This window comes from Lissotriton vulgaris, chromosome 1_2, assembly GCF_964263255.1.
Source record: "Lissotriton vulgaris chromosome 1_2, aLisVul1.2, whole genome shotgun sequence".
NCBI lineage: Eukaryota > Metazoa > Chordata > Amphibia > Caudata > Salamandridae > Lissotriton > Lissotriton vulgaris.
Window position 1 is genome coordinate 126,311,599 of NC_141686.1, and position 72,089 is coordinate 126,383,687.

At 44.6% G+C, this 72,089-nt stretch overlaps 1 protein-coding gene across 1 annotated transcript; it reads right to left on the minus strand.

Annotated features, from left to right (window-relative positions):
* Positions 1-15,045: 15,045 nt before the first annotated feature.
* On the minus strand, positions 15,046-51,711 carry LOC147734675 (uncharacterized). The gene is made up of 2 exons (XM_086952472.1): positions 51,471-51,711; positions 15,046-15,983 (listed from the first exon to the last, which is right to left on the minus strand). Exons 1-2 carry the CDS (start codon positions 51,709-51,711, stop codon positions 15,046-15,048), a joined length of 1,179 nt encoding a protein of 392 aa, XP_086808598.1.
* Between the last annotated feature and the right edge of the window lie 20,378 nt (positions 51,712-72,089).

Here is a 72,089-nt window from a genome sequence, read left to right on the forward strand (position 1 = left end):
TTTGATAAATTACCCAAACCGTATACTTCCCAGCTCAATTTTCCGGATCTTGAAGTTGATCTTTCTCTTCATGAACTCTCCACTGCTCTATCCTCCCTTACCAAAGGAAAAACTCCAGGACCTGATGATTTTCAGGTCGAGTTCTACTTACACTTTTCTGATCTTTTATTACCTAAACTTCTTTCGCTCTTCCAATCATTCTGTTCTTCTGGTGTACCCGAATGATCTTTCCAGGACGCTACCATTTGTCTTATTCCCAAAGAAGGTCGTGACCCCAAATTTTGTAACAATTACTGCCCAATTTCATTAGTCAATGTAGATTATAAACTCTTCGCCAAATTACTCGCACTTCGTTTAGATCCCTTCTTACCTCATCTCATTGGAAAGGAACAATGCGGTTTTGTCAAGGGTCGTCTCACTTCTGATAATTCTAGACTCTTTTTAAATGTTTTAAATAAAGCTTCTTCTCTTTCTATTCCTCTGGCAGCTATTTCTGTTGACGCTGAAAAGGCCTTTGATAGGGTTGATTGGTCCTTTTTATTTGCTTCCCTAAAGTGGCATGGTTTTGGTCCTAAGTTTATCTCCTTTATTTCCTTGTTATATTCTATGCCCAAAGCTTCGGTTCTTGTCAATGGTCAGCTTTCCTCTTCCTTTACCCTTCAGCGTGGGTTCGTCAGGGCTGTCCTCTCTCCCCTCTTCTTTTTATATTGGCCCTTGAACCCTTCCTTACCTCTCTCTGTAATAATTCTTCAATATCTGGTTTTCCCTATGGTGATAATCAGCTACAACTCTCAGTGTATGCTGATGATATTCTTTTATTTATTTCAAATCCAGAGCTCTCTGTCCCTTCTTTATTGACTGAATTTGAAGCGTTTTCTCTTGTTTTTGGTTTTAAAATCAGTTCTGATAAAACAGAAATTCTCCCCTTAACCAAGTTCTGTCTCCCTCATTTCTTTTCTTCTACTGGTTTTGCCTGGAATAGTCACAAAATTAAATATCTTGGTGTTTTGTTTGCTAATTCTATTTCATCTTCCATTAAATTGAATATGTCTGCTGTTATTTCTCGGATAGAGCAATTGTTTTCATCCTGGAATCCTCTTTTTCTTTCTTGGTGGGGTCGTCTTGATTCTATTCAAATGATGATTGGCCCTATTCTTATCTATTTGCTTTCCATGCTTCCTGTTCATATTCCTGCTTTTTATTTCAAACGTATTGATTCAGCTTTATCGAAATTTCTTTGGAAACACAAAAAAGCTAGGATTTCTTTATTAGCTCTCCGCAAGGCCAAATCGAATGGAGGTGTCAACTTCCCGAACTTCCGGTTATATCACAAGTCCTTTTCTTTACGTCAAGCTTCCAGGTGGCTTTCATCAGAACAATCTCCTCTTTCCCCACTCTGGCTTCACATTGAGCAATCCTTACTATTACCCTTTTCCTTTCAAGACGACTCTTGTTTCAACACTAAATCCCGTTATACCACTCCTCCTTTATTTAAACACACCGCTTCTCTCCTGCAATCTTTGCTTTCCCCGTTATCTGTTTCTTGTGAGTCTTTCCTGCTCCTGCCAATTTGGTACAACTCACTTATCCTGTTGAATAATAGACCTATTGCCTAGAATTCTTGGAGATCAAAGAACATTATTTGGGTTAGTCAGCTCTTTGATGGTATTTCGCCTTGTTCTTTTCCCCTATTTCAAGCGCGATTTTTATGCCCTCGTTCTTTTTCACAGAAATATCATATTCTCATGGAAATTATTTTTGATCGTTATTATTCACTTCCTTCTCTGCCTTCACCTCCCCCTCCTCCTCTCCTCAAGGTACTTGCCACTATCTCCAAGGCTTCCCTTATTTATCGCTTCTTCTCCGCTCCTAATCCGGAACGTACCAAAACTAAATTGGAGATTGCTTGGGAAAAAGATTTAGGTTGCTCTTTGCCCATTACTCTCTGGGATAAACTCTGGTTTAAAGTCCTGAAGATTTCTCGTTCTGCTTCCCTTACTCAATCTTTGTTCTATCTATATCATAGACTCTAGCTTTCTCGTCTTTCCCTTTCACGCTTTATTTCCTCCTCCAATTCTAATTGCTGGACATGTGATACACCTGATGCTGATCTTCTTCATCTTTTCTTTTTCTGTCCCTCAGTAGCTATATTCTGGAAGCAAGTCTGGTCTTCACTTTCTCGCATTTTTTCACTTTCTGGCCCATATTCCACTGCCCTTGTATTCTTGGGGAGTCTCTCAGATTCTTTACAGCTCCCTTCCCACTCGCTGGGTCTTTTTGACCTCATGCTTGCTCTTGCATTTCAACATATTACCTCTAATTGGAAATCCCTCACCAAAGTCTCCTTACGTTGTTGGTGGAATTCTGTATGTCACTTGAATAGACTTAATGTTGCATTTGCCTCCTCCTGTACACCTTCCCGTAATGTAGAACTTTTTTGGTTGCCTCCTACCACATATTTAGATTGTTCAACCCAACATAGGTACACTTTCCTTTCCTCAGAAAATTTTAAGCCTCCCTGAAAGACTTCTACTCTCTCCTCCTTGTTTTATTTATTACCTGTTCACAGTTTGGTTTCCCATATGATATATTTCAGATACTGTGTACTTTTTCCATACTCGTTGTGCATTCTTATTATTTGCTGATAATTTTTATGTATTATATGATTCTGGTTTAACACAGTTTTATTATTATTATTATTATTTTCCCCCTTTCCTCCCCTTCTTCCTTTCCTTCTAAAACACCCAGAAAATGCTTGGTTTCTTTGTATTGCTATCAGTATGCCTTTGATTTTTTTCGCTCTATTTCATAATTGCATTTTATTTTATTTATTTATTTATTTTCTTTTTTTTTTTCCCCTGCTGATGACATATTGGACTTTCATATTAATTCTGTCAATAAAGCTTTCAAACATAAAAAAAAGGAGACGGTAACTGACTATCAAATTATAGGCCTATTAGCCTAGTAGATATTCTTCAAAATATATTTGCCAGGCAGGTATTAAATAGATTGCTGGAGTGGATGGAAGATCAGCGGATTTTAATTCCCTTTGAGGTAGAATTCCTTGCTAAAGTTAGCACTTTAGATCTGTTTTTTGAATACGCCCTCCTTCATTGGAAATATGCCCTGGTGGGGAACCAGAAACTTTACGGGGCATTTGTCGATCTGTGTGCCGCATTCGATCTGATACTCTGGGGGAGCCTATGGAGAGTACTAGCAGCTATTGAGGTACCAGGTGGGTTAAATTAATTTCTAGCTAGGTTGCATTAAATGAAGTATGCGCAGGTCAGGTGGGGTGATAGTGGAAAGCTGACAAGGCGTATCCCTGTCTCAAGAGGGGCTCCACAGAGTTACGTTTTGGCTCCCACCTTGTACACCTTATATGTAAATGATGTGGCTGAGAAACTGACAGAGTGTGTAAATGACTCCCCCACTCTCAATGGGGCTGAAACACTTTTGTTTATAGATGATTCATTATTAATCTCCAAGTCCCCGAAGGGGTTACAAAATCTGTTAAATACATTTTTGGAGTTCTGTGGCCACAGAAGTCTAGAATTTGATACTGCAAAAACCAAATTCATTTGGTATGAATGTTAAAAAGAGCCATCCAGTAATGGCGGGGAAAAAAAGGCTTGGAAAGGGTCTTTCTCTTTGATTTTTTGGGGGTGACCCTGTCAGATACATTTCGGTGGGTCCACCAAATAAATGAAGGAGCTCTTATGATAGCATATAGATCTAAGGCTATTCTACACTTCCAGAAGAACTCATATTCACGTTCTATGGAACGTGCTTGGAAGCCTATCAAGCAAAGGCCTAAAGCACCACACAGTATGGCGCTGAAGTTTGGGGTTACACTGATATCACGAGGCTTGCAGTGATGGAGAATTCATTTGTCAGAGCATTGCTCTCGCCCCCCATAAATACCCCCCCTGGTCCCACTTTATTTTGATACGACGATGAAAAGAATATCTGATCAGGCGCTCTTAAAACAACTACTATTCTGTATTCATATCTGGCTACTCCAGAATTAGGTGAATATAGAGATTCCTTGAGTGATGTAAGGAATTTGGATTGCGCCGTGGAGATCCCTTGGTTAAGGTTTGGTTGTGGCTGGTGCAAAAAATTGGGTTTGATCAGAATGTGGGACTCACCTGAATTCCTTTGTATGGTGGATAAGCAGTTCTTAAAACCAAACTACTGGTCACTAGTGTGGCAAGTGCTAACTAGGGGCTCTCTGGGCCACCTTGCAGAGCAGTTCTTGGCATTTAAATCTCCTCCAGCGTTTGAAAGCTATATGAACAATATTACACCACCGCTGGCCAAGAGCTTGTTTATTAGAGTTAGAATAGGTCGTTTGCCCCTTCGATCGTTCAGTGAAAATTGGAATATTAACTCCTTGTCTGATTCATGACCAGCTTGTGACATGAATTCTGAGTCCCTTGATCATGCAATGTTTTTTATGCCCTGAATATCATGGCGTCCGCCGAAAATAGTTGCCCCCGATCTGTTTATCCATGGTGGTACTCTATTTTAAAGAAGGAAAAATAATATTGACAGCTGATACATCTGGTCCGGATGTTTCTTCCATGAGTCGGTTCTTGTTTAAAATCTAGATTAAGCGGTAGACTTTTCTGAAATCATTGTAAATTCTAGCACTTTTCGTGCATGGGTTGTCCCGTGGAAACAATTTTAAGGGCCCGATTCACAGAACAAATTTAAGACAAAATCCTAAACTTACTACTTTTGATATTTACAGAAGTTAAGATTTTGTCTTAAGTTTGTTTTAAGACAGACTTAAGACAAAATCCTAACTTAAGTCTGTCTTAAGTCTGTCTTAAGACAAACTTAAGACAAAATCCTAACTTCTGTGAATACCAAAAGTAGTAAGTTTAGGATTTTGTCTTAAGTTAGTTCTGTGAATCGGGCCCTTAGTATTTATGTGTTATATACATGTGTTTATACAGTTACTATTTACAAGCTAATTTTCTCCAAACAGCACTTTTCTGAACATTGCACTCTTTAATACATAAGGAGTTTTATCCAAACAGGAACTTGGGGAGAATTTTAAAATGATAATTTAGGCATTGCAGAGGTAAAATTATAATTTGAATGATTACCTTTGTATTCCGAGAGTAACATCTGTAAAGAAATTGCACTGCATGCGGTTCCTGGTAATAAGTTTTTACGATTGCACTATATTATTTTTATATTTATGTATCAAGGTTACTGATGGAAGCGAAATCTGTTATATGTATTATATGGATACTTTGTACCTTTGATGGTTATTAAATCGAATAAAAAATTTCTCTCGACGTTCACTTATATGACACATACATTTTAAAGACAAAGCAATCCTTTTGTGTTTTTGCACTATAGCAAGCATTTTTTTAAAGTTTTTGTTAAGACTTGGAGCTAACCTGAGTTTAAGATGACCACCCTGTTGGATTGTCCCTTAGCAGACTAGGGTAGCTTTATCCAAAGGTGATAGCCCAAAGTCTCATCAATCTGGCAAGACTCCAGGTGAACATCATGTTGTAAGGCCATTTAATCTCCTTTGAATGTTTGCATAACATGTCCATAATCCTCTGTTTCCAGCTTTTGCTCATGCATCAAAAATGAATCCAATGAAACCAAAAAAGCGAGCAAGAAACTCATATTTCAAAAACATGCTGTACATGGAAAATGCAATTATGGCGAAATAACATCACTTTCTTCTTCGTTATTAATAATAAAACCTTCACCACGTAGTTTTCATAATACAGTATTCCCTACGGTGTTTTTGCCATGAATAATGGTTTTGCACTGCTACAATATGCTCGTATCCAGAACCTAGGGTACTTTGATTCACTGTGCACATTATCAGGCTCCAACTTCAAAGTGAGAGGTCTTAGTGTCTGCTGTGCCCCAGAAACAAGGAGAAAATTATCCAAAAAGTAGAGTCGCTACAAATGCATAAATATCTATGATTTTACTAATTTGTCAGTCTGTACAATGTATAGTACATGCTGACCTTATACCTTGAACTTTGAACTGTAGTTCTCATTATTTTACAGTGTTAAAAGTGATCCGATTAATGTAAAAATCCAGATATTTCGGCTATCCTAGCTTTTGAATCCAAATCCCTCTCTTGTACACTTTGTAGGAAGGGAGGTGTGATATGTTACAATGGCAAGCTTTCTACTTGCTCACTGTGCAAACAGCACTGTAAATAAAATTCCAATCAAAATGTTCATCCAAAAGTGAAAATGATACTTTTTTTACGTTTGCAAATTTCAGTACAGTTTTAGAACCCCGACTCTCTGACCAAAGCACAGACTCAAACCAATTTACCAGCTTGAGGCAGGGAATCTGATGGACTATAACCCAAGGACCACCTATGCATTACATGAGACTGCTGTGGCCGATTGAGGAGCGGGTGGTGCCCACCCCGAGACTGCAGGTAAGAGTGGTGGGAGGCAGCTGCCCCCAAAACTTGTGCCGCCTGGGGCGGACTGCCCATTCCTCCCCTTGCTATGACACTGGCTCAAGGCAACAAGAAGTCCTGTGAGACACAGGATTATGTGTTACATTAGTAAATTCAGTAACTCTTCTCGCCATGGATGGGCGCATACCAAAATTCCACGCTACATGTTTTAAAGACTTTATTAAAATGAATGTCCTGATATATTGCAGATAGTATGCTTTGATGTAACTAGAAAAATAAACTCAACAATGGTAATGGAGGTAATTAAAACACAAAATATTTTTAACATATTGCCTTATTGTGATGGTATTTCAAAATTGAATTGCATTGAATGGTGGAACAAGTCTAGGATAACTCAGTCCAGTCTCCTAGTCCTTAATAAACTGCCCTAGCATCAAAGGTGCCTTTCTGAGTGTATGTAGGTGGTCTCCAGCTGCGTATGTTAGCTGAACATAAAGCCTATTGTTCTATAGGAGCTCCCTGTCTCAGTTATGGTGTCCCCGAGCAGAGCAGGTCATGCTGGCTCAGAGTGGCTGAGGGCCTTCGCTCAGCTGCACAAACCAATCTCCAAGGAAGGAAGCTGGAAATTCCTCTCCGCCTTATGCATGACTACACCAGGCATGCATACACATTTCTGATTATTTTGAAAAGAGGACCATGTGATAAAAGATGTATAGATGTATAATTCAAGAATTAGCATATTAATGTATTTGCACCTTCACTAAATTCTATCACATATTATAAATCATATTAATGCATATATATGAATAATTGATGCACTGTCAAACTACAATAAAGCACGTTATATTGTAGATGTCCAATCAACACTAAATGTTGCACTCGATTATAATTTACAATGTGGACTCATCTACCTGAATATTCAAATTTATCAAATGCAAAGGGGTTACTTACATAAGCAGACAATACATAAAGACTGCATCAAAATGTTGCCACTAAGTTGAAGAAAAAGGCATGCCTTCGTTGTTGATTTGGATTGAACTGAAAGCAATGACATGCTTGTTCATACTCAAGCATATATTTTAAGATAGCATAAAAAAAACTTTGAGTGAACAAGGTTTGGCAAAACCAGGAGGTCTGGCTTGTTTTAGGTGAACGTGTTATTTGTTTTAATGGTCATATATTGTTGTTCCCCATTTTACAGTGCACCCGCAGACACACTTTGCCGAAGCCAGTAGGTCTGACTTTAATGTGGTAGGGAACACACAGTCACTACATTCAAGTCAGATGTATTAGCTTTACCAATGCTTGCTGGTCTTGACCCATTTCCTCTATATTCCTAGGTTTTGTCTTGGTCCTGGTATGTGAGGGGGAATATGTCCACCAAAGCTGCTGTCCTTTTAAGAAGACACAATCCAGGTATGCAGACACCTGTGACACCTGGCTTGCCGTCATAGGCAACATAAAATAACTGTCCACATAGGGATGCCTGTCCATTGCTGTGGGTCTGGGACTGGTTTTGCTTCTAGAGATTAGCAGTGACCACAACGTAGGTCTGTGGAAACAACAGCCACACACAAGACCTCAAATTCACAATATCTCCTGGACTCTTCCAACCACTTGTCCCACATCCTGTGGCGATGCACTTGGGCCGTGCATGCCTGCAGCCCTCCCAGGGTGATCGGGGAGGGCGAGGATGGTGTTCTGGGAAGGCGGGGCAGTGTCAGGCAGACAGCCCCAGATCAGGCAGGGCAATCGGTATGAAGGAGTGGACTTGACTATTAGATGTGTCTGAGTGCACATTCCAGCCCTAGCAGCACAGCTGGTAACTAGCATGTGGAGTGTGGTGGGGGAGTGTGAATGGGAGCAGATCTGTGTGTGACGTCAGTCACTAGGAGGAGGAGGGGTCTGAACTGAGCAGTAGATGGATGAGTGATTGAGCCTGGCCTGTGGTAGCTCACTCACCTCCATTGGCTGCTAACGTTCCTTTAAAGTTGTCAGTCTTCAGTTTCTGATGTCTGCCTGGACCCCTTTAACCCACATATTAACATATCCATGCGCTTACTTGACATATATACCTGTCTGTATTACATCTCATCAGGATCATATCATCAGTCCTGCCCTTGGACAGGAGGGGAGGACATTTTTAACAAATAATAACCAGTGTAGGACAAGAAGGGATAGGTACCTGCAGGTATTCACATAAGATACATTTATATAAAACGTAATGGAACCCTGGCTTGGACAACCCTGCTTTAAGTAAGGGGAAAAATATATGTCTCTGAAGATCAACTTTTTACAGAGCAAGTGAATGATTTAGAGGGCCCTTCTTTGCACACCCCAAGCTTTTGTTGTTATTCTCATCAGGACAAGTGCAGGAACATCCGCGCTTTTCTATGGTTCAGCTTTTTATTCTCTGCCATACCTCTGCTGATATTTTGAATCTGCATGTTGAACCCGAATTGTCAGTGCATGTGTTTCCTATAAGACACGAAGATTGATTGGAAGATTGATCATACAAGTGCTTGTACTTGCATGTAAATGTACTGTATAGACTGCATGCACACAAAGCGCCTATCTGCTGTTCTGAGAGCGCTACAGAGAGGGTCAAGTATGTTTCTTTTGGATGAGTCACGACTTGCAAAACGCAGGCAGAGAGGAGAAGGCAAATGAGCTTGTAGTAAGAAGGCTAGGTCTAGCACTGCAGCGTAGATCCAAAAGGCCCAATATCAGCTGATGAAGGAGATAAGATCTGTGGCTCAGCTCTGCTCGTCTAAAGGGCCTGGTACAGGGCTAATGAAACCAGTGTGAGTGAAAGCAGCACTGTTCCCTCCAAGGGAGGCAACCTATTTCAGTAAAAGATCTGATATTTTGAAAAGTCAAGTACTGACCAGACGCGTTACAGAGGTTTAGCCCCAAGCCTGTAACCTGTAATAAATTGTGGAGAAGTGTGGCTCACGGTGTAGAGCAGGCAGACCCAGAAGCTGAGGTCAGACCCGGGACCAGGGTTCAATTCCCGACGCGGCAGGGTCTTGAGCTCAAATGTCCACGGACTCGATAATTCTCGCTTCGGTGCCTGCTCTAATCATGGGTTCTCACTCTGCAACTCTGGGCATTAAGCTTGCTTAATCTCCACAACGGCCCCCCTGCGGCGGGATGCCTGGCTTTCACCTTGGGGATGCCCTGTAGGGGCTATCTCACAGGGAAAAGCCAGGATGGGTTCCCAAGGCAAGCGCTGGGAAACCTCCGGGTAGCTGTGCGCTCAATAAATGCAATAATAATAATAATAAAAATTAGGCAGTGACTGGGGATGAGCCTGAGAGTAGGGACATTCTCTCCGCCTCTGCTAACAATGCTATATCTGATGGTGTCTGGGGTTGAAGCTGCACAGTATACCTGCAGGATCTCTGCCTGCCTTGGGTACTGGACAGATCTGGAAGCAGACACTAACCAGAAGGAGGGGGTGGAGTTTGCGTGTCGCTTGTAGTCACTGTATTCAAGACTTGTGGGTATTCTCAAAGGGTAGAACACCTGGAATCTTCAACCCTTGTGGGGGTTTTCCAGCTCACAGCTGTGTATGGGATGTAAGAGAGAACAGATTTATTTATTTATTTAATGGTTTTGTAAAGCGCGTAGTAACTCCGAGGAGCATCCCAGCGCTGATCTGCTTCTCCAGGGGTTTTTAGCCAACTAGGGGATTATATTTGCGGGAAAAGGAAGGTTTTCAGGGTCTTTCTGAACTGGAGATAGTTCGGTTCAGTCCTAAGTTTTCGGGGTAACTGGTTCCATCGTTTTGCCGTGTGAACCGAAAAGCGGCGGCCACCGGTCTTGGCTTTTCTCACTCTAGGGACAGCAATGAGATTTTCTGTGTTGGATCGGAGATCTCTCTCTGCTTTGTAAGGGATTAAAAGTTCTTTCAGAAGAGGGGGGCCGTTGTTATTGAGTGTTTTATGGGCCAGGCAGAGGGATTTGAACAAGACCCTTTCTCTGATTGGGAGCCAGTGGAGAGAGTTGAGGGCCAGCCTGGCAGAGGATCTTCCAGGAGTGCCCGTAAGTAACCGGGCTGCGGCATTTTGGGCTTTCTGCAGTGAGTTCAGGGTGGCTTCAGGGGCTCCCAAGTATACAGCGTTACAGTAGTCTAATCTTGCCAGGATTAGACCCTGGATGAGGAGCCTTCTTGCAGTCTCTGGGAGCAGGGGAAAGATCTTCCTGCAGGCTCTGAGTAGTCCAAAGCAAGTCCCTGCGGTTCTCTTTGCCTGGGTTTTAAAACTCATGTCTTTCTCAATCCACACACCAAGGCTCTTGACCTCTTCCTTGGGTGCGGGGGGGTCCCCTAGGCACCTGGGCCAAAGGTAAGGTGGTAGAGAGGGTCCATTATGGCCCATCAGGAGGATCTCAGTCTTGGACCCGTTTAATTTTAATGAGGAGAGATTCATCCATCGGTGGACTTCGGAAAGGCAGCTGTGGAGGTCAGATGGTGCGTGGTGAGGGTGGGAAAGGGTGACGACCAGCTGAGTGTCGTCGGCGTAGTTGATGACTGACACGCCGTACGAGCTGACCCTCTTCTCCAGTGGGGCCATGTACACGTTGAAAAGTGTAGGGCTCAGAGATGAGCCCTGTGGCACTCCGCACCGGAGGGGGATGATGGATGAGCAGCTGTCGTTTTCCCGCACCTGGAAGGAGCGTTCAGTCAAACAGAACAGCCCAAAGAACTCTTTGTGAGAGAGGGCCCCCCAGAGCGGGTCACATCTTGAGGATCTGTGTGTGTCTCACCGAGGATCCGAGAGAGGTAATCTTCTGGTGGCCCCAAGGGACACAGAAAAGGCACAGGAAAGGATTCTGCTTGGAATACTGACCAGTCAACCTCTTGTAACTGGTTTTGCACTGTCTTTTTGAGGATTCATTGTTGGAACTTGGAAGTGAGTGACAAAGCTAGCTTCACTCACTCTTAGCTGGTACCCAGGAAAATTACTCTTCCCTGGAAGGCAAGGTGCCTGGTGTCAGCACCAACGATTGAACCTGCACCTGGGAAAATGGGGGCCCTCACTACTGCCCTAGGTAGACTCCGAAGGACTGAGAGAGACTCAAGTCGGCGCTCTCACACAGGAACTCGGTGAAGTTTGGAAGCCGTGACCGTGGTCATTCTGCGCATGACTCTTATCCCGCCCGTCAGGCTGACTGAAAGCTAGAGGCGGCACAGAGCTGGGGGTCGTGCTATGTTCGTCTCCTGTGGCCACTTGTGAGTAATGTGCAAGAACTTTAGAAGCAGAACGGAACAGTTTCTTGAAAACTCAAGAGCTTTGAAGTGATGGATCCAATTTTTGTCGATTTGGCTTTATTTTATTCATAAATTGCTCCCAGCCCTGGCATTCATGTTGAATTTAATGTATTCATGCATTTGCGTGAGTGTTTTCACTTTAAAAATGAAGCTTTTGTTTATTATTTTATTGCACACAATATCCTAAAACATAGTGCGTTGATAGTGCACCAATAGTTCAAATACTGTGTATTGAGGGTGTGGTATATAAAGAGTAATAGTTTTAAGCAAATGTGCAACACAATTCATATGGTGATTTATGCATTTGCATCACAAACCACAAGGCCTGATTTTTACAGAATAGTGTTGAAATAGTATTTAAGTCTGACTTCAAATTAATTTTAGTGAAGAGAACATCTTCAGATTTCCCAGAGAAACATCAAGCTTGTTACAGATATTCCAAATGAAGGCCATACACTGAAATGACCAGTATTATCTGTGTTTCCACAGCTCAGAATACCAGAACAGAGCCAGACTGCAACCGCCTCATCAAAGGAAAGCATAGGAGTAGAAACAATAACATGCAAAACAAGCATTGGCGTAGCCAATAGGTCTCGCCTTTGGGACCTTATAAGTGTTTAGTTATCTAGCGCAATATCTTTGGTGCAACAACATCAAGTGTTGCATGGCTAAACACTTATAAGGTCCCAAAGACGAGACCTATTGGCTAGGCAAATGCTTGTTTTTTATGGTGACAATCTCCTTTTTTCCATGTTGATGTCATTTTTCTGCTTTGTAGTTTGCAGTTGGTGGTTCGTGGTGTATTGTGCTGGTTCACAGTGCGGTCGGGGAGTCAATAATGTCTCCAAAATTCTAATAAATCCAACAGGTGGAATAATATCCTATAACGTGGTAAATTCAATCGGCCAGGATTTTTGCCACCAAAATCCAGGTCATTTGCACCTCTTCCTTCCCTGATGTACACATTAGTACAATCCTCCGCATTGGAGACCTTGGCTAATGGTGAAGACAGGGTACCAGGTGCCTTCTTGCAAGCAAAGGACATGCACCCATGCCTCTAGCTAAGAAGTAAATGACAACAGTAGTTGGGGTGTAGTGGCCCTTGCAACCCCAATGACACCGGTGCCATTGCACCTGCTGCACTGTTGAGCGGCAGCTTTCTGGTGCTCCTGGAGCCATGCTCTACATACAATAGAAAGAGTTGTTACTTAGTTGAAAAGTACAGGGCATTTGCAAAGCACGAGTAGTGACTCCACCAGGGGATCCATGTGCAAAGATATTTCGGGGTTGGGCGACATTGCCTGCCGCTATTTCCAGGCTCTCAGTGGCACAGAAGCTCCTGGCAAAGTTCACTCCAAAATTGTCTCTCCGCTTGGATCCACGCGGGACACTCCAACTAATCAAGTGGCATGGGACCGCCAAAACACAGCTACTGTCAATGGCGGTCCGAGGGGCGGAGGGGCCTCTGTGCCCTCGAGGAGTGTGTTGTTTTAACAAAAAGTCTGTCCACTGAGTTTCTACGATCTCAGCTGACTAGCGTGACAAATGTCTGTTATTCTGATATGAGAAATGTTTTTTATACAGCCTATGTTGCCCTTGACAGGACTATGAATTAACAGCGCCAGCAGCCAAGCAAGTACATGGGTGTCATGAAAATAAAGTAGTACATATAAAATGGCAGTTCGATTTAACTTTCAAACCTAATGAGTCCTGTTGGATAATGTGTGCTGTTAAAAGGATTGTAAATGTTTACTTTAGGAATGCTTGCCTCAGTATCCCGCCAGTAGAGTACCTTCAAGCATCTTAATCTCGTAAATCCGATTGAACATTCTGAAAACAAGAAATCACCCAAGCAACAGTTGCTCACCCTTGCTTACATGTCAATCATCCCGAAAAAGGACAAGTAAAATAAACAAGGATAGGAGGAGGGGGCCTGTGCCTGTTTCCCTTGCGGGAGCAAGCAGGAACCATCTGTTAATTACAAACAAATGGTTTCAAAGCTCGCTCCCGCAAGGGAATCGCCAAACGTGCACGCGTTGCCATTGAAAGCAATGCAACGCTTGCACATTTTTAGGACACAAACAGAATCGATTACTAAAGGTCCTCCTATGCAGCGCATGCACGCTGCGTAGGCGAGAACTAAAAAGAGGTATGTGTGTGTGTGCCAAAGGCATATAGAAACTCCTACAGGCACGGAGGTACTTAATGTGTCCAGCTAGTGGTTAGGAAGAGACAGGTTCCTACTTAGATTGACGTAATGAATGATTTGATTCAATGAATACCATCTAATGTGTAAGCAATGTGCTTGACAAACTCTTGTATTGCCTTTTCAGTTCTAACAATTGTTTGCCAGAGGGCTTTGTAAAGTCTAAAACTGGGCTGTATTTGCAAGGGAATCTGCAAAGTGTATCAATCATTTTTAACTTTACTAAATTGGTTTAGGAGCTTTCCCGATTGATTTCTTCATTCAAGTGTTGTGTTGGTACAACTGATCCGCAAAGCACATTTTCTTCGCTGCAAGGGGGAGACAAGGCTATCTTAGAGAAAGTCTTTGCTTGACCAGAAGCTGATGGAACAATAGTAGGAGAATTTGACCCACTGGATATGCCCATTCCCTACAACAAAGACTGAAATAAACTATAGGTCTCACCTTCTACCACCCTGCACCCTTTTCATGTAGAGCACTCACGTTTAAGGAACCAGCCACTGTTTCCCAGGCACTCTCTCTGGGCATCACTCTAGATAACTGTGACATGCTCATGTTTGTAACATCTCTGCAGGCTGGCTCTTAGCAAGAGAAGAATTAATAGTGTCGTACACGACAATGAGATATACTGGTACATCTGCTATCACTGTAAACTCAATAACATCCATTAAAAAAAACATGTATTGACATGAGGGACACCACCCTCCCTAATGGCATTATATGGACCATGGACGTTGCATAGCAAAGGGATTTCCCTTAATCCAAAATAGTCTGGTAGTCAATGTATTTGAGTGGTGCAGTGTTAGATGCCACATGCTCCCGATCCTCCACTAACAAGTGGAGAAAGAATGGCCTGTGTTGGGAAAGGACACACCCCTCCTTCCTTTTGCCTGTATCTGGTGAGTGCAGTAGGTGCTCCATCTTCCACTGTGCCATTGATGATAATAACAAAGCAACCCATACCAATGATGTTAGTTATTTGCTCAATCTTTATTGATTCAGTGATGGTTTTATAGGACTTCATGGAGGCTTCAGGAGGAGCATGTTTCTATACACAAGAGTGGCAGTCACACGTGCTACGTCAGTATGAAGCAGGGCGAGGCGCCAGGTTGCTCCTATGTCCTTGGCACATGGTGTGGCTTACTTCCTCCCTTTCTTCGAGGAGTTTTCAGCTTCGGTCGATGTGCCTTGAGGGGGCTGAGAGGACTTGGAAGACACTGAAGGGTGGTTTGAAAGTATGCACTGTAGGCAAGGGTTGGTTTGAGCCCCCTTTGTCTGAGAGAAGAAGGAGCTCATCGAAGCGGACAGGTAGACGTCCTCCAGCTTAGGATTGAGCAAGCAGCTGAAGGTACCCGTGGAGAGGGTCAGCATCCCAGACTGGGACAGAATAACAGCATTAAGAATACATGTGATGACCTCCTCAACCAACTCTCTGTAGCTCTGAGAGTGGAACTGGATGAATTTTCGCAAAAAACGACGCTGATATTTCCCCTGCTGAATGATAAGGCCTGCCATCAGCATCAGTTCTTCTGTCAGCGAGTAACGGAGAGGTCCTAGGGCCTCATGCAACATGGCTTCCTGAGTCCTCACCCCCTGCTTGAAGTTGAAGAGTCCGGGGGAGGAAGTGTGTTTGTGGATTTTGGGCCCTTGGGCCCCGCCAGTTCTCTTAGGCTGCCTGGGCATCCTCCCCAAATCACATGCAGCAGCAGCAAAGGTGTGCGGAAGATGGTGCAACATTCCCTCCGTAGCTGACACGTGGGAGTCCTGGGCCATCTTCCAGATTGCAGGAAGTGGTGTTGGTCCCCACTGTCCGGTATCAGACCCCGAGCATGAGTGATATGGACTGACCCGGTCCACACTGTCCGTTCCAGATAAATGTCTTACCACCTCCTCATCCTCAGAATCGCCAAACCCAACAGCAGCTCGGGCCACCATCACTGAAGACACAGAGACGTTGTCCTCCTCACAGCTTCCCTCCTGCCATGTTAGTTTGTTCTTCTTCTCATGTTTCTTGCTTGCCTTGCTTCCCTCCTGCGTCCCTGTTGGTGGATTTACTTGTACTGACTGGCTCTTATGACCTGTGTGCGAGAAATAGTAATAGTGCTGTTATTATAACGTTGGCCCCCTTTTGCCCCACTCCTGTCAAGTCTTCCCTCTGCTCTGCCTTTTTTACTTATTGTTCCATCTCTGCAGGCCATTGACCATTGAGATCAGAGTCCAGCATCGCAGGGGCTGTTACATTCACTTCACCTTGCGCTAGCTTCCATCCACCACGCATGCGCTAATCCTTTGTTCTCTTTGCCCCATGTGTCAGAGTAAGATGAACAATTGTATGCCGTCTCTGTGTGCTTTAGGGTGTAGCAGCTTGACAAAATGTGTTAGTAAATAGATCTGTAGAGAGACATACACTGGGGTATAGGGGTTAGGTGCAGAGACAGGAAGTCCCTGGGAGTGGGATTAAGGGTGTGGCCTCTCTGTCCACGCGACTATTGTCAGGGGAGGAACCTCCTCTATTTAGCCTCAAACTATATTTGCGAACTTTGACTAGCACTTAGGGCCATATGTATCATCAACCTGATTTGCGATTCTCAAATAGCGATTTTTAAGAAAATTCCTCAAATGCAATTGCAAAATAAGGAATCGCAAATTTTGCGATTCCTTGTTTTGCACCAGATTTAGCTTTATACATACCATTTAGCAAATTCGCATTCGCAAAGGCCGAAATTCTGCGAATTTTGGCCTTTGCGAATGCGAATTTGCTTGATACATACTCATTGTGTGAATGAGAATGCGCAATCACTAGACATAGTTCTCAGGTGTGAAAAAGATGATTGGTGGATGGGTTTGAGGTGAAGGAAACTAATACAGGTGTGCAAATGTGAAAAGTACATCTTGTAAACAAGTATTTTTAGACTTGTTGCACTGTGCAAGTGTGGCTCACTGGTTAGAGCAGGCAGACCCTGAAGCAGAGGTCAGACCCGGGACCAGGGTTCAATTCCTGATGCGGCAGGGTCTTGAGCTCAAATGTCCATGGACTCGATAATTCTCGCTTCGGTGCCTGACCTAATCATGGGTTCACACTCTGCAACTCTGGGCATTAAGCTTGCTTAATCTCCACAACGGCCCCCCGCGGCGGGATGCCTGGCTTTCACCTTGGGGATGCCCTGTAGGGGCTGTCTCACAGGGAAAAGCCAGGACGGGTTCCCAAGGCAAGCGCAGAGATACCCCTTCGGGGGTCGATTCCGGCGCTATATAAGAAACATAATAATAATAATAATAAAGGCTAATAATCAGCGGCCAGGAACTAACCCAAGGCTATTGATAGGCTAATATAAGCAAGTTTAATTGGCATGATGCAATTTAACCTCTCTATGGTGGAAGAATAGCACTTTCCATTATGTCAGGCTAAGACTCAGCGCAAGGTTACTTGCACTACGCACTTTCTCTGTAGGCTAAAAATGAACCACCAGGAACTAACCCAAGTCCATTGATAGGCTAACATTTGGATGTTAAATCTGTATGTCATATTTTGACCTTTCTAAGGTAGAAGTGGAACATTCTTTCATTAGGTGCAGGAGAAGAGAGCATTAAGGGCCACCCACCAACAATATATATACCAGATTTCAAACCCTTAACTCCACAGACTTGCACTAGTTGAACAGTAACGGTTTCAACACCAGGTGTGATGGGATACCAGATTGCACTGCAAAACTGCATTTTATATTTTGTCTAACCTAGTGCTAGTGAAGCACGTTTTATCATGAGTCGGAGGAATGCATAGCTACCAGCAATCAGAAACCAGCTTAATCAACTCTTGTTAGAAATTAGGTTCACTAGTTGGCAGAGGTAGGTACCTTTGTCCAATTAGGGAACCTTCTTCCTAGTCAGGGCAAGGAAGTTAAACTCCTAAAATAACCCTTGCTTACCCCCTTGGTAGCTTGGCACGAGCAGTCAGGCTTCTCACAGATTAGGAAGAGGTGTGGCGCAGCGGCCAGGGCAGATGACTCTAGAACACTGGTGCTCATGGATCGATCCCTGGTGCTGGGGGCAGATTAGCCCAGCACAATGTGACTCTGGGCAATAGCTCGCTTAATCTTCCTGCCATCCCCCAGCACCTTGACACCCCTAGGGGTAATTGTATGCGCTTTACAGATAGTGGTATTTCATCTTACAGAGGCAGTGTGTAAAGCATTTTCACATAACCAACAGTAATACAGTGAAAACACAGCAAAAAGATACCACACCAGTTTAGAAAAATATCCAATATTTTATATGGGCAAACAAGACCAGAAATGATAAAAATCTATCATACAGTTCTCAGAATTCTCAATAATCAAAAATAGACTTAAAATACAGTTCCTTGAAGTCAATAGCTCCTTCCAGGGCTATCACAAGAAATCCAATCAGTTCTGGCTGACTGTAGCATTGCGGGCCAGCTACGATATTGGAAAGACCCGCAAAACAGTACTTTTTTAGAAATGTAGGGAGTCAATGACCTCTCGTTGAGCCCCAAAGAGCCAGCGTCCGCAGGAGTTGTCAGACCTTTGAAGTCACACGTGTTGCAGATTGAACTCCTCGCGGTTGAAATAGGGAGTGTCGGCAGGCATTGTGGCTGCGGTGAGAAGTTCAGTGGTGCGGCGTGTGGTGGCCTCAGGTCGCGGTGCAGGCAGCGGCTAGATGACGGTCATCCAGCGGCGTCGGTGAGACCAGGGCTGCGGTGCAAACTGATGCGGTGCTCGTCGCAGTGCTAGCAGGTCACGATGCAAGCAGCAGCATTATCATTGCATAAGCACTGTCATCGGCTGACGAACTGGAGTGGATAGCACTGGCGTCCCTAGTCCAAGGCTGAAGTGTGTGATGAGGGCGGTGCATGATGTAACTTATGAGCCATGCCCTCGAACCACAGTGCACGCAGGGGCGTTGATGTCAGCGGGGAGCGTCATCGTCGGTGATACCAGGGCGGCGGCATAAAGCGAGGCAGTGCGGAGTGCGGTGCCCACAGGTTGTGGTGCAAGCAGTGGCTCGATGGCAGCATCAGGTGGTGTTGTCGTGTGACCAGGGTTGTGCCACGAGGTGTGGCGGCGCCCTCTGCGGAGCCTTCAAGACACAGAGTCTGTAGCTGTGTCGTTGATGGTGTTGAGTTGCTTTTAATTCTGTTTCAGCACAAAATACACAGTCCGCAGTGCTGGTAGCAGATGAACTTTGCTGTTCCTGAGACTTCTTGAACAGAGGGCAAGCTCTATCTCAAGCCCTTGGAGAAACTCACACAAAAAAGTTGCTGAAATTTCAGGCCAGTCCTCTCACTGCCAAAGACAGAAACAACCACATCAGGACAGGTAGTTCCTCCTCACAGCTTCTCCAGCTCTTCTTCTTGGCAGTCTTCTTGATCCCGAAAGACTTTTATCTCCCTGAGAATTCCAACAGGAGCAAGCTCTACTTCAAGCCCTTGGAGAAAACTCTAACAGCAGGATGATGAAAGTACGATCCAGTCCTTTCTCTGCCCATGACAGAAGCAGCAAGCAGCAGGTCAACGTAGCAGAGCACACAGCAAAGGGCAGTTCCCCCATGACATCTTTTCCAGGTCTTCTTCTTGGCCGGTTCCTTAGTTCAGCAGTAATCCAAAGTTCTAGTGTCTGGGCCCCACCATTTATAGCATAAATTCCTTTGTTCTCCGGTGTCAGAGAAGCTCTTTGCCCAGCCAAAACCAGTTCTGTCTTCTCTGGTGCAGCTTCTTGGCAGGAGGTGGAGACAGCATTGTCCAAAGCAGACAGGGCAAGGGAAATTTCCTCCCACCACTCTGAATGCAGACTAGGCTTATTCAGCTGCTTGTGAAAACTCCTCCCACTACTCTAAATTCAGCCCAGGTCTATTCAGCCCAGACCTGACTCATTCAGGAAAGGCACGACAAACATCAACCCCCTTTGGCTGTCTGAGAGAATGCACTTCCCCAGCCAGACAGTTAATCCGCAAACCAGCAGAGGCACACAGGATGAGTAAGCAAGAAAATACCCACTTTCTAAAAGTGGTATTTTCAAACACAGAACATAAAAATCATCCTTGCTTAAAGAAGCATTTTTATATTCTGAGTCCAGGCATACTAAACTCCATTTCCAAAGTTTGTCCCAATGGGAAGTTATGTTTATAAGATGTTATAAGTAAACTCTCATTCTATTCTACGGGACAGATAGCCTTCCATAATGGAAAATGAAATACACGGTAATTCACTACCAGGACATGCAACAAACACCAGTACATGTCCTGCCTTTCACATACATTGCACTCTGCCCTTGGGGGTACATTGAGTCTACCTTAGGGGTGTCTCACATGTAAGAAAAGAGAATGTTACGGCCTGGTGCACTTGCTAGGTCAACATGGCAGTACCAAACTGCACACAGACACTGGAGGGTGCTCATGTGTGTGGCACAATCAGTGCTGCAGGCCCACTAGCAGCATTTGATTTACAGGCCCTGGGCACACACACTGCACAATACTAGGGACTTACCAGTAAATCAAATATGCCAATCATGGAATCACCAATCCATAAACACAATTTACATGGAGAGCATATGCAGTTTAGCACTGAATAGCAGTGGTAAATTGCCTAGAGTCCTAACACCAGGGTAAAAAAACAGGAGGCCAAAAAGCAAAACGTTGGGGGGTATACCTGCTGAAAAAGCCACATCTAACACAACCCCCTCCCAGCCGAAAGCCATGGTAGACTTATTAATCCTTTGAAGGACTTCTCTGCTTGGGGCGTTGGACACAGACCTAGCCCACAACAGCGGGGGCACGTTCTGATTCTTTGCCTTGCCGAACCCAGTTGGACCCCTCTGTCCATACTCTCAGGGCTCACTAAGCTAACCCAAGGGGAATACATCTCCTCACCTGTGGACACCATCTGTGCAGCACCTAACCGTAGCTTTCTCACAGATGTGTCCCAGTATGCAGACAGTACCCACATGGCCAACACAGTGGTGTGGCCCAGTTCACCCCCGGAGTGTGACTCCGGTCCCCTCCCCAGGAGCACTGCTGTCCACCTGGACAACAAACCACTGTGGCCACTGACAGCTGACAGTGATGAGAGCCAGGCCCCTGGCCTTCCATGGTTGTCCACCCTCTGTAGCATCAGAGAGTGGGGATAGTAGCCCCATGTGCCTGGCACTCTTTGTTCTCTCTCCCTCCTTTCAGTTCAGGGAGGACATCCTGACTCTGACCCACCAGCCCAAGGTCTGTACCCTGCGGCTGGACAGGGGACTGGGATGGGCTCTCCCACACCTGGTCCTCTTTCCTGGGACTCTGCACCCTTCCACTTGGAGCAGTCTCCCCCTGTTAGACCTGACATCCTTGGCGTGGTTTTCCCCCCATCTTTTTGCCTCTGACTCATGTATTTTTGATGCTGTGCTGGATTTCGTTTTTGCTGGTTTAGATGCTTTGGACCCTCTGCCACTGCTGATCAGTGTCAGAGGGTAAGTGCTCCCTCTGTAAATTGTCATATTGATTGGGTATCCCTGATTGGCATATTTGTATCACCATGACGTCCCTAGTAAAGTGCACTGTGTGTGCCAGGGCTGGTGATGACAGATGCTACTAGTGGGCCTGCAGCGCAGATTGCACCACCCACATGAGTAGCCCTAAAATGATGTCTCAGGCCTGCCAGCGCAGGGCCTGTGTGCAGTCAGTGGACTGCCATGTCCGCCTGGCCAGTGTCCCCACTGGCTGGGCCTAACCCTTCCCTGTCTGTGCACACCAGTCACCCCTATGGAAGGCTCAAGGTACCCCCCTGGGCAGGGTGCAGTGCATGGATAAGGTAGAGCATGTACTAGTGCAGGTAACATGCTCTGGTAGTGAGCAGCAGCCATTTTGTGTGCTCACTGCTGTAAGGCTATCTTGCTCCATAGAGTAACATGGGGGAGGCTGGTCCCATTGGATCCCAGCCTATCTTCCCATAGGAACAAGATGGGACATAAGTGAAAGATATCCCTGAACTCAGAATTTAATAACACATCTTTTAGTAAAGGTTGTTTTTAAATTCTGTGTTTGAGAATGGTACTTTTAGAAAGTGGCTGTTCTCTTGTCTAAACCTTCCTGTGTGCCTGGGACTGTTTATGGATTGACTGTCTGGGTTGAGGATGACAGGGTCTGCAGAGCCCCAGGGGGTTATCTGAGCCAGCCCCGTGGATGAAAGGCAGCATCTGCTGCCAGGGAAGTGGGAGGAGATAGCACCTGATAGCGAAGGGCTGTGCCTGCCTAACCTCAAAGCTGGCTCCACCTCCTGCTGGGCGACTGTCACCTCTGTCCCTGGGACAGGGAGGAAGAAGGAAACCAGAAACACCCCAGACCCCCAGAACTGGTTTGGACCGGGCTCAGGGCCCCCTTTGCACAAAGACTTCAAAAGACTTCAAAGGACTTCAAAGCCTTTTTGGGGTATAAGAGAAGGACCCCTGACTACAGATTTTTAGATTCTACAATCAAGAGGAACCTCTGCCAGAAGAAGGACTGCTGAAGGAGCTGATGGAAGATTGCCTTGCTGTGTGCTTTAAGGGCTGACCTATCCTGCTGTCCAACTGAAGGAGAGGAGAAGAAAGGGACTTTGCTGTGTGCTGTGACCCTGCCGGCTTGAACTAAAAAGACTTTGCTGTGTGCTGTGTCTACAACTTGAATCTCCAAGGGCCTGAGAAGAGCTGGCCCCCTGTCTGCAACCCAGGAACATAAAGGTTGCCCAAGGACCACAAGAATCTGCTGTGTCCCCTGAAGCTGCTGTGGGCTGAAGAGATCGTGAAGCCCTGCTGTTTGCCTGACCGTCGGCCCTCTGTTTGGCTGGAGGGTGCCGCGCTGTGCATTGCCTGCCCAACCGGCTGCTGTGCCGTGCTGTGAGGTCGCCGTGTTCATCGACACGTGGTATGTGCAGACCGAATGTTTGTGGGCCTTCCCCGAGCAGAGCGCACTAAAGCGACCTGTGTGCAGCTTCACCACCGCGACCCCAGAATCCAAAATTGCCAGAGCACCTGTGGCAGGTGTCCTGCACAATTTTCCCACCAGTTTGCGTAGTTCCTAGTAATCCCCAGGACCTGCCCATTTTGGATGACCTAAACTGAGGCTTGGGATCAACCCACTTCCAGACACCCCCACAGGATACGTCAGCTGTTAGACCAGCTAGCTCTACAGTGCCACTACCACCCCCCTGTATCTTACAGTAGTGTAGGTAGTTTCTGGCAACCACTGAACATGGCAACCCCGATTCCTCAGGGATCGTTGAAAACAGTACAGCATTTTTCGCTCAGTCACTCGTGCTTACTTATTCTCAAAAAATACACAGGATGGCAGATAGGACATTTCAATAAGTATTTATTGGTCCAGCGTCAGTCTTGTGTAAAACATATTTGCTGCGACAATAAGGAGACAGAAGCATATGGAATAAATTGAAAGTACCAATATAGTAAACAGAATATACATTTCTACCATAGTGCTATATAAACAGTGGATACATTTCTACCATAGTACGAAGAAGATGAACATATACAGTCAGATAAGACAGTAGCACTTGCATACTCCTATAACACGCGTCCTACGTAATTTGCCTACATGTACCTAGCCTAGATATGTAGGTGTAGCATGTATATGTGTATATATATATAGCCAAAAATCCCCTAGGGAAAAACCAAACCCCTCACCTGATGGTAGAGTATGAAGGACCCTGTCTCTGCTCTGAGAATGACACCCCACAAGGGATTTCAGACCGCTCCGGGCGAATATTCAGCATGCAGGACCCCGTGTCAGCGTGGAAGGAATTCTCCTCTAATTTGCAGGGGGGAATAAGGTTTTTATACACTAGAGTGGCCACTCCAGGGCTTCTACTAGAATCAACATGTTTTGAAAACAATCAGAAGTGTTTTGAAAACAATCAGAAATGTTTTTCTAAACAATGTGATCATGCACAGCGTGCCTGTTGGCCAAGCATGAAAAAGTGGTGACCCTTCTACGGAATAATTATGCAGTGCCTGAGGACATGCTTAAGTACGTCATGTACAGGGATTATGATAAATTACAAGAGTCCGGTGTCGAAGCGACAGGAGCAAACTACTAGGTAAAAGGTCACATATTCAGAACCTATATTGTAGTGTGGATGGGACAATGTATGCAAAAAGGGGGCATACATGACAGGACTAGGCTAAAGAACATGACAGGGTGCTATCTTGCAACTGGTGTCCCAGCCTTGGGTCTGTACCCTGAAGCTGGAGAAGGGACTAGGGTGAGCTCTCCCACACCCTGTCCTCCTCCCGGGGGCTCTGCACGGTCCCACCTGGAGTGGTCCCCCTTCATCCAAACCGGTAGGGGAACTGTTAGCAGTCGCCCCTTACTCCAGGTCAGGGCGGGACACCCTGAAACTGGGCCTCCAACCCAGGGTAGGCACCCTTAGGTTGGACCTGAGCATGGCAACCCAGGACTTCTGGGGGAGTACACCAACCCCCCTCCCAAGGGAAAAACACTCCCCAGGAGTTGTGCTAGAGTCTGCCTGGTGCAGGTCTCCAGCCTCCTGTCCACTTGACAGGGCATGAAGACCCCCCCAGGCCACACCAGGGTCAGTCCTGGGGTGCTCTGACCTCAGAGCTGACAACTGCATGCCCACTGGTCCTTCCACTGGGACTGCGTTCCCCTCACCCCTCTCTCTGGACTCATGCACCCTCCCAACTGGAGAAGTTCTGCCAGATACCACAACTGGTGGGGCGCTGGTTACAGCAGTCCCCCCAGTTCACCTGACACAATGGGATCCCCCTCAGGGGATGGCCTGCCAGTAAAGACTATGCCCCCCTCCTGGTGTTCACTCATGGAACAAACCAGGCCTTGGGTCTGGGTTTCGGGCACTTCGGGACACATTCCACTCCCACTCCTTCTTCTCTGAGACAGGACGGAGGACCCTACACCCCTCCCACTACTCTGGGACCTACCTGGGCTACCACATCCCTCTCCTACCTCATTTGGTTGTGGGAAACCTGAGCCACCTCCTTTAGGATCACCCCCAGAGGCTTCTTCGGACGCTCTGGAATCCACCAGAAGGTCTGCCTCCAGCGCAAGTTACCTGGGGTCAGAGAACTCACACTCCACCGGGTGTTGGCATAGCTCTGGAAAACAAGGACTGAACATATGCTCTCCAGTATTCAAATTACACAGCCCTCACATGTGCCAACCAAACTACCCTTCACACCAACGTCCAGTGCCTCAGAAAAGTACCCCACATAATTCTCGCAAGACTGGTGAGACAGTATCTGACTGTTGCTGTCCCTCAACTCTTCTGGCTGGTCTCCATACTTACTTACCAGGGCTTCTACCATGGGGGAGACCCTCTCCCTGTACCTCTCGGCTAGAGTCAGTAGATTGTATCCCTTCAACCACCAGGAATATGATACCCTGTGCCAGTTCCCCAATCCACGTCAGGGACACTGCGCAGCACTGGAGTTACCTTACAATCCTGAACCCCCTAGTGTATGTCAACCCTTTCCTTGAAGCAGGGCATCAAGTCTGTGTGTGTGTGTATCTCATCCTCAGGACTGGAGCTAAGGCTTTTACTGCCACCATCTGGGCTGAACTTAGCCCTCCTGTCCTACCAGTCCAGCAAAGCTCTCTCACTTTACGCTCATGATCCAAGATAATTTTCCTTTACTCCATGGCCATTCTTTTGCCTGCTCTCTTATTCTCCAGTCGGAGTTTTCCCAGTTCAAACGTCCTTGCCTCCCGCCTGTCCACCAGCTCCTATGGGGACAAGCCACTGCTTGCTGGGCTGGAGGATACCCCCTCCCAAAAGTACATCCATCCTAGGAATAGGCTCCTCCGCCTCCACACTGAGATTCCCAGATTGCCTACTGGCATGTCTGGCTGCTACCCAGACTCACAGTGCCCTTTGTAGCTCCTCTTTCCTAGTGAGGCCCCTGATTTGGACTTTGAGCTTCTTGCAAATAGCCTTCAACTCGTTCACATCATAGAATTTTAAGCTCTCCTGCTCAAGAGCCACTTCCAAGGATGCAACAGATGATGTTCTTGATTCAGGCATGATGTATTAGCAAGTTCAAGTTAAAATATTATGGGATCACAAATATAGACCAAGAAGAAAATAGTATATGGCATGTAATTTGGTAGTAGTGTACACCAATCACTGTAGGTCAAGTGTAAACGCAAGTCCTATCCCACCGCTGCCACCAATGTTAGAAATGGGGGTCTCTAGTTGGCAGATGTAGGTACCTTTGTCCAAGTTGGGACCCTTCTTCCAAGTTAGGGCAAGGGATTTACACTCCTAAAATAACCCCTGCTCACCCATGGTAGCTTGGCACGAGCAGCCAGGCTTATCTCAGAGGCAGTGGGTAAAGCATTTGCATATAACCAGCAGTAATACAGTGAAAACACTACAAAAGGACACTACACCAGTTTAGAAAAATATCCAAAATTTTATCTGTGCAAACAAGACCAAAAATGATTCAAAAAATCCACCATGCAGTTCTCAGAATTCTCAATATATTGAAAATAGACTTAAAATACAGTTCGTTGAAGTCGATAGCTCTGTCTGGGGCTATCACGGCATTGTGAACAACAAATCCAAACAGTTCTGCCTGACTGCGGCGTCACGAGCCAGTACGGTGTCAGAAAGACCCGCAAAACAATACCTTTCAGGAAAGTAAGGCGTCAGTGACCTCTCGTTGAGACCGAATAGCCGGCATCTGCAGGCATTGGCTCCAGAGGTCGGTGCAGGAGTCGTCGGACCCTTGAAGTCACACGCATTGCTGATCGAACTCCTTGTGGTTGAATTCGGGAGCACCGTTGTCGGGAGGCGGCAGGGCTGCAGTGCGAAGTTCAGTGGTGCAGCATGCAGTGCCCTCAGTTTGCGGTGCAGGCAGCGGCTCTGTGATGGTCATCCAGCTGCGTCAGTGAGACCAGGGCTGCGGTGCGAAGTGATGCAGTGCTCGTCGCAGTGCTGGCAGGTCATGGTACAAGCAGCCGCGGCGTCGTTGCAGAACCGCTGTCGTTGGTTGAAAAACTGGAGTCGATGCTACTGTCATCAGTAGGCCAAAGCTGCATTGCGGGATGAGGGCCATGCGTCATGGAACTTATGAGCGGTACCCTCGAACCACAGTGCAAGCAGTGACATAGATGTCGGGAAGGAGCGGCATCGTCAGTGATACCAGGGCGGCGGCATGAAGCGAGCTGGTGCGGAGTGTAGTGCCCACATGTCCCTGTGCAAGCAGTGGCTTGGTGGCAGCGTCAGATGGTGTAGTCGGTGAGACCAGGGTTGCGGTTACGAAGTGCGTCAATACGCTTTGCGGTCTCTTCAGGACAGGGAGTCGGTAGTAGCGTCAGGTTGCTTTTTCTTCTGTTGCACAGCCGCGATGCGTCCATTGGGCCGTAGGGGCGTAGCCCCACTAAGCCCTGGACGCACTGGTGCACTGCAGCTAAGCTATATAAACATACCGGCACAAATTCTTCAAATTAACGCAGCGCGGGAGGTACAGGCGATCAGATGATCATGTCGATGCCTGTAATTGGTGCGGTCCGGAGTGCGCAGGGGGTGGCGGTGGGGGGTGGCGGGTATGCTGGTCTGCTGCAGCTGCGCATGAGGATTCTGGGCTGAGACTTGCCCGCGCATGCGCCTTTGCGCGAAAAACACTTTCGCCATAGAGAAGGGGCCGGGGGTGCGGCTTCAGCCAGGCCGGGTGTACAAGGCTACCCAGGGCGAGTGCACAGTGTGCCCCCGTAGCCAATCCTGGTGCTGCATGCAGCGCCAGGATTGGCTGGTCCACCGCGCATCCAATAATGGATGTTGCGCAGTGGACCAGCCAATCCTGACGCTGCATGCAGCACCAGGAATGGCTAGGGGGGCACGGCGTGGGTGGGGGCAGAGTGGCGCTACCCCGGGCAGGAGGAGAAGCAGAAGGCGGTGAGAGCCCCTCATGTGCCATCGCCGGGAGGCGTGATGCTGCGGGTGAGCGGGTGATAAGGTAAGGCAGACTCATCTGTCTATAATTAAGTAGAACTTACTCTCTTGTCTAGGCTTCTGAGAACTCCAGAACGACAGCCTTCTGGGAAGTCTCCTACTTTTTCCCATTTGGCCAGTCAATCTGTAGACTTGCATGACGGAGGTTTGGTGGAACTTTGCTGGGTGTCTTTAATATCAATTCTTCTGCAGTTTCTGGCTAGTACGGGCATGAGCTGAATGCCAAGCCACGATTGTACTTGTTGGCAGAGGCTCATTTGCTGCAACTGAAGCCCTAAAATATCCCGGCCTAATCACCTAAATGCAAGTGAAGTTCCTTGTTCCTTGATGAAGTTTCCTACTAGCAGAGACATCCTTAACTGTTTTCCTTGAAGTAGGGATTAGCGATGCAGCTCGTGACGGGCCGTAGGACTATGATAACAAGTTGGCAACAGACACGGTGGGGAAAAAAAAGGGCGCTCGAGTAGCCGTCCACTTATCTAGTTTTTATTTTCCAATTCCGGAATCGGACCTGCGGGGAATCAGAAAGCAGATGCTGCACTTGGTCTATGGCAAGCAGGCAAGCGCATGTTGCCATAAAGACCGGATGCCCGTTTTTAAGGTGGCTACAACAAGTCTTTCGATTGTGAAAATGCAAGCCTGAGAGAATTGCAGAGTTTGAATGTGGCAGCCTGAAATTCCTCGAGGTCACGATCCACTGCTCAGCCTGACAAACTGCCTTCTCGTCTTCTCTGTGACTGTCAGTCCTGCATTATGAGCATGTTCTTGCTGCACCCGCTGCAGCCTCGGTGTGCGTGAGACTATAGCATGAGTATAATCTTACTTCAGCCTCCTTTGAGCACATAATAGACAAGATGATGACAAGAAATTACATAAAAATCTGAAAAAACAGGTCTGAGAAGTGAAAGACAACTTTAATGGAATGTAACATTGCCTGAACCACAACAATGCAGTAGCAAAATACACACTACACTTGTTTTTCTCCTGACTTCCAGTAGCTGAGCTGTGTTTTTTTGCTGTCTGTGGACTTCTGTCAGTACTATTCCAGTTTCGGTTTTGATTTGGCCTAGTTTTAAACTTTCCTTTATGATCTCTGTTAGGGGCCCCTTCCAGTGTTTTTACCCATGGAAAGTGAGTGTGAAGAAGTGGCCATGGTCCTTGTGAGCAGGCGCTGTGCGTCCATTGGGGCATAGGGGCGTAGCCCCACTAAGCCCCATGGACCCACCGCGTCGTCACTAAAAACCAAATACAAATATTTTAAAAAATCGCGCTACCTGCCGGCCGGGAACACGGGAGACACCCGACTTTTCCGGAGTGCGGGGGGGGGGGAGAGGATGGGCCTGCTGCAGCTGCGCAAGTGGGGTTTTGGGCACAAACATGCCCGCGCATGCGCAGATTGTTTCCCTGTGAATTTGCCCTTAGAGAGAGGACCAGGGGGCGGGTCGCAGCCCCCGGGGTTGCACAGGGCGACTGGGCGAGCACTCATGGTGCCCCCCCAGCCAATCCTGGCGCTGCATACAGCGCTAGGATTGGCTGGTCAATACATAGCCCGGGTACATAACCCCCTGTCTGTGGGGGGCAGAGCTCTCTCCCTCCCTCGTACTGCGGCCTCTGTTAAGACTCCTTCATTTCCAGAGCCAATGTACATGGGGTGCTGTTGATAAAGACGATAGGGCAAAAAGATGAAAAACGAAACTTTACATGTATTGTAGTAAAATCATCCACTTTTTAAAAGACTGTCCCATGAAACCTGAAATCCAAATTAAAAGTTATACAAGTGAAATTCAGTACGTGGAAAAAGAGAAGACCTATTAATGATGGAGGCCACGCTTTCAAGTTCTCTTTATGTAGTGTTCCGGATCTTCTTGACCCAAATAGTGCAAAAAGCACAGCGGCATTTGTTTTTGTTTATAGAGTTAGTTTGCAGAAAGGGCAAATATTAAGATTCAGCCAATGATTGAATCTGGGGCTTCTGGTAATTTTGTTGATGCTCATTTTACTAAAACTATGGGAATAGCTATTGAAAATAAAACAGTTCCAACGCTAGATTGAACCCTTGGTGGTAAGAATTGACACGTGGAGGTGTTTGGACAACAGGACGCAGGGATTATTTGAGATCTAATTGATGCCTTAACTTTGCTGTCGGCCATTAATGCTGTCACTGTGTGGATGGGTGGGTGGATGGGTGCATGGATGGATGCATGCATGCATGATGGGTGGATGGAAGCATGAATGATGGATGCAGGTTAGATGGGTGGGTGGATGGATGGATGGATGGGTGGATGCATGAATGAATGATGTATGGATGCAGGATGGGTGAGTGTATGGATGGGTGGATGCATGAATGATGTATGGATGGATGCATGGATGCATGCATGATGGGTGGATGCATGAATGAATGATATATGGATGCAGGATGGGTGGGTGGATGGATGGGTGGATGCATGAATGATGTATGGATGGATGCATGCATGATGGGTGGATGCATGATGGATGGATGGGTGGATGCATGAATGAATGATGTATGGATGCAGGATGGGTCGGTGGGTGGATGCATGAATGATGTATGGATGGATGCATGGATGCATGCATGATGGGTGGATGCATGATGGGTGGATGGGTGGATGCATGAATGAATGATGTATGGATGCAGGATGGGTGGATGGATGGGTGGATGCATGAATGATGTATGGATGGATGCATGGATGCATGCATGATGGGTGGATGCATGATGGGTGGATGCATGAATGAATGATGTATGGATGCAGGATGGGTGGGTGGGTGGATGGATGGGTGGATGCATGAATGATGTATGGATGGATGCATGGATGCATGATGGATGGATGCATGAATGAATGATGTATGGATGCAGGATGGGTGGGTGGATGGATGGGTGGATGCATGAATGATGTATGGATGGATGCATGGATGCATGCATGATGGGTGGATGCATGATGGATGGATGGGTGGATGCATGAATGAATGATGTATGGATGCAGGATGGGTGGGTGGGTGGATGGATGGGTGGATGCATGAATGATGTATGGATGGATGCTAGGTGGTTCGAGCTCGCTCGCTGCGGTGCAATATGCACATTAGTTTACGGACCACCACTTTCAAATGTCACCAGCCGCCCCTGATCACACTTGGTCTTTTTCTGTGTGAGCTAAAAGGGTAAAGAAAGAGCCAGGAAGGTGGCTTGGGAACTGCGCCGGGTCACGCGCCTGGTCCCGCACCTGCACCTTCTCCACCCCCTGGGACTGCCTGTGATGATAATGTTTTTGCTGTTTTTACAATGTCAAAGTGATGGCAGGACCGACTCTGCTGCTCCAGACGATGAACAATGGGTTAATAGTAAGGAGCATATGCGGGAGTTCTCGCTCTCACAGCTTCCGCTTCAGCTTCAGCTTCCGCTTCCGTAACCCAGCACCAAAACACAATAGATTGCTGTGCAGAAGGAGGGCAGGGGTCCATTATTTTAGGCCTCTTTTTTGCTGGATGTAATTCAAGCAGTTTCGTGACATCCATGAGCATACCAGAAGACTCTCCGCTAGGTAGGAAGTCTTAAATTGGTTCTTCGCAACTCCAAAGATAAATTGTGTGTCTTTTGTGTAGATATAGCATTTCGTACCCCCGTTCTTCAACAATAGGGCCAGATGGTGCATGTATATATTGAATAAAAGAGGAGAAAGTATCCTGCCATAAGGGACACCTCAATTGAGAACTTTGAGTTTGTACACAGCCAGAATAATTGCCACGATTTTGTAACTATGTATTTTCATTTATGATTTTTTTACATGAGGCTTGCAAAGCAGCTACAGATGGCCCTGGGCTAGACCTAAAATGTACTCCATGCAGACATCTACATGCATGAACCTCATATTAGCACCTACATTCTTTATTCATTTCTCAACCACTGCTTAGCCTCTTTCACAGACCAATGGTATAACTGTTTGTGGTGTCTTTAGACATTATATTTCTAGGAGTTGTTGTGATGTTCTCTGGGTACCTGATTTGCCAATGTGCAGAGAGTCTCTCTACTGATTTTGAAAGGGAAAACAAAACAAGTACAATAACCTGGTGCAAACACCATGAGGTCTCCATTCTAACGTGCTCAGTAGGGTCAGTTTTATACAGTAGTGGGATCAAGTTTACATGGTAATAAGTCAAGACTTTTCTTCCAGAACGTACCCGTTCACATGCTTACTGTTTCATTTGAGAGTTGCTTTACAATGATAACTTGCTTGTGACATAGTGCTAGATCCCATATTCCTACCATCTATTAGTGCTGTACATAAATTATTAGTGGCCTGACTTAGAGTTTGGTGGACAGATTTCTCTATCACTAATGTGGCTGATGTGTCGTAGGTTAAGATGAACTTGTAATATGACAGACTAGATATCCGTCGCATTTGTGGTGGTGTAACACGTCTGCTGAGCTATAATCAGGCCCTAAAACAGCCTACCAAAGCTCAAGCACTGAAGATCAGCATGTATGTCATTGGCAACCATTGAACTCACTGAGAAACCCCAGTTATTGAACACTAGAGTACTTCTGCAGCAGTCTTTATCATAATTGCAATATAATGGTGTTTCTATTGTTATTTGACAGCGTCTAGTGTTCTATTACCTTTCATCTGGCCTTGCACTGATGTAACTTGCATCATACATAGATGCATACTGCTTATGATCACTCCATAGTGGCTCATCACAATTCTCAATTGCGCACACAGGGCCTCATTTATGAGGTTTTGCCATAGGGCAGCAACGCACGCTCCCTGCTGCGCTGAACTACGGCAAAAGAAAAGGACAGAGGCACAAAAGGATGTGCCAATATCTGACGCACAATGGGCTGCTGTGTGCCAACGCACACACCTTTGCACCATGGTGCACGGGTGTCTGCGTAGCAGGGATAATTATTTTTGAACAGGAAGGGAAACCATCCTGCACAAAAACAATCACAAGAGGCTTTTTCCTCTTTCTATATTTGGTGCAGAATGGTGGGGCAAGAGGCCTTAGAAATGAGCCCACAGTCAGGAAGTGTGCACAAACAAACATGCTGTGACCGCACACAGAGAAAAATAATTCAAGGGAACATTGCGCCTCACTCCAAATATACGCATCATGCATGATAAGAAAAAGATGTCTGAAATGGAATCACAAGAAACCGAAGGCTTTTCAAGGAAATATCCAAACAAGCTAAACCAATTCCATTAACCCACCATAAATGTGCAAACCTATCTTGAAAGAACAAAATCACCTAAATAAGTGATATTGAATAGACATGTATACACCACCTGGATGGCACTAGAAGCTCTCGCAAATAAAAAACAATACATTCTTTGGGAAATGAATCATCCCATCCAAGCGCACACATATGTATTCCCAAGAGACCACAGTTTCATACAATAAGGTTTGAGGTTTACCACCATATGAGCACAGTCAAATGTAAGCATTATCTAGACATCCGTACAACTTGACATTCCTAAAAAAGGGAGAATTAACAAAAACACCATGCTATATTAATTATTTTTTATTTAATTAAGATGTTTTATATAGTGCTAGCCTGACCGGAAGGTATCGGAGCACTTTACAACCAGTAGAGAGCAGTGCAAAATAAAGCAAATATAATACATTCAGCAAGGCGTTCAGGATACGAGTCAAGTATGAATGGCCAACCGCATCGAAGATGAGAGTCAAGGCGTTTTGAACACTCCAAGCGGTTCCTATCTGTTCGATAGGGAGCGGTCGAGGAAAAAGACTTTGAGTTGGCTTTTGAATTTCGGGAAGTGAGGAATAGTTCTGATGTGGGGTGGGATAGAGTTCCATATTTTGGGAACATTTCCGGCAAAGGACCTGGCCGTGGTTTTTTGTTTTCGTGCTTTGAGTGGGATAAGAAGTAGGGTGTTGGATTTTCTGAGAGTCCTGTTCTGACCCGCTTTTCTGAGTTTGGATGACAGATATTCAGGTTTGCCTGTGTGAAGGGCTTTATGGGTGAGGCAGGCTGTTCTAAAGTTCGCCTGCATTTCAATAGGTAGCCACTTGAGTTCTTTTAGTGCCAGACAAATGTGATCGCATTTCTTTATTCCAGTGACCATTCTGGCTTCCGCGTTGAGGGTTGTTTTCAGAGGAGCAAGGTGAGTTTTGGGAATTCCAGAGAGGATTGCATTTCCATAGTCTAGTCGTGACAGAACCAATGCTTGGTTGGCTTGTTTGAGATCTTTGGATGGAATGAAAGGTTTAATTTTGTTTCGAAGTTTCAAGTTAAGGAAGGCACTCTTGGCCAAAATCTTGATGTGTTTGGTCAGATCAAGTTTAGAGTCTAGCATGATGCCTAATGACTTGACGGAGTCAGCCAAGGAGGAGGTTCCCATTGAGCGCATCAATAACTTTTAGCCATTCGTTCAATTGTGGATTCTCTTCTTTGTTCGAGATGAGAAGTAGTTCAGTTTTGTCTGGGTTAAGCTTGAAATGGTTGCTTGACAGCCAACGTTGGACCGCCTTTAGTGTTTCATTTAGTCTATGAATGTCTTTAGAAGAGGAAATTTCCATGTAGAGTTGTGTATCATCAGCGTAGAGGTGAAAGGGCATGTTAGATTTTCTGAGTAGAGTGGTGAGGGGTTCCATGTAAATGTTAAAGAGTTGGGGGAGAGCACTGAGCCTTGAAGTACTCCCCTTATGACTTGGTGGAGGTTGGATTCGGAGCTTCTGATTTTGATTCTTTGTGAGCGGTTGTGTAAAAATGAGGAGAACTAGTTAAGGACAACGTTGTTGAGTCCAGTGAATTGTGTAGGTCATCAATTACTTTCAGGATTGCGGTTTCTGTGCTGCACCCTTTCCTGAATCCCGATTGATGTGAGTCGAGGAGACTGGTATTGTCCAAGTGTTGAGTTAGTTGGTGGAGAACACATTTTTGTAGGATTTTGGAGAGAAGAGTAGGGTTAGAGACGGGTCTGAAGTTGTTTAACCCCTTCCATGCTCATGACGAGCTCAGCTCGTCATGAGGCACAGTTGAGCTGTGCTGATGACGAGCTGAGCTCGTCATGAATACATGAGAATCCCGATTTCCAGCACAGGGGAAAAATAACCACAGCAGCGATGTGGTTAAGTCGTTTTTGTCCAGGCCAGGTTTTTTTAGTAGAGGGGTGACTTGTCCCACTTTAAAACAGTCTGGGACTACTCCAGTTTTTAGGAAGCTGTTGATAATGCTGCACCATAGTGTTGCAAGGGAGAGTTTTAGTTTTTTGGTGAGTTGAGCAGGAAGGGGGTCAAGGGTGTGAGATGAAGGTTTAGGGTTCAATAAATGCAACAGAGTAGGCAGGGCCACAAATACTGCTGCACTACACAGACACCATGTTGGAACTATGTATATATAGTCATATACATGAAGGACTAGTCAGAAAACTGACAAATTAATGGCCACCATATTAGACCAGATTGACACAACTTGCCATCAATGCATATGTAGTACGATCCCCCCCAGAGATGCCACGTCCTGCGATTCTGAAACAGGCACAACTCGAGCCGTGATCTGGGCGGTCTAATTGGCTCAAAAGCGGGATATCCTGAAATCCACGCTATCATTGCATGAAAGGCAATTGTTTATAATTCCAAGACAAACATGATTTATATATTTGTCCTGAAGATGATGCCATTTATCTTGTTTTTCGGCATCGTCAACACAATAGGATCATATGTACTGAATATGCTTGTGAATGCTATGTACAATGGTCACTCAAACTACAATCAAGTCTGTTCACTGATTATAAGTATACAGATCGATTTGCTCGCTCTTGCCTATACTTGTTGTTTTGTCTTGTTCACTGTAGGTCACAGGCTGTGCCCCCTTGACATTACTTTCTGATTGTGTGCATCGCCAAATAAATTCCTGTCCGGCTGGACAAAGGACATAAATACTATTCCAGTTTGTGTCTATTCTTACCCTGATCTCCCAAACTACTAGGGTCCACTGTTTTTTGTAATAGATCAATGCATATGTATTCGCAAGAAAATTCAAATATGAGCTATAGCAAGTTACAGTCTCATAATGATCTGCTTTCTGATTCAAATATCAAACAAAATTTACAGCAATGTCATGAGTACAGTAATTTGCTCCAAAGTTAATAATAAAACAATAATGAAAAGAGAAAAAGAAAGATGGTGTTAGAAATGGCCTTTCCTGCAGGGTCATCCCCCACATTTTTGCCTTCTTCCTCCCCTTTTTGCTCAATCCGTTTTTGTTGACTTCGAGTCTTCGGGAGCTAACAAGTGCTACAGTGCTTGTGCTTTCTTTAAAGCATGGTAGGATTGGCAATGTTTGAAGCAAAAAAAAATTGCTAATTGTCAGTTGGTGGTAATTTGCGAATTTCTTGAAAAATGACCATTTTTGCATTTTTCAAAGTGCCATGTGATGCACATACATGCCCTTAGGGCATGCATGTGCACCACATGTGCATCCATGCTTATTTCAGGGGTGCAACAGAGTGTCCTTTGGACACCCCTGCACCCTTGAAATTATTCTCAATTTGCGATTAGCAAATTGCGAATCGCAAATTGAGAATAATTTCACATTCATTCCTATGGACCTCCTGGCCCATAGAAACGAATGGGAAATTATTCCTTAATTGCGATTAGCAATTTGCTAATTGCTATTAAGGAATTTTAAGAAATCGCTAAAAAATAGCGAATTTCCTACATACATACCATTTTGCAATTCTCAAATAGCTATTCCTTAAAAATTGCTATTTGAGAATCGCAAAAGTGTATCTTGATAAATCTGGCCCTTAGTATTTTATATTGAAAGAATTTGCAAAAAAAAGTTTTAATTAGAAGGTTGGCGCTGCATCTCCGTGACTAACTTTTCAGTAGTTAGTTTTATTTCACAGTACAAGGCTCCTGCTCCTGCTCCTGCCAGGGCCAGAGTGTAAACCCAAAGTAGCCCTGGCAAATGTTTTCAGACCAGTCCCCATACAGTGCACACTGAGTGCAGTGAGTGAGCAAGACCACAACATAGGGAGCTTTGGGAGGCTCTCCTTCCAAGAAAATGCAGGAAACAATGGTGCATTCTACAACACATTCATCATCATTATATATTGAATTGTATTAGCTTTTAAAGAATATTAAATGAGGACCTCACTATGCACCAGGATACAACAATCTTTGCTGGGGTTCATCACTTGATTCCCTTATTATAACCCTTCAACAGTGCCTCTCAATTCTCCATAGCCCCTCCGCCACAAGTATTTCATTTTTTTACAGCATCTATCATAACATTGTAGGATGCCAGAGAACTTTACATCACCTACATATAGAGACAATGAATCATACGTGTAAATCAGTGTATAGAAAATGTTAAATAAGGCAAAGGGGACCACAAGTTGTAGGATTTACATCATATGGCTGAGATACCCGCCACCCCCTCTCAACTCAATCCCCCAAGGATGGGAAGACGGAAACGGTTCTAAACTTGTGGAAGGCGGGAGAGAGTTACCCTCCCGGCCGTATTTATTAAAATATGAAACAAAATTAAAACGTTAAAATAACAGTTTCATATCATGTACAATTTCATTTACACATTACGATGTTCTTGGCTGACCTTAACACATCTCTAATACAAAGGTTCTCCTAGCCGATACTAAACATCCTGCAAATGCATTACTCAAACTTTGAAATTGTACATCCTAACATTATGGGCCAACGGCAAGGTCGTAACCGGTGTCAGATCCCCAATACCAGAACTCCCCCCTCACTTGTGAGGGGCGGTCGCACAGAGGACTGTACCTCTGTGCCAACTTCCAATTTCCCTTGTCTTAGCGGGGGCCCCCTGTTAACTCGACGCCATCTTTAGTGGTCGTCCGAGGACTCGTGTGAGGTGTCTAGAAGGTAGCGTAGACCCCCCTCCCACCCCACACAACTTACCACATCTGCCGTCGCAGATGTCCTGGCCCCGGGAAATTCCCAGGAGGGGCCCTAGCCCCTCCTCCCCAGGGAGGGGTCTATGGCCGCCTTCCCTTTCGGCGTCCCCATCCTTAGAGGGGACCGCCTCCCCGTTTGAGGGGCCAATGGCCGCCTCCCCCCGGGCGCTCCCATCCATAATGGGTGACGCCCCACCTCTAGGGATCTTCTAATTCCTGCTCACCGATCATGACCTTACCGCCCGACCAAAATAAATACGACAATCTAAGACTAAAGTGGAGAAAAACAATTTATACTTAAGCAAATCGAAGTATAATCTCTACCGAGCATCCGGTGCTACTACTTTGCTGAATAAAACATGATGAAAAGGAAAAAATTATCACTTTATTACACACCAAATTACCAACTTTATTCAAAACAACCTGTAAGAAAACAATATCATGACACTCGACTTTATTTCAACAAATCGCTGTCATCAGGGGCTGGTGGGTGGGTCAAAAATGGCTCTTCGTTCCGTCTCGAGCTCACGTGCAACGGGGAGGTGCAGCTTCAGAGCACAGGAACAAGAGGATGCTTCCTTGGCTTGTCGCTCCTTTTATCCTTCTTCGGGCGGGCGTGGACCCACCTCCAATCCGCCTCCGGGGCGTGGCTAGCGGTGTTGGTGTCTAGGACAATCCCCTCTTGGGCGGGAAAAGGCGCGCCTCGGCTACGCCGCTTCGGGCATACCAGCCGAGACTCGCCTCCCGCCCAAAAATGGCTTCCCGGGGGGATCGGGGTACTCCACCATACGTTCGGGGGGACCGAGTGGTCGCCCCTTTCCATATGGCTGAGATACCCGCCACCCCCTCTCAACACAATCCCCCAAGGATGGGAAGACGGAAACGGTTCTGAACTTGTGGAAGGCGGGAGGGAGTTACCCTCCCGGCCGTATTTATTAAAATATGAAACAAAATTAAAACGTTAAAATAACAGTTTCATATCATGTACAATTTCATTTACACATTACGATGTTCTTGGCTGACCTTAACACATCTCTAATACAAAGGTTCTCCTAGCCGATACTAAACATCCTGCAAATGCATTACTCAAACTTTGAAATTGTACATCCTAACATTACGGGCCAACGGCAAGGTCGTAACCGGTGTCAGATCCCCAATACCAGAACTCCCCCCTCACTTGTGAGGGGCGGTCGCACAGAGGACTGTACCTCTGTGCCAACTTCCAATTTCCCTTGTCTTAGCGGGGGCCCCCTGTTAACTCGACGCCATCTTTAGTGGTCGTCCGAGGACTCGTGTGAGGTGTCTAGAAGGTAGCGTAGACCCCCCTCCCACCCCACACAACTTACCACATCTGCCGTCGCAGATGTCCTGGCCCCGGGAAATTCCCAGGAGGGGCCCTAGCCCCTCCTCCCCAGGGAGGGGCCTATAGCCGCCTTCCCTTTCGGCGTCCCCATCCTTAGAGGGGACCGCCTCCCCGTTTGAGGGGCCAATGGCCGCCTCCCCCCGGGCGCTCCCATCCATAATGGGTGACGCCCCACCTCTAGGGATCTTCTAATTCCTGCTCACCGATCATGACCTTACCGCCACAGGCCGGATAGTTGACCGGCTATCCGGACCCCCCACAAAACTCCTACTTAAAGGTCATGGCTGCAAACTCTTTAACCAAGCTACGAGGTCTTCTATGAGTAAAGTATTCCCCACCCGGGACAAATGAACTCCATCCTCTAGATACATATGGTCCCCCCTGATACACCCATGCGGAATAGAATGCAATGTCTTTGTACGGAACAATCTACCAAGTTTGTTATTCACCTTCTTCACTGAATGATTTACAGCAGCCACAGAATTAGCCCCCCGCCACACCTTCCGTGGAATCATATGGGACCATGCAATCGTGCACCCCGGAACCCTTCTCGACAACCAACTCACAGTGGATAGTATCAACTCGAGAAGTACTCGTCTCCCAGTGGTCACCAAATCATTGCCCCCAAGATGCACTATGATTACAGATGGCGGTGACCTTGGCTGTCCTAACAAACCCTCCATAAAACTTTGAAACTGGTCAATACAGAGCCCGCCCCTTCCGTAGAAGGTCACCCTGTACCCGTATTCCCCAGCCATGTGAACCATGTCACCTGCTTTGAATACGTCTGCGGCACGCCTCACGTATGAGTGGCCCACGACCCACACCACTCTTTCCTCAGCCGGTGATCTTTGACCGCTGGTTCCCAGGTGTCGGGTCGACTGCACAGTCCGCCCCGCCTCGTAAGCTCGCGACACTGTAAACCAAACAAAACAAGAAGCGTGAGTGCAAGACATATGCTTCACAACATGTGCAACCGCACATACCTTTTATAACAATTCGAATACCAATGCCCCAACTGTTTCACTTTTTCCACACTCAGACCCCTGGCTGTAGCCTCTGTAGCAGCCCCTATCCGGAAGGAATGGGTCCCAAACTCGCACGGGTTCAAGCCCGCCGCTGCGATTGCCATCGTTAGCACCCGCTGGAACTGAAACCTAGGCAGTGGGGTGGCGTCGGCGTGCCTCAGCAAGCTTCCCCCCCATGATGCCGCCCTCTGTGCCAAATACTCCTCAACGCATGCTACCGGGCACATGGGAGATCCCGGAATCCACTGAACCACTACACTGTCCCCGATCCCTTTCTGATCGGTCTTGGACCTGGCAAATGAGACTACCATTGTCTCCCCCTTAATTTGAATGTGCTCACGGCACAGACCTCCCCCCGTATCCTGCTTGTTCCTCGCTACCAGCTCGCTTACCCGCATAGCCCCATGGAATGCTACTGCAAAAGCGGCCCGGAACAGCACTGTCTCTGATTGAGATGAACATGTCGCAGGGAGTACGGACAGTAACAGGGCCAACCTTTCCAGACCTATCGGGTGTCTTTCATCCACTCTGCAACCCTCACGGCGTTGCCACCCACGCAGCGCCTTCTGTACCAAGAAAGACGCCGTGGGATCCTGAATGCCATGGGCCCGTGCCATGAAAGAAATGGCAGCCCGGTGCCTATTGGCCGTAGCCACTGATTTGCCTGCCTGATGTAATGATAACAAAAAATTCATGACATACTCTTCTTGGCCCCAAAGCTCCCCCCTAGCTGAACCCAAAAAGGACAAATAAGAACGGAACGCCCCTTCATAAGCCTTCCTTGTCCTGGGTGCTAGACTCTCTCCCACGAGGTCTTGTAGTCCGGGGCACCGAGAGACCAGAGAGCTTCGGGAAATGGTGCCGCCACCGGGTCCGCTGAGGGCAGAAAACCCCAGAAGGCCTGCATACGGGAACGAGAAAGCGCATCAGCTGCCTGATTTAACACCCCTGGGACATGTCTTGCCCTAAAGTGGACGTTTAGTCGCATACACAGCAGGACAATTTCCTTCAACAGTCTCAAGATCCATTTGCAGCGTGCTGCCTGACTATTGATACACTCAACCACAGTCATATTGTCAGACCAGAACACCACAGAGCGATCACGAAACTCCTCAGGCCATGTTTTTAAGGCCACCAGAATAGGGAACAGTTCGAGAAACCCAATATTACCTGTCAGCCCACTCTTGTGCCACCATGTCGGCCAGGTTCGTGCTGACCAATGATTACCCAAGATGGCGCCAAAGCCCACACTCCCTGCCGAGTCAGTCCACAACCCCAGCTCCACGGAGGAGACCGCTGGTTGGTTCCACACGACACGGCCGTTGAAATCCGCCAGGAATGCCAACCATATGCGCATGTCCTGGCGGACCTCTGCCGAGAGCCTTGTGCGGTGGTGCCCTTCCTTAAGGCCGACCATGGCTTGAGCAATAGAGCGGGAAAAGGGGCGAGCCATCGGTATCACTCTAAGGGCAAAATTCAGCTGACCCACAGCCTGCTGCAACTGATGCAAATTTACCTTCGTCTCGCTAATACATGTTTCAAGCGATGCCTTAAACTTCGTTACCTTTTCCTTAGGCAAACGGAAGCACCCCTCTTCGGAGTCGAGCTCTATTCCAAGAAACTCGAGCGAAGTAGCTGGGCCCACTGTCTTACCTGGTGCCAATGGCACGCCAAAGCGAGTCATGAGATCACAAAATTCATTCAAAGCCTGTGCACATTCTATGTCCCCGGCTGCCCCCAGAAATAGAAAATCATCAAGATAATGCATAACATGTGTAAACCCTGTTGTTCTTGTGAACGCCCATTGCAAAAAACTACTGAATTTTTCAAAATACGCACAAGAGATGGAGCAACCCATTGGCATACATTTATCCATGTAGTAGCGTCCTTGAAACATGAAACCAAGGAGACGCTGATCATCTGGGTGTACCGGGAGCAACCGGAACGCCGACTCAATGTCCGATTTGGCCATCAGCGCTCCGGGCCCCAGGCGATTCAACATGGCGACAGCCTCATCAAAAGATGCGTACCGCACCGAACAAACTCCCGGGTCAATCGCATCGTTCACCGAAAGACCCCTTGGAGCTAACAAATTATGTATCAACCTGAATTCCCCTGGGTCCTTTTTGGGGACCACTCCCAGAGGCGAACAAACAAAATTAGCAACAGGCGGCATGTCATATGGGCCGGCAACCCGACCTCGGGTCACCTCCTTCCCAATCTTTGCTTGTACCACCGCCGTATTCTGTAGAACCGACAGTTGGTTCCTACATTGTGCTTTACCCTGAAAATCCCCCGCCGGGATGCGGAAACCATACGAAAAACCATCTCGCAACACCCCAGCGGAGATATGATCCGGGTATTCGTTCAGCCAAGGAATCATTGCCATGATATCAATCTGGGTAGGGAGAGGCGCCCCTCGGACTATTTCAGACCTGTTTGGCGCCCCCTCTACTTCCCGTATCACCATTTTTGGCTCTGCACATGGTCTCGGGGTGCGAGGACTGCCCGCACCCAGCACATTCATGCCTAAACCTGCAAGATCCCTGCGGCCTAGTACATTTGCCTCTGTTAAAGCTCCAGCAGACCCCTTTTTTACCTGAGTTGCCATTATTCCTTATGTGCTGATCATTGCTTGATCCTGCCCGAAAGGGCGCCCCAGACGAATGGCGGGAAAACTCGACCATGTTCCCCCCTAAAGATGGCGACTTCGCCGTGCCTGACTTCTCCATTTTCTGCCAGGAAATGGAGTCGAAACAATCCCACGTCAGGGATGAGTCGTGCTCCTTGGACTTACGAAATATGCTATCGTAACAAAACCATTGATTGCCACCATATGTTCCATAAAATTCCATGATACGTGTCTGATACACGGCTAATTCCACCAATAATTCGGGCCTACGTTCTCCCATAATTGCAGTGAACATTCCAAACGCTCTGCCCCAATTGTCTATCGATTCATCAACTCTGAAACCGGCCATCTTGGCGCGCCATACACTAGGATGCAGAAATTCTTTTTGATTTTTTACATGCTCAATCTCATAGTGATCGGTCAACAAGGAAAACATGTTCACATATTTATCAGCCCATATCCTTTCTTTTACCTCAATCGGGATATGCTGAACAACTTTTTCCCTCCTTGAAGGTACCGACCCCTCCCCCGCAATCGGCAACGGCTGCTTACCTGAACCGGCCACTGTGACCGTAGTTCCTGCCGAACCAACGCCCGATACTGGTTGTTCCACGGGAGCCTGCGGGGAAACAAAAGGAGACGGTGCCTTCGCAGCATCTTTCGATTGCCGCAACTGCTTCATTATTGCCCTGGCTTCCTCAGCCGTGGCCCCCTCGTTCTCTTTGCCTAACCATGCCGCCAACTGGGCAGCCAGCTCAGGAGGCATATCCTCCCCGTTCACAGGAGTGACTACCACAGGGATCGGTTGCCCCACGTCTGGGACCGGAGTCGGGGCCTCGATCGGGGTGACCGGGTGCGCCGGGGGTGCTTCGGGAACCGGGGCCTCACCACCCGACGCTCCCTTCTTGGCCCTTCTACCTCTCCCGTTAGGGACCACTCCCGGCAATGCTGGTCCGATGACTCTCTTAGGCCCCCCCACACCATTCATTACCGCCATCTGCTTTTTCATATCTGCCATGTCCTTCATCAGCATACGAAGCATCTGATCGGTCCCGATCCTCTTTCCGACCTTCTTGCTAGGCATCGTCCGCGTATACTCTTCAAGGTCCTAGGCCAGGAAACTCCGAACTCACTGAAAGAAGAACACAAGATTAATTCTCAAAAATGGCTCTTCGTTCCGTCTCGAGCTCACGTGCAACGGGGAGGTGCAGCTTCAGAGCACAGGAACAAGAGGATGCTTCCTTGGCTTGTCGCTCCTTTTATCCTTCTTCGGGCGGGCGTGGACTCACCTCCAATCCGCCTCTGGGGCGTGGCTAGCGGTGTTGGTGTCTAGGACAACCCCCTCTTGGGCGGGAAAAGGCGCGCCCCGGCTACGCCGCTTCGGGCATACCAGCCGAGACTCGCCTCCCGCCCAAAAATGGCTTCCCGGGGGGATCGGGGTACTCCACCATACGTTCGGGGGGACCGAGTGGTCGCCCCTTTCCATTCATACTGGTAGGCATTTTTAAAAAGTGCTTGGTCTGGAAAAGCACAAACACAGCGGTTAGCATTGACTTGAATAATGAAAATGTACTTCCACCCAAATAAACCCTTTTAGCAGCATCAGGATAATGAAAGACTCGGAAAAAATATAAGTTACTAACTTGTACCATGCAGTGTGTAAGCAGCTCTTTGAAGACAGTTTATAGGTCACTGTGCTAGATTATGATTTTCTCTTATGAGCTGCAGATTAACAAAATAATCTCTGTGACAAAAGCAGTAACCCACTGACCTATGCACATAAAACACTGTTTTTTTTAAAATGCATGGTACACGTTCTTTGCAATTGGCATATTAACTCTCTGTGCTACATTAGATAAGTCAAAGCTGCCACCGGGACAAAACTCTCATCTCTCTCCAGCAGGTACATTAATCACTGGTGTTATTTTGACACTTATATTGTTGCTCGAAAACTGCCAATTATACAAGGAACTTTGCAGTGCTTTTAAAATTGCTGCCTGTGGACCCCCTGGGAATGTTTCATGGACCCCTGGGCGTCCACGGACCACAGTTTGGGAAAACTTTGGTAGAGAAAAACTCTCAAATTTGCTTTTCACTTTTAAAATGCCTATCTCTCTCATATGATAACAATGGAGTTGCAGTATTTCTTTTATATGTGTCATTTTAAATGGGAACAGATAACCCCTTCAAGTATGGTGCCTCCGGAATCACAATCTAAAATCCTAACTTATGGTGAATCAGATTTTAAGTTGCAGGTCTGAAAATGCCACTTTTTGAAAGTTGACATTTTCTTGCCTTAGCTATTTGATACCTACAGCCTGTCTCTGTTCATATGACTGGGTGCATTTGACAGTTGTGCTTTGTGTATTCCTCTTTGACAGCCACACACAAGAGGAGCTTAGGTGTGACTGGCAGGGCCATCACTGGCATGATGGGAGGGTGGAACTGGGCCTATCCTCACTTATACTTAAATAGTCTGTCCTGCCTCCACACAAAGGGCCTAACAATCCTGCATTCTCACATCAGCCAGCTTGGACCCAGGGCCGGGGAGGTATGGAAATCCATGCACTTCAAAGACAATGTCTAGAAGCTTCTCCCACTTTCAACAGGTGAGCAGCCTTTACAACGCGGATATTTTCACGTGCTGCCATTACTACGCTGCTTTTACAACGCAAGTCGTTACAACAACTTGCGCTGGAGGGCGCTGTTGGATAGGGAATAGTTTAATTTTCTATTCCAATACCTTCCCTACTGTAACGTGGGCTGGAGTTCGAATAGAAAATTAAACTATTCCATTATCCAGAGCTTACAGCGCAAGTCGTTGTAACGACTTGCGTTGTAAAAACAGCAATGTAATGGCACGCGTGGTAATAGCCCCCGTAGTAGTTACATACAACCTTTTCAACAACCAGAACACCAGGGTATAAAACAAGGACCTCAGACACCAACTCTTGAAGACACTTCTGTATATTTGGATAGGGTGTCACGTTTATCTTTCTGAGCAGTTGTCTTGTATGTAGCAATTAATATTTTCTATGCACGGTGACAACCATGGGTTGCTCTTAGACCTTTACCCATTGTCATTGTTGGGTATGATTTCTTGATATTAGAAAGCCCTTTCCATCTTTGAGCGCTGCAGTCTTTTTTGTATGAATATTTTTTAATTTACATTTATGTACTCTGTATTTGTTTTTTGTAATTTAGTATATGTATTTTGTGATTTCTAGCCCTGAGAAAGTCTGTACTTAAATGAAAAACATGTTGGCTAGAGTGGAGCATCTATTAAATAAATCTAGCACCCATATCAAACTGAGATTTGAACTGTTGTTTTTGTGACACTTGAGAGAATTGGCTTACATGGTGGAAATTTCCCTATCATAGGGAGATTGATGGCCTCCCTATCTCTGTGAGCACTCGACAATTCATGAAGACTAATTGAGTGACTGTCAATTTATAAATGGAGATGTGCACCTACAAGTGATTATCCTAAGTCATCTAAGTTGTATGTTATATCCTTTTTCGGAGTGAGCTTCAATCTGCATTGCTTTTTGTTTGCACATATTCATTTGGCACGTTTATTTAGGCTGCCAATATGAATTCAAATAATAAGGAGCGAGAAAGGATGGCAGAATACCTTTTCAGGGACTTAAAAGCTAGAGTACCTTTAGCCAAATTTGGTAAACAAGATAGGAATCCGAAAGAGGGATTTACGGATAAATTAATCAGATTAGAGAAATTGAAAAAGTGGGAGCTATCTAAATGGTGGGTTGGAGCTATACTTAAAAAGTACCTTCAAAACAAGAGGATCCCCCAAGGTTTAAGCGTTCAGATTTTCCCCACTCATGATGATTTGGAACCGTATCTATTGCCCATATGGAAGAAAGAACTTACAAATTCTTCTAGTAATTTGATGGAGATATTAATTATAAGCTTTGACAGGAAGGTAGATAAGTTACAGGAGGAAATAAAAAAATGGCGATAAAGAAATTAGCGAACTTAATCTTCCGAAGGCAAAGATATGGAAAGCAAAGAAAATAAAAAGTGATGATCAGAATTATTCTAACAGACATGAATTCATCTTTCCTAATAAGTTTGACTACCTAGACAAATCAAATCAATCTTTAATCTGTTGCAATCACAACCAGGAAAGGTAAAATCACAGAGCAAATATATGAAATATAGTGTCACAGATAAATACCCAAAGAAATAGAATACAATCACATTTAAAACAATGTACAATAATAAATATATGACCACATAATGTCAGTTGGGTCTCGTTTGTCTTGACCTCAAAGCTGCCCGCAGGAAAGAGGTTACTGAAAAAAGTGGTACTCATTTGGCAAAAGCTGCAAATACATAAGCACCATTCAGGCTTGCGTAAAGTTCTGGGATTTCAGGAGAGGCCTCAGAAACTGTTTCTTAGGTCGGCTAAAATATTTACAAAGAAGCACAAAATGCAGGATATCCCGTGGAGACCTTCCGTCACATCCACAGGGCACTAACATACTTGCTGAAACCAGCAAAGTAGGGTGGCCAAAGGATGGTGTAGCTGGTTAAACCTTAAATGAGTTGCCAGATACCTATCCTTTTGACTAGTAAGAAGAGAAAGGTAAGTCTCCATTCTCTGCACAGTTTTTAATAACAAATGCCCCTGCACCGTGGGCTTTATAAGCTCTATACATTCACACTGAGAAAGGGCATAGTTAAAGAGCAACTTCCTAACATTTCTAAGCCCCCGATAACCCATGGAATCATGATTATAAAAAATATCCACCCTGCTCAAGCTGGGGAAAGACGCTTTTACATAAGTGTTCCCGGGAATTTTGTGTGCATTGTCAAGTGACTAACAATCAGACTATATTAAACGGTTTAACTGGGCGCCCTCCCTGGACCATATCTTGATCCAACACAACAAAGGTTCTTAAGCCACCAAATCCACAATATACTTGATGCCAAGCTCTTCGTGGACAGAAAGGGACGGAGTACTTTGGGAAACGCTAAGGATACGCCATAAAAACTTGTTTTGTGCAAGCTGACTCTTATTCACATAAGTGTACCTCCACACTACCTAGTCAAGAATAGAAGTAATGGAACATCAGGGATTAATGTAACTAGTTTAAGTGAGATATCCTCTAGTATTTCTTCTAGTAGTGAGGGAGAAGAGATTAATAAAAATGGGGAAGGCATTTCTTGGCAGACAAATGGTAAAAGTGTTATTTTAGAAGAAATTAAAAGAATCAGGATTGCCAACAGGAACAAGACAAAGAGAAATAGAAACCAGTAGTCCAAAACAACAAGAAGGGGCAAGAGAGGAAAGAGAGCAAATAACAAAAAAACAGAATACAGACAAGATCTTGGAATCAGAGGAAGTAATAAATGCACAGAGCATCATGGGGACCATTGATATGGTTGAATCCAAGACGGGTGACAAAGATGAGGTCTCTGTGATTAATTTGTTCAACGAAATACTCTCAGAAGATAGGTTATCCACTCTGTAAGCAAAGGAATGGGGTTTTGTCTGACTGAACTATGTGATGTGCACCAATTGAAAACTGATACAACTGAAACTCTACTTTTCCAAAGTTAATTTCTTTACTATTACTAGGGGCACACAATGGCAGTTTAAACTATGTTTTAAAGTGTTCGCCAACATTTTCAATCTTCAAAAATAGAGCTGTTCTTTCTGTATTCCACTTTTCTCAAAGAGATTCCTCACTTAGGGCCTGATTTAGATCTTGGCAAGCGAGTTACGCTTTCACAACAGTGATGGATATCTCATCCACCGATATATACATTTCATTATATACTATGAGATTTATATTTCGGCAGACGAGATATCCATCACCGTTGTGACGGAGTAACCAGTGGCAGCTGGTAACATTTGAAAGTGGTGAGGCGTACACGTTAGGCATGACTTTTATATTGCGAGCGATATGAAAATGGACAAACCTGGGGACAGGGTGATTCCCTCTCCTGAGAAAGAAATGAAAAAAAGATTGGCAAATGGTGCGCTTTAAAGCAAATTAATGTAGCGATAAAGCAAGGCTTATAAAGCAGTGGGAACATATAACCTTGAAATATTAAACACATATATAAACTGTCCTATATCTTCCTGCATTAATGTATTCAACAGTTATTGTAATGTATAAATTGTATAGCAACTTTAGTCCTTTAAAATATATGCTGGTCCAGGATCTTTCACCTCGTGCATCATTAACTTTGGAAAAATATGCTCTAACCATATTTCGAGAAGCACCCACAGCTGCTGTTTGCAACCAGTCATATAGAAATATGTGCAGGAAGGTCTATAAGTGGGATGAAAAAAGTGGGGGCTCTCTACAAAGGAACATGTAAAATAAATATCTATGATTCTCATATTGTGCTACCTGACCGTTGTTTTAGTTTCTCTCTTTGGATGTAATTGTATCCAGATAAATGACACAACAACTGACATACACCTAAAGCCTGTCAGTATGATTGTCTTTGTCAAAGATAGTTATGATGGGTTTTTAAATCCACCTAATCGTGCACTGTTCACTTGGTGCTCCGTACTTTAGTTATTCATCACACGTTTACTTGACTGTTGTCAATGTTTTTATTCTTATTTTAAGGTACTACTTCCTTTCTTACTACTTGTGTATTATTTTCATTTTTCATATCACAAGCATATGTTTCATTTACTCAATTGTGCAAACATTGGTTCTTATTTACACTTATTTACATATACAATGCTTTGGCATTACATATTCTCATACAATAAACATTAGTCAACATGTGAGCCCAATGCATTTCGGCGCCTCTACGGTGCCTTCATCAGGGGCGACTCTGCAATGAAAACATATGAAAATGTGTAAGATTCTAGTTGAGAGAGGTTCATGGGAGTGTATAACTGTATTATGCAGTGTTATCGTACCTGGTGTCTGTGGTGTCCAATACTAATATATGATCGCCTCACTCGATGTTGCTCAAAAAAAGATCACTGTAAGTAATTCATAAATAAATAAATAACTTGTGTTGGGTATAGGTTTCTAACTTCAAAAGTGTATGGAAGTCTAAGGGTTCATTAGAGACATACCTGTTTAGGGAACTCTGAGCTATCTGTAACAGAGAAAATGGTGTTTATCAGGACTGAACATTTTTCAATTGAAAAATGCGGAAAGTCAGACTCCAGATCTAAATGCCCTTACCTTATCTTCACCAATGTTTATAATCTGTATGGTGAAAGAGGATATCTGTTACTAAATCGTTTCACTGAGGGTTTCCTGTTTTAAAACGCTGTAGATGGAACATTATGTCTAAATACCCTTACCTTATCTTCCCCAACGTGTTAAGTCTGTATGGTGAGAAAAAATTGCTGTTACTATATAGTTACCGGACGTTACACTGAAACACTAGTGCGTTCCGCTGTATTAAGATGTGCTTACCTAATGTGCCAAAGAATATCTCCGTATCTAGGGTCCCGCTGCCATTTGGTTGTTTCGGTTCCCTGTTAAGGGACCAAACGCCATTATCACTACGCAAGCTCCGCCAGGAAGCGGAGTTAAAAACATAGAAAACGTACTAAATGCTAAATCTAAGTTCAAAGTGTAAGCTTATTTGGACGCCATATTAGTGTGGATAAAGGTCTGTCGTGATCACCTATATTTTGCATTTGTTATTGATTTTGCGATCCTGTTCTGTTAACAATAAACCAAGATTGTTACAGATGCTCACTGTTCCGTTTTAATTAGTCATAACTCGAAGTCAAGTCACCTGTAGAAACAAGTTCCTCCTATGATGCTGGGTCCAGTCCCACGAATATGTATCTCGGTGTTCTAATACTATTCTAGTACACTTAAATATGATGAATATACATCGGCATAAAAACGTACCATAAAACAGGCATCGCCTATTTTGTATGTTTTCTGTTTAAATCTTAGTCATTTATCACGATGCTCTCATGCCATTGTGATGTGTGAGCTGTGCTATGATGAAGTTTTATCCGGGATCTATATTTAAAGACCTGTTCCTATCTATTTAAGATAAACTGCAGTCTAGGGATCGTGAGTTCGAAAGGACTCTTCTACCGTTCAGGTCCCTTACTCATCTGAGAGAGAGTGCGCATACGTAGTGAGGTTGGGTTATGATGTGTATCCTAATGGAATCTTCGTGGTGATGTAGTATCAGCAATGTTCAAAGGAGCATGGTTAACAGATGTAATGCTGCTATGTGCTTGTTTGATGTTGAGTATTCCTATATGTCTGTTCGTGTGGTCACATATGAGAGGATTATAGACCATCTTATCCATCCATAATATCTTAATTTTAGCGTTCTCATGAATTTAAAGAATGCCCCCTCTGTTTCCATTTCATTAGTGGCAGTTGTTGGAACAAATGTTAGGCCTTTGTTTAAGGTTGATGTTTGTTGTGCAGTCAATGTGGTAGAGGATATATTTATGATTAGGTTACTGTGCGTCCGCTCCTCAGTGATTTTCCGGCCACTTCCTCTCCTTGTTTTCCGCTTGCTGTTGTTGTCTCGGGCGTTGTTGTTGGCGGTTGTCCTGAGTCCTGTTCCTGTGACAAAAAAGACGTTTCTTTACTGGTTGTTGCCTGGTTTGCACTTTCAGCTGATAATATGATACCATCCTGAGTAGCTTTTACCGGTCCCCTACGTATGGATGTTTCCTTTTCTGTGACGAGACTTTCTTCAGAAGAGCGTGTTGATGTGGGTGTTTTCTTTGGAATATATTGGCGTCGAGCATAGATATCCGAGCAAGTATAAACCTCGTTGAGCTTATAACCTATAGTATCACGCTTATACTTTCTAAGTTTTCCTTCCTGTAGCTCTTTTTCATATTTATCCAGTTTGATATTAATTCCTTCCAAGCTCATTTTCCAAGAATCTGTTTCCATCCTAGTTTCTAATTCTGATTTTAGTACATAAATTTCATCCTCCAATTCCCTTATGGTTTTAGCTAATTCCTCAATTATCAGCAATATTAAGTCCAGGGAACATTTGTTGAGAATGCTAAACCATTTCTCCATGAATTTTGAATTAAGGTTGAACCGGAATAACATAGGTTTTATTGATAATCGTAAGCCTCTTGGTATGCGTTTTGCTCAGTGATATTGAATGAGAGTGGAGGCGTGCATCCTTTGATTTAGTTGGCGGTGTGTTAGGTACTCCAGCTGTTTTAATTGCTGGCTTATTGATCCCCCATGAACATCCATGTTTTTTACTTCTTTTATAAGAGAGTAGATTTGGTCAGCTTGTTCCGTTGTATATGCCAATGTGTTGGCTCTGTTATCAGTCATTCCTGTTATTGTATCGAACTGCATTTTGGGTCGGTGGGTGCCTCCTCACTGGGTGACTTGAAAATGAATACAAGAAAAATGAAAGGGCGTGAGGAGCACTCCGTTTTTTTACCAAATTATCCTTCTTATCCACTGGTGCTCCGATTAATCAGGGTAGTCACTCCTGTGCTATTAATGATAGTTATGATGGGTTTTTAAATCCACCTATTTGTGCACTGTTCACTTGGTGCTCCGCACTTTAGTTATTCATCACACGTTTACTTGACTGTTGTCAATGTTTTTATTCTTATTTTAAGGTACTACTTCCTTTGTTACTACTTGTGTATTATTTTCATTTTTCATATCACAAGCATATGTTTCATTTACTCAATTGTGCAAACATTGGTTCTTATTTACACTTATTTACATATACAATGCTTTGGCATTACATATTCTCATACAATAAACATTAGTCAACATGTGAGCCCAATGCATTTCGGCGCCTCTACGGTGCCTTCATCAGGGGCGACTCTGCAATGAAAACATATGAAAATGTGTAAGATTCTAGTTGAGAGAGGTTCATGGGCATGTATAACTGTATTATGCAGTGTTATCGTACCTGGTGTCTGTGGTGTCCAATACTAATATATGATCGCCTCACTCGATGTTGCTCAAAAAAAGATCACTGTAAGTAATTCATAAATAAATAAATAACTTGTGTTGGTTATAGGTTTCTAACTTCAAAAGTGTATGGAAGTCTAAGGGTTCATTAGAGACATACCTGTTTAGGGAACTCTGAGCTATCTGTAACAGAGAAAATGGTGTTTATCAGGAGTGAACATTTTTCAATTGAAAAATGCGGAAAGTCAGACTCCAGATCTAAATGCCCTTACCTTATCTTCACCAATGTTTATAATCTGTATGGTGAAAGAGGATATCTGTTACTAAATCGTTTCACTGAGGGTTTCCTGTTTTAAAACGCTGTAGATGGAACATTATGTCTAAATACCCTTACCTTATCTTCCCCAACTTTTAACTCCGCTTCCTGGCGGAGCTTGCGTAGTGATAATGGCGTTTGGTCCCTTAACAGGGAACCGAAACAACCAAATGGCAGCGGGACCCTAGATACGGAGATATTCTTTGGCACATTAGGTAAGCACATCTTAATACAGCGGAACGCACTAGTGTTTCAGTGTAACGTCCGGTAACTATATAGTAACAGCAATTTTTTCTCACCATACAGACTTAACACGTTGGGGAAGATAAGGTAAGGGTATTTAGACATAATGTTCCATCTACAGCGTTTTAAAACAGGAAACCCTCAGTGAAACGATTTAGTAACAGATATCCTCTTTCACCATACAGATTATAAACATTGGTGAAGATAAGGTAAGGGCATTTAGATCTGGAGTCTGACTTTCCGCATTTTTCAATTGAAAAATGTTCACCTTACCTTACCTTATCTTCCCCAACGTGTTAAGTCTGTATGGTGAGAAAAAATTGCTGTTACTATATAGTTACCGGACGTTACACTGAAACACTAGTGCGTTCCGCTGTATTAAGATGTGCTTACCTAATGTGCCAAAGAATATCTCCGTATCTAGGGTCCCGCTGCCATTTGGTTGTTTCGGTTCCCTGTTAAGGGACCAAACGCCATTATCACTACGCAAGCTCCGCCAGGAAGCGGAGTTAAAAGTTGGGGAAGATAAGGTAAGGGTATTTAGACATAATGTTCCATCTACAGCGTTTTAAAACAGGAAACCCTCAGTGAAACGATTTAGTAACAGATATCCTCTTTCACCATACAGATTATAAACATTGGTGAAGATAAGGTAAGGGCATTTAGATCTGGAGTCTGACTTTCCGCATTTTTCAATTGAAAAATGTTCAGTCCTGATAAACACCATTTTCTCTGTTACAGATAGCTCAGAGTTCCCTAAACAGGTATGTCTCTAATGAACCCTTAGACTTCCATACACTTTTGAAGTTAGAAACCTATAACCAACACAAGTTATTTATTTATTCATGAATTACTTACAGTGATCTTTTTTTGAGCAACATCGAGTGAGGCGATCATATATTAGTATTGGACACCACAGACACCAGGTACGATAACACTGCATAATACAGTTATACATGCCCATGAACCTCTCTCAACTAGAATCTTACACATTTTCATATGTTTTCATTGCAGAGTCGCCCCTGAGGAAGGCACCGTAGAGGCGCCGAAATGCATTGGGCTCACATGTTGACTAATGTTTATTGTATGAGAATATGTAATGCCAAAGCATTGTATATGTAAATAAGTGTAAATAAGAACCAATGTTTGCACAATTGAGTAAATGAAACATATGCTTGTGATATGAAAAATGAAAATAATACACAAGTAGTAACAAAGGAAGTAGTACCTTAAAATAAGAATAAAAACATTGACAACAGTCAAGTAAACGTGTGATGAATAACTAAAGTGCGGAGCACCAAGTGAACAGTGCACGATTAGGTGGATTTAAAAACCCATCATAACTATCATTAATAGCACAGGAGTGACTACCCTGATTAATCGGAGCACCAGTGGATAAGAAGGATAATTTGGTAAAAAAACGGAGTGCTCCTCACGCCCTTTCATTTTTCTTGTATTCATTTTCAAGTCACCCAGTGAGGAGGCACCCACCGACCCAAAATGCAGTTCGATACAATAACAGGAATGACTGATAACAGAGCCAACACATTGGCATATACAACGGAACAAGCTGACCAAATCTACTCTCTTATAAAAGAAGTAAAAAACATGGATGTTCATGGGGGATCAATAAGCCAGCAATTAAAACAGCTGGAGTACCTAACACACCGCCAACTAAATCAAAGGATGCACGCCTCCACTCTCATTCAATATCACCGAGCAAAACGCATACCAAGAGGCTTACGATTATCAATAAAACCTATGTTATTCCGGTTCAACCTTAATTCAAAATTCATGGAGAAATGGTTTAGCATTCTCAACAAATGTTCCCTGGACTTAATATTGCTGATAATTGAGGAATTAGCTAAAACCATAAGGGAATTGGAGGATGAAATTTATGTACTAAAATCAGAATTAGAAACTAGGATGGAAACAGATTCTTGGAAAATGAGCTTGGAAGGAATTAATATCAAACTGGATAAATATGAAAAAGAGCTACAGGAAGGAAAACTTAGAAAGTATAAGCGTGATACTATAGGTTATAAGCTCAACGAGGTTTATACTTGCTCGGATATCTATGCTCGACGCCAATATATTCCAAAGAAAACACCCACATCAACACGCTCTTCTGAAGAAAGTCTCGTCACAGAAAAGGAAACATCCATACGTAGGGGACCGGTAAAAGCTACTCAGGATGGTATCATATTATCAGCTGAAAGTGCAAACCAGGCAACAACCAGTAAAGAAACGTCTTTTTTGTCACAGGAACAGGACTCAGGACAACCGCCAACAACAACGCCCGAGACAACAACAGCAAGCGGAAAACAAGGAGAGGAAGTGGCCGGAAAATCACTGAGGAGCGGACGCACAGTAACCTAATCATAAATATATCCTCTAGCACATTGACTGCACAACAAACATCAACCTTAAACAAAGGCCTAACATTTGTTCCAACAACTGCCACTAATGAAATGGAAACAGAGGGGGCATTCTTTAAATTCATGAGAACGCTAAAATTAAGATATTATGGATGGATAAGATGGTCTATATTCCTCTCATATGTGACCACACGAACAGACATATAGGAATACTCAACATCAAACAAGCACATAGCAGCATTACATCTGTTAACCATGCTCCTTTGAACATTGCTGATACTACATCACCACGAAGATTCCATTAGGATACACATCATAACCCAACCTCACTACGTATGCGCACTCTCTCTCAGATGAGTAAGGGACCTGAACGGTAGAAGAGTCCTTTCGAACTCACGATCCCTAGACTGCAGTTTGTCTTAAATAGATAGGAACAGGTCTTTAAATATAGATCCCGGATAAAACTTCATCATAGCACAGCTCACACATCACAATGGCATGAGAGCATCGTGATAAATCACTAAGATTTAAACAGAAAACATACAAAATAGGCGATGCCTGTTTTATGGTACGTTTTTATGCCGATGTATATTCATCATATTTAAGTGTACTAGAATAGTATTAGAACACCGAGATACATATTTGTGGGACTGGACCCAGCATCATAGGAGGAACTTGTTTCTACAGGTGACTTGACTTCGAGTTATGACTAATTAAAACGGAACAGTGAGCATCTGTAACAATCTTGGTTTATTGTTAACAGAACAGGATCGCAAAATCAATAACAAATGTAAAATATAGGTGATCACGACAGACCTTTATCCACACTAATATGGCGTCCAAATAAGCTTACACTTTGAACTTAGATTTAGCATTTAGTACGTTTTCTATGTTTTTAACTCCGCTTCCTGGCGGAGCTTGCGTAGTGATAATGGCGTTTGGTCCCTTAACAGGGAACCGAAACAACCAAATGGCAGCGGGACCCTTGATACGGAGATATTCTTTGGCACATTAGGTAAGCACATCTTAATACAGCGGAACGCACTAGTGTTTCAGTGTAACGTCCGGTAACTATATAGTAACAGCAATTTTTTCTCACCATACAGACTTAACACGTTGGGGAAGATAAGGTAAGGGTATTTAGACATAATGTTCCATCTACAGCGTTTTAAAACAGGAAACCCTCAGTGAAACGATTTAGTAACAGATATCCTCTTTCACCATACAGATTATAAACATTGGTGAAGATAAGGTAAGGGCATTTAGATCTGGAGTCTGACTTTCCGCATTTTTCAATTGAAAAATGTTCAGTCCTGATAAACACCATTTTCTCTGTTACAGATAGCTCAGAGTTCCCTAAACAGGTATGTCTCTAATGAACCCTTAGACTTCCATACACTTTTGAAGTTAGAAACCTATAACCAACACAAGTTATTTATTTATTTCTGAATTACTTACAGTGATCTTTTTTTTGAGCAACATCGAGTGAGGTGATCATATATTAGTATTGGACACCACAGACACCAGGTACGATAACACTGCATAATACAGTTATACACTCCCATGAACCTCTCTCAACTAGAATCTTACACATTTTCATATGTTTTCATTGCAGAGTCGCCCCTGATGAAGGCACCGTAGAGGCGCCGAAATGCATTGGGCTCACATGTTGACTAATGTTTATTGTATGAGAATATGTAATGCCAAAGCATTGTATATGTAAATAAGTGTAAATAAGAACCAATGTTTGCACAATTGAGTAAATGAAACATATGCTTGTGATATGAAAAATGAAAATAATACACAAGTAGTAACAAAGGAAGTAGTACCTTAAAATAAGAATAAAAACATTGACAACAGTCAAGTAAACGTGTGATGAATAACTAAAGTGCGGAGCACCAAGTGAACAGTGCACGATTAGGTGGATTTAAAAACCCATCATAACTATCATTAATAGCACAGGAGTGACTACCCTGATTAATCGGAGCACCAGTGGATAAGAAGGATAATTTGGTAAAAAAACGGAGTGCTCCTCACGCCCTTTCATTTTTCTTGTATTCATTTTCAAGTCACCCAGTGAGGAGGCACCCACCGACCCAAAATGCAGTTCGATACAATAACAGGAATGACTGATAACAGAGCCAACACATTGGCATATACAACGGAACAAGCTGACCAAATCTACTCTCTTATAAAAGAAGTAAAAAACATGGATGTTCATGGGGGATCAATAAGCCAGCAATTAAAACAGCTGGAGTACCTAACACACCGCCAACTAAATCAAAGGATGCACGCCTCCACTCTCATTCAATATCACCGAGCAAAACGCATACCAAGAGGCTTACGATTATCAATAAAACCTATGTTATTCCGGTTCAACCTTAATTCAAAATTCATGGAGAAATGGTTTAGCATTCTCAACAAATGTTCCCTGGACTTAATATTGCTGATAATTGAGGAATTAGCTAAAACCATAAGGGAATTGGAGGATGAAATTTATGTACTAAAATCAGAATTAGAAACTAGGATGGAAACAGATTCTTGGAAAATGAGCTTGGAAGGAATTAATATCAAACTGGATAAATATGAAAAAGAGCTACAGGAAGGAAAACTTAGAAAGTATAAGCGTGATACTATAGATTATAAGCTCAACGAGGTTTATACTTGCTCGGATATCTATGCTCGACGCCAATATATTCCAAAGAAAACACCCACATCAACACGCTCTTCTGAAGAAAGTCTCGTCACAGAAAAGGAAACATCCATACGTAGGGGACCGGTAAAAGCTACTCAGGGTGGCATCATATTATCAGCTGAAAGTGCAAACCAGGCAACAACCAGTAAAGAAACGTCTTTTTTGTCACAGGAACAGGACTCAGGACAACCGCCAACAACAACGCCCGAGACAACAACAGCAAGCGGAAAACAAGGAGAGGAAGTGGCCGGAAAATCACTGAGGAGCGGACGCACAGTAACCTAATCATAAATATATCCTCTACCACATTGACTGCACAACAAACATCAACCTTAAACAAAGGCCTAACATTTGTTCCAACAACTGCCACTAATGAAATGGAAACAGAGGGGGCATTCTTTAAATTCATGAGAACGCTAAAATTAAGATATTATGGATGGATAAGATGGTCTATATTCCTCTCATATGTGACCACACGAACAGACATATAGGAATACTCAACATCAAACAAGCACATAGCAGCATTACATCTGTTAACCATGCTCCTTTGAACATTGCTGATACTACATCACCACGAAGATTCCATTAGGATACACATCATAACCCAACCTCACTACGTATGCGCACTCTCTCTCAGATGAGTAAGGGACCTGAACGGTAGAAGAGTCCTTTCGAACTTACGATCCCTAGACTGCAGTTTATCTTAAATAGATAGGAACAGGTCTTTAAATATAGATCCCGGATAAAACTTCAACATAGCACAGCTCACACATCACAATGGCATGAGAGCATCGTGATAAATCACTAAGATTTAAACAGAAAACATACAAAATAGGCGATGCCTGTTTTATGGTACGTTTTTATGCCGATGTATATTCATCATATTTAAGTGTATTAGAATAGTATTAGAACACCGAGATACATATTCGTGGGACTGGACCCAGCATCATAGGAGGAACTTGTTTCTACAGGTGACTTGACTTCGAGTTATGACTAATTAAAACGGAACAGTGAGCATCTGTAACAATCTTGGTTTATTGTTAACAGAACAGGATCGCAAAATCAATAACAAATGCAAAATATAGGTGATCACGACAGACCTTTATCCACACTAATATGGCGTCCAAATAAGCTTACACTTTGAACTTAGATTTAGCATTTAGTACGTTTTCTATGTTTTTAACTCCGCTTCCTGGCGGAGCTTGCGTAGTGATAATGGCGTTTGGTCCCTTAACAGGGAACCGAAACAACCAAATGGCAGCAGGACCCTAGATACGGAGATATTCTTTGGCACATTAGGTAAGCACATCTTAATACAGCGGAACGCACTAGTGTTTCAGTGTAACGTCCGGTAACTATATAGTAACAGCAATTTTTTCTCACCATACAGACTTAACACGTTGGGGAAGATAAGGTAAGGGTATTTAGACATAATGTTCCATCTACAGCGTTTTAAAACAGGAAACCCTCAGTGAAACGATTTAGTAACAGATATCCTCTTTCACCATACAGATTATAAACATTGGTGAAGATAAGGTAAGGGCATTTAGATCTGGAGTCTGACTTTCCGCATTTTTCAATTGAAAAATGTTCAGTCCTGATAAACACCATTTTCTCTGTTACAGATAGCTCAGAGTTCCCTAAACAGGTATGTCTCTAATGAACCCTTAGACTTCCATACACTTTTGAAGTTAGAAACCTATAACCAACACAAGTTATTTATTTATTTCTGAATTACTTACAGTGATCTTTTTTTTGAGCAACATCGAGTGAGGCGATCATATATTAGTATTGGACACCACAGACACCAGGTACGATAACACTGCATAATACAGTTATACACTCTCATGAACCTCTCTCAACTAGAATCTTACACATTTTCATATGTTTTCATTGCAGAGTCGCCCCTGATGAAGGCACCGTAGAGGCGCCGAAATGCATTGGGCTCACATGTTGACTAATGTTTATTGTATGAGAATATGTAATGCCAAAGCATTGTATATGTAAATAAGTGTAAATAAGAACCAATGTTTGCACAATTGAGTGAATGAAACATATGCTTGTGATTTGAAAAATGAAAATAATACACAAGTAGTAACAAAGGAAGTAGTACCTTAAAATAAGAATAAAAACATTGACAACAGTCAAGTAAACGTGTGATGAATAACTAAAGTGCGGAGCACCAAGTGAACAGTGCACGATTAGGTGGATTTAAAAACCCATCATAACTATCATTAATAGCACAGGAGTGACTACCCTGATTAATCGGAGCACCAGTGGATAAGAAGGGTAATTTGGTAAAAAAACGGAGTGCTCCTCACGCCCTTTCATTTTTCTTGGCTTTGTCAAAGGGCATTAGCTGTTTAAGCTGAATGTGTAACAATGATGATTTGTTATCAATCATTAACAATGGAAATATTTAAATTCTGAAATTGTTAGCCTGTGAATTAAGCATTAGGTCTGTGGAAGGAGTTTTTGTCTTCAGTTATGTGTGCTTTATGTTAGATATGTATCCTCATTTTCCATTCATATTTTGTCCATCTACACATTTTCAACCACCTCTCTTTCCTCTTCAGCATCCTCTTTTTACTCTTCCCTGAATGCACTTCCTCGCATCTCCCTCACTTCACAGTCCCCTAACATACACGGCACATCCTCAAATTTAAGCACTTTAATTTCTCTAGGTTTTGCCTTGCAAATATTTAGACATCTGTGAACCCCCTTCACACACATATCTACAGAATTGCAGTTGCAAATGGAATGCAGAAACATTGTTCTGTGTGCTCTGTAGAGAGGCCAACCGACTGACAGGTGCTTTGTTTAGCTTCAGCCTTAGCGTTCAACCAAAGTCCCTCATATACACTTGGGATGGCCCAAGCCTCACAGTATGCACAGAAGAAAATACAGATAAACAACAACATTATAAAATAGCTAACTCTTTGGGAGTGCAAGATTAAGTAAAGTATGTGAAACAAGAGAGGAACTTAACCGCTGAAATGCATTCCCTTAACATTTTAAAAATTCATTGTTTGCAAGTCAATCCATGTTTTTGGCATCAGTTTTAACTTAGCGGCATGAGGACATGGCCAGTTTCAATGGCATACATCAGAGAACTGTCCACTGTAAGCACATTTTTCTCGCCTTGCTTGACTCAGGTATTTGGATCAACATTTCATGGGAAAAAGAACCCAGCTTATTATTTAAATCCATTTCAAGGGAAAACAAATAGAGCAGTTCCACTCCTAACAGGGCCAGCGAGGGCCTGGGGTGATACAGTGGGGGAAGTTAGCGTGATGAGGGGTCTCAGCACAATATACATAATGAAAAATTAGCATGAAAACACTTACCATTACCGAGAACAAGGCACCAGATTAGACATAATTTAAACCACTCTCACGGATGACAAAAGGGTGGGATCTATGCCTTTGTATAATGGACGTCTAAAATCATGCAGGGATGAAGTCTCCGACACATGAAAATGTGAGCGCTGATTGCGTCACTGGCCTATAGAGTGCATACAACCATAGACCATAATGCCAATGATGGGCTTTAAAACAGAAAGCCCTGCATCATGAATCACAGTTCAACAAGTTGATTTACTGCCTGGGTTCAGTCTCTTGCTTCAGAGCGAGGCAGAGCAGGCAGCCTGAAACAGAGAGGTGAGGTTTGAATATGTCGATTTATTTAGAGATACAATCGTATATCCAAATAAATCGATCTATTTAATGTTGTTATGTAAATGTGTAGGAATTTCAGAGGGGCACAGCACCTGAACCCTAATGGAGAAGCCGCCCCTGGGAGTAACCCGTCTGCCAAGACCTAAATCAGGTCCTAAGTTTCTTAAGCATTTTGAATGTTTATGAATGATCATTGATGAATACCACTGATATATACTGCTCCAAAACCCTACATTCATCTGAACTGCCACTACAACCAACAAGCTCTGAAAAAGGAGTACCTTTTTGGATCCTTTGCCAGCTATGTCAACTTTTATTTGCAACAAAATGTGAAATACAAACCAAGAGCTATTAAGGATACTGCTGAGTTGGTTTTGAGATTACAAGAGATAACGCTTGAGTAACGGTAGGGAAGTCAACCTTTTTCGCCTGATCTCCCCCACATTTTTACTGTTATTGACTCTGAAAGTGACCTGGGCTCTGCCAGGGCCAGTGCTCTGTCATTAAAAGGTATAAGGTAATTGGTAACTATTGGTAATTATAACTGGCCAAGTGGCCAAGTGCATAAATAGGCGAATTTTGGCTATCCATTGTCAACCATTATTCTTACCAGTTTATCCCATGATATGTTCTGATAGTACCTTTTTAACCATCACATTACAGTCACCCTTGACGAAAGAGCTCCCGAATTGCATTGGGTCTGCGATGAACTCACATTCATTGTAAATTAAGAATTGCCATATGCTGCGGATATAAGTGTAGAGCAGGACTGGTCATGAACTTTTGAACACTGATACAATTAAGACTTCAATAAAGAAACAGTTGAAGTATTGGACATTACTGTTTCAGATTGTGTTTATTTTTAGATATTTTAGGATGCCTGTGAGCTTGAAGGTTTTGCAACCTTAATGTCTGGTTAACTATTCAGTCACTAGCTCTAGACATTTGGATATCCTTTCGGCACACCACAGACTTTCCTGAAAGGTGAGAGCTCTGATCTTCATAAAAACATTTGCAGATGGTGGCTTGACTGTGAAGCTCCAGAGCGACCGCACTGAAAGAGCTACTCTGTGGCGCTACAACGCGGTGATCCGTGCCTCCGAGGGTGACCCAGGCGTACTGAGGCTCTTGGGCACCCTGCAGCACCAGATGCTGCTATATTGTGGCAGTGGCCTGATGCGGCCCTCGGAGGCACCGCAACACCAGGGGTCGCGGGCACATTTGAGGGCAAGGCTCCCGTGGCCGAGAGCGGCCGCTGGGAAAAATAGAGCCCGGGGTGCTGCGTCCTGCAATGACTGAGGCTGCGGTGTGGAATCTCTCCTCAATCCTGCATTAGGAAGTGGCGGCGAGTCTAGCCATTAGGCATGTGAACCCCCTTTCCCCATAGACCATCAGATGAGCTGGGTGTACTCTGGGGACCCCGGCCTGGACTGATGGACTGCTGGACTGCTCTGTTCCTCCTGGGGGTGCTTGCGAATGACAGAGGCGCCCCGGGAGGTGCCCAGTCTGCATGCTGCTTACATTGCTCCTAAATAGGAAGTACAGGAGCAGTGAGTCAAATAGTATCTGGAGGCATTAACGAGGCAGGAGGAGGAAGGCCTCACTTATTCATGGCGTGATTAATGTAACAGTGAAGGGGATATTGTTGCAGCCTATACCTAGGCCCTTTTTCAGTGGGGAAGTGGAGCTGGGATTGTCCCCCCTCCCAGGTACTGCTCTGCATACTATTGACAGTCAGGGACATCTTGCATTTTGCTAGAGCTTGGAGCGCAGATATACCAAATGGGTTGAGAGGCTCCCAAGTAGTGGCAGCTCACCTTTGAGACTGCCAAGATCCCCAGAAAGGAGGGCGGTGACCATGCGCCGGATGGTGATCCTCCAGAGTGCATTGATCCCCCGGACACTGATGGCTCGGCCATGGAGGGCGCTGCCGCCATTATGGCGGAGCTGAACGCCGGCCTAAAGGCCATAGACCCCCGATTCAATGAGCTGGGTGCGCAGGTGGATGTCATGCAGGGCCAGCTGGAACAGCACGAGACCCGCATAGAAGCTGCTGAGTAACGCATTTCTGATACTGATGATTTGCAGGGCGCTGTGGCCAAGTACCTAGATCAAACAGAGCACCTTTGGAAAATGACTGCAGCAAAAGCGGAGGACCTGGAGGCGCGGTCGCACCACAATAACCTGCGAATAGCTGGGGTTGCCGAGACTACAAATACAAGCCCTGTGGAGGCATTTGTGGAACGGGTACTGTTGGATTTCTTTGGCAGAGACTGTTTTTCTACCACTTTTGTGGTGGAGCGGGCCCACAGATCCCTAGTCCCCAGATTGGCTCCCGGCACACCTCAGCGTTTTATCATTGCGCCATTGCTTAGCTATCATAACAGAGATATTGCCCTGTGCAAAGAGCAGAAGGTGGAAAACCTGCAATATCGGGGACTGACACTTTTGCTCTACCCATATTTCACACCAATGGTACAGGAAGCTTAGCGCAAGTTTCAAGACATCAAGCGGACCTTGGGAAATGAGAATATTTGATATGCCATGTTGTACCCCAGTCGCTTTTGGATAGAGATCAACAGTAAAACTGCTATATTTGATACACCGGTGGAGGCAGTGAACTTTTGGAAGCACCACAGGTTGAGCAGAGCGGCCTCTCCTGGAAAGTAATTCTGCATGGCCTGCGGATAAGAAACTGCTAATGATCTACTCACCAGGTATCCGGAGGCACACTAGCGTGGCATGGTATCAGGAACACCTAAAAAGCGATGTGTTGTGATGCTCTCCTCTCTTCCTCTCATCCGAGACACATTTGCCATAATGTTACTTGAGGTGTGCAGCCGTATGTATATTATGTTTTAATGTTATCATATTTAGTGTGGGTTGTTTTTGATTCTTTCTAGTTTTTAAAATGTGTAGAGATTCACTGGATATAGGTTGGGTGGATATCCGATGTGGGTGGGAACCAAGATTAAGTAAGTTTGATTTTTTTCTTTATTTGCAGGCTGTAAAGGAACAACATGGTTGACTATCCAAATGCGATTGTAATGGCAAATCAGATGGTATACTATTGCATCTACTGCAAAGAGAACGGGGAGGCGGGCCGTGGGACTTGAGCTGCGATGCTTAACATGGAATGTTCGAGGGCTGTTGAACCCACGTAACGGACGGCAAGTGCTTGCCTATCTAGTTCGAAACAATATACAGGTGGCACTATTGCAGGAGACCCACTATGCTCGGAAATCAGACAACAGATTTGTGACTGCCTGGGGTGATAATCAATGCTTTGCCAGTTACAGCACTTATGCCCGTGGAATTTGCATCTTGATTCATAAGTCGCTCCCTTTCACGACCCAGACTGTGATTGAGGATCCAGAGGGCCGCTATTTAATGCTGGAGGGTGCCATAGGTGCCCAGCGACTACTTTTTATTAACGTCAACACTCCCAATGTGGTGCCCGGGGCTTCTTCGTGAACACATCACGAGTATTCCAATTGAATCTAGCATATTTGGTAGAGACTTCAATCTCACATTAATATCTGTGTCGGACACCCCGGGCCCTGGATAAAGCACTAAGTCTAGATCCATGAGGGAGCTTGAGGCATTGATACACACACACCTTGTGACGGATGACTGGCAACATCAGCACCCGTTGGCTCAGGGATACTCTTTTTACTCTGCACCGCACTTCAGTTGGTCTCGTATTGACCGATGGTATGTTACCCCTGATCTGCAGGAAGTGGATCACCTACCACGCACTCTATCAGACCACTCGCCGGTGCTGCTGGCACTCATTTTACCCACAGTCATGCGTCCCTCCTTATATTGACGTTTCCCAGCTGAAGCGTCACTGTATATCGTTTTCAAGAGCGAGGTACAGTACGCGATCACTGAGTACTGTTGGATTAATACTGTCTCAGTACCCCGCCAAGCTACCCTGTGGGAGGCCTTCAAGGTGTATATCAGGGGTATCTGCATAGCCAAACAGGCTGGGGTGCTGTGAACAATCGGCAGGGATCTCAATGCCACTGAGCGGGAACTACAGATTTTAGACGGTCAGTTATTAACGGGTGAAGCCCCTTCTCCGCTGCATCAACAAGCTAAACTATTGGGAGAATTTCAGGAGTTGGCACATCGGGAGACAGCATATTCAGGAAAATACGTTCGCGCCTGAGTGTACGGGGATGGAGAGAGACCGGGACGCATGCTGGCGCGTTTAATTACCCCTAGGCACCATGGTGCATATATTACACAACTTTGGGCCGCAGACTCTGTCATGAATGTTGCGGATAGTCAATCGACCTTCTTGTCCTATTATACTCATCTCTATACCACATTCTCGCCGCCGACATGTGAGGCACTGACAGATTACGATAGTGTGGATCAAAAAGGCACAACAACAGTTCCTCGCCTTGCCTATTGGTGGGGATGATATTGTAGAGGCCATAGATAGCCTGATGCTTTGCGAGCCCCCGGAACGGACGGCCTTACTGGCACATTCTACAAAGCTTATAAAGTGAAACTTGTCCCTCAATTGCTGGAGGTCTATGTAGAGGCGTTGGAGTCAAGTGAACTGCCTCCATCCATGCACGAGGCAATTGTAACATTGCTCCTTAAAGCTAGCAAGCCGGCCGCCAATTGTGCCTCTTACAGGCCATTGTCACTTCTAAATCAGGATTATAAAATCTTAGCAAAAGTATTGGCCACACAGATATCGCTTATAATCAGTCTGATTGTGTCCCCTTTCCAGTCGGGATTCATGGCAAATCGGTCAACCTTACGCACACTGTGTGCGGTCATTAATCAGATCAACCCTGCGCTTCCTGCTGCGGCAATATTGTTAGATGCGGAAAACGCATTTGACTCCTTAGAGTGGGACTTCTTGCAAGCCCCGCTTAGTAAACTTGGCTTCCCCCAAACTTTTCCCTCCTTGGTTCGCCTTCTTTATACTAACCCGGTTGCACAGCTGCAAATAAATGGGGTGCTGTTCAATAAATTTGTGTTGTCACAGGGCGCCCAGCAGGGCTGCCCACTTTCACCTCTGCTTTTTATTATTGAGATGGACCCGTTGGTGCGACACTTGCAAGAGCAGCACCTCCAGCGTGGAATACGGTTCCATCAGGGTCCTCTCCTGGCGTCCTGACATGCAGACGATATCCTTTTTTTTGTTCGGGAGCCGGCCTTGAATCTCCCAACAATTATGAGGGAAGTGGTGCGGTTTGGCGTTTTCTCTGGGTTGTTCATAAATTGGAGTAAGTCTGAAATATTCCCCCTGACAGATGCCACCACACCATTCACGTTGGAGTTCCCCCTGCGCTGGTGCAAGGACACCCCAGATACCTCGGGGTGTCCGAGGTCTAAGGGTGTCCGTCTAAGCTACGGATCGGCCATTGATCGCTTCTCTTGGCAAATAGATCGCTGGATTGCACTGCCCCTATTGATGGCGGGTCGCATAGCGAATATTAAAATGGTTGTGCTACCCAGGTTTTTATATTTGTTTTTGAATATCCCTATCCCACTCACAGTTTCTATCTTTAGCACTCTTAGGAAGATACTGACACGATTATTCCGGATGGGGAGGCAGGCGCGGGTGGGTTGTCAGACACTCACTCAACCGTTCGAATGAGGAGGGTTCGGTGTACCCGACTTTTACTTGTATTATTTAGTGGCACTGGCGTAGTATGCTTACTTTTGGTATCACCCGGACGAGCGCCTATAATTCCTGAAGCCTGAGCACACATAGGCCTGTCCCTAACCACTCTAAACTAGTCTTACTCTCAGGCTTAGGAGAACACCGACAGAGATCCATACATTACAGACCACAAGTTGGGCTTGGGGGACGCTTGCGTAGATACCTGGGGGCAGACCGCTTGTATTCCCTGTACTTGCCAGTGTTGCATAATCCCTGTATACACCCCACAACTAAAATACTGATGCAATGTGCGCTCACTCGCTGCCAGATATGAAACATGTGAGATATGTTTAGGAATCATGTCCGCACAGTGGCGGACATGACCGGTGATCGGGACGTAACTACACTAGACTGTTTTCTCATACACAGAATGCGAATGGCACTGCTCAGGGCACTGCGATCTGAGACAGAGGACCCTCTTGAGCTCCCCAGTTCACAACCATTATTACTGCACCTGATGGTGCATACTTTGAATATAGCGTCAGGGGCAGGCAATTCGACTATGAAGGGTGGGGACGCTCGTGTGGCTTGGGAGGGAGAACTAGCGCAGCCTATGACTGATAAGATGGGGACCTATTGTTATGAGCAGACATGCTTCGTATCAAATAACTAGAAACATAAACTTCAACATTTCAAGTACCTCCATAGAATGTATGTCACCCCTGTGCTGCTCGTGAAGATGGATCGTACGAGGCAGGATAGCTGCCAGAGATGTGCGATGGCACATGCTGACTTTATTCATCTGCCATGGAATCGCCCTGCTGTTCTGGCATTCTGGGAGGCGGTGTTTGGACATCTAGAACAAATGGTTGAGACGAAACTCCCCCATACGCCCTAGCTGGCTTTACTGGGGTATGTACTCCCTTTGGGTCTGGGGATTAGACACTTCACCACAATTGCACTGTTGCTAGCTAAGCAAAAGATTTCCCTGAATTGGGGTGGAATTGCACCGCTACTTGTGGAGTCCTGGCTGAGAGATATGATGTACTGCGACACTACCAGTGATGTATATGCGTCTTTGCTGCCTCTCGTCTCCCACCCCAAAAATGTCTGGCAACCATGCCGATCTCTGCCGATCTCACGCCGAACTCAATGACTGAAATGTATTTCATGCAGACATGATTGTTGGATTAGCCATCTGATCTTGGTGATCCGGATTGCCAGAATATGTTTGTTATCTGAGCCTGTGATGTTGTGTTATTGTTGATGATTCTGGAGCTAAAGCTGTTATGCAAGACTTTGCTTTCGATCCATCAATAACTGGTTTATGGAGGGCGCGCAACGCGGCAGACAAGATGGCCGCTCCCCCCTGAGCTCCGCGATTTCGGCGGTGCTTAATTAATGAAGGACCCGTTTTCAGACTGTGTTTTTGGACGGAAATGGCTGTTTCTGGCATCGGAACTACCCCCCCCTGCTACTGGGTATGTTTCTGGACTTTGAAATGCATTTTCTGATGTAGAAAAATGCTGAAATGATGATCCCTCGAAAACGGCCGCCATTTAGTTTTTTCTATTTCCTTCGTTTTTTCTAAAATTCTTATACTGCTCCTGTCTTCTGGATTTGGCCTTATGACTGTGTTTCTTCATTTATTAATGCAATTTTGAGGCATTTTGAGGCATTTGAGGCATGTTGAGGCATATTTTCCCTCCTTTATCTCTGGCTGGTTCCTGTATTTATCTTTTTACCTCAGAATTTCGCTTTCATTATCAGTCATTGGCTTCTGGCTTATTTTGGGATCAGCATACACCTTCTATGCACTGTTTTCTGCCTCCTGACGCATTTTATCTTTTTTTAAAGTGATTTTTGCTTCGCTTTTTGAGGTTCCTTTGGGAAATACTAGCCCACGCCTCAAGCAGAGCTGCCTTTCTTTTGTATTACGCTGGTCTTTTTAGCTTTGCAAGGATGGAGCATGCACACAATACTAAAGCCTCTAATCCTCTTCTAAACGCAAAGAATCAGCTTCCACTGGCAAACGCCTCAAAAAAGACCCCCCTTCTCCTTCTAAATCCCCACTTCCTGTCACCCTGGTAGATCTCATGGAGGAACTACGTCTAATCCGCCCTTTTATTGCAGATACTACCGCTACCCTACAGAGATTGGACGATAAATGGTCCAACCTGGATAAGAGTGTCTCAGATGTCGAACAACAAATCAGTGGTGCTCAAGATGTTGCCACCAAGGTAGATAGCCTCACTAAAGAGGTTCAAATGCTCAAGAAAACCTCTGAAGATTTGGGAAATCGAAATAGGCGCAACAATTTGCGCATTTATGGTGTTCCGAAGAATTTGGAGGGGTCGGATATCATCCAATTTTTGAAAACACAAGTCTTACCCGTTGTTGGACTGCCCAAACATGTGGATGTGAACTTTCAAAGGGTGCACCGTCTTGGCCCTAAGAACTCCTCTCCTTCCTCAAAGCCCAGAGGCATCATTGCTTATTTTCTCCTCTATTCCGACCTCATGACTATTTTACACTCTGCCAAACAACATAAGCAGTTACTATGGTCGGGTCATAAACTCTTTTTCTCTCAGGATGTCTCCAAGCATACTGCTGCACATCACAAGGAATTTTTGGACTTACGACCCACGCTTAGATCCATGAACGCTAGATATGGCCTTATTCATCCTTGTTTTTTCAAGGTCACGTATAAAGAAAGGACATTTATCTTTGACGATCCGGCTGATCTCCGCAAATTCATCCATTCTCATAAAGAAGATTCCATGGTGCACAGCAGTTCTTATCACAGCCCTCCTTAATCTCTTCATGTTTTCTGTTCAATGTAATTCGTCCAATGTTTTTAACTCCATGTTGTACTGTTCTTCCTTGTAATGTTCCTTTGTTTTTCTAATTTGTTTCCTAGGTCTCCTTTTCTAGTATCTTGGTTTCCCGACCTCCCCACTGTACTATGCCGTTGTTAGTCGTGGTTGTCCCAGTTCGCTGCCTTCCCTCCATAAATGTTTGGTAAGTTTCCTTCATTTTTTTTTCTATTGTCATGTCTGGTCTCTCATTTCTAATGTATCTCCCTTTTTACCTCTTATTTGTGTTTCTGAGACCATGCATTTGACATGCCTCCTTTTCTGTGCGGCCGCTCTCAATCTACTGCTCTTTCTGTTACTTGTTTTGTATGGCTGAGGCCTTCCTTGGTTTTTCGTCATCTTTCTCTCTTCTTTCTTTTTCAAGGGAGTTATTATCTCCCACTCCTCTTCTTTGTCATCCCTCTCTCTCTCTCCTTCTCTCTCCTCATGGCACTTCTCATACACTTCTGCTTTTCTTCTCTCTCCTCTTTTCATCGGTTCTCTCTGCATATACTGTGGTAATGGTTCATCATCTCCCTTTTAGTTTATCACTCTCCTTTCAGGTTTCTCTTTCCTTCTTCGTTCCAGATTATTTCTCTGCTGCTTCTGTCTTTCCTCTCTCTCCTCACTTTCTTCTACCTTCATTCTTACCTTTATTTTTTATTTTTAAATGAATGGTCTTTGTGTAATTTCTTGGAATGTTAAAGGCCTACGTAACCCGATTAAAAAGCAACGAGTTTTAACCCACTTAGCCAGACTGAAATGCCAAGTTGCCCTGTTGCAAGAAACCCACCTCTCCCAAAAGAACTTATCCTCTCTGCGCAAACAATGGGTGGGTGATGTTTTTTGTTCATCGTCAGTTAATAACAAGAATGGTGTTCTTATTTTGTTCCATAAATCGTTGTCAATCCAGTTAAAAAATGAGTTTTCCGACTGTGATGTAGATGGTTGTACTTAGATGTCAAAGGTAATGATACTGATTTATCCTTTTGTAATGATTATGGCCCAAATGGTATTGCCCCCACCTTTTGGACTGATTTCTCCAATTTCCTCTCCTCCCATACTAGCGTTGATTTATTTGTTTGAGGCGATTGTAATCAATTAATGGATCCCTTTCTGGATCGTAAATCTCAGACCAGGTATATTCCTAATAAAATGCAAAATTCCTTTTACCGTGCAATTTCTTCCAGAGGTTTACTCGATTCCTGGAGGCTTTCCCACCCTGATGCTTTGGAATTTGCCTTTTTTTCCCCTGTGCATACCTCTCACTCCCGGATAGACTATATCTTCCTCACCCAATACACTTTTCAATTCATGACAAACGTTGAAATTGGCTCAATCCTCATTTCCGATCACGCCCCTGTCATTCTTGATAAGGATCTCCCCTCACCTATTCCCAGTTCTCGCCATTGGCGTTTCAATAATTCTCTTCTTCTGGACCCTCAGTTTATTGATCAATTCACTGCTTTTATGGACGACTTCTTTCTTACTAATCTCAATTCCACTTCTCAATTCCACTTTGTTTGGGATGCATTTAAAGCTTCAGCCAGAGGTTTTATTATTGACTTTGTTTCCGTAAA

Coding starts and splice junctions, on each gene's coding strand:
- LOC147734675 (XM_086952472.1), bottom strand. CDS start 51,711: ATGGAAACAGATTCTTGGAAAATGAGCTTGGAAGGAATTAATATCAAA. Junction 15,984..51,470: donor AGAAAAGGAAACATCCATAC/GTAGGGGACCGG, acceptor TCTCGCACACAG/GTCATAAGAGCCAGTCAGTA.